The 69,716-nt window shown below is 46.7% G+C and overlaps 3 protein-coding genes, 1 long non-coding RNA gene and 1 pseudogene across 4 annotated transcripts; 1 reads left to right on the plus strand and 4 right to left on the minus strand.

Moving 5' to 3' along the window:
- Window positions 1–3,891: 3,891 nt before the first annotated feature.
- On the minus strand, window positions 3,892–6,811 carry Zcchc3 (zinc finger CCHC-type containing 3). The gene has a single exon (XM_070006985.1). The coding sequence runs from the start codon at window positions 6,617–6,619 to the stop codon at window positions 5,441–5,443; it is 1,179 nt and encodes a 392-aa protein (XP_069863086.1). The 5' UTR covers window positions 6,620–6,811; the 3' UTR covers window positions 3,892–5,440.
- A 5,133-nt stretch (window positions 6,812–11,944) lies between these two features.
- On the plus strand, window positions 11,945–23,118 carry CUNH20orf96 (chromosome unknown C20orf96 homolog). The gene is made up of 11 exons (XM_070007766.1): window positions 11,945–12,117; window positions 12,356–12,398; window positions 13,009–13,105; window positions 14,394–14,506; window positions 17,018–17,176; window positions 17,813–17,912; window positions 20,167–20,324; window positions 20,419–20,520; window positions 20,677–20,763; window positions 21,726–21,844; window positions 22,799–23,118. The coding sequence occupies exons 1-11, from the start codon at window positions 12,098–12,100 to the stop codon at window positions 22,854–22,856; spliced, it is 1,056 nt and encodes a 351-aa protein (XP_069863867.1). The 5' UTR covers window positions 11,945–12,097; the 3' UTR covers window positions 22,857–23,118.
- A 4,241-nt stretch (window positions 23,119–27,359) lies between these two features.
- On the minus strand, window positions 27,360–37,069 carry LOC138816846 (uncharacterized). The gene is made up of 2 exons (XR_011368729.1): window positions 36,992–37,069; window positions 27,360–27,571 (listed from the first exon to the last, which is right to left on the minus strand). It is a non-coding gene; the product is annotated as an uncharacterized lncRNA (long non-coding RNA).
- A 6,244-nt stretch (window positions 37,070–43,313) lies between these two features.
- On the minus strand, window positions 43,314–47,187 carry Defb129 (defensin beta 129). The gene is made up of 2 exons (XM_070006990.1): window positions 47,082–47,187; window positions 43,314–43,907 (listed from the first exon to the last, which is right to left on the minus strand). Exons 1-2 carry the CDS (start codon window positions 47,137–47,139, stop codon window positions 43,462–43,464), a joined length of 504 nt encoding a protein of 167 aa, XP_069863091.1. The 5' UTR covers window positions 47,140–47,187; the 3' UTR covers window positions 43,314–43,461.
- A 7,944-nt stretch (window positions 47,188–55,131) lies between these two features.
- LOC138817125 (small ribosomal subunit protein uS8-like) lies at window positions 55,132–55,539 on the minus strand (annotated as a pseudogene).
- Window positions 55,540–69,716: the final 14,177 nt, after the last annotated feature.

Genomic DNA, 69,716 nt, shown 5'->3' on the forward strand with positions numbered 1-69,716 from the left:
AGGGCCCGGGTGATGTCCCTGAGATTTTTTTGCTTGAGCCACAGCACCACTTTTGTGGGTTTTTTTTTGAGGGGGGGTTAATTTGAGATATGCGTCTCAGACTCCTGCCTGAGCTGGCTTCGAACTGAGATTCTAGGATTTCAACTTCCTGAGAAGTTAGGTTTATTGGTATGAGCCCTAGATGCTAGGCAGTTTTGCCCTTCTTATATTAAAAATCAGCCAAGATTACGTAGGCTGAAAGTAATAGAGGCATTGCTGCTAGTTCATTCTAATTTAGAGAAAGGAAGGAAGGAAGGAAGGAAGGAAGGAAGGAAGGAAGGAAAAGAAAAAGGAAGAAGGAAGGAAAGAAAAAGGAAAGAGAAAAAGACAAAAAGAAAGCAAGAAAGCAAGCAAGCAAGAAAGAGAAAGAAGGAAAGAAAGGAAGAAAGAAAGAAGGAAAGAAAGAAAGAAGGAAAGAAAGAAAGAAAGAAAGAAAGAAAGAAAGAAAGAAAGAAAGAAAGAAAGAAAGAAAGAAAGAAGGAAAAAGAAAAATCGACTCTTGTTGCTACATTGAAGAAAGATGGAGGGTAGTGTCGAAGCTCATTGGTGGAGTCCCTTGGCTGAGGGCGGGGCTCTAAGCTTAAAGACTTGCCCATTGGTTAACTACCAGGGAGCACCGAGTTGGAGCTTGGAAGCCTATTGGTTGTGTCGCTGGAGGATGGTGTGATGGAGAGCCAGGCCAGCGAAGTCGGTTTCCATGGCAACCGAAGCTTGAAAGAGCCGCTCAGATTTCCGTGCTCACCCCAACTCCTCCTTCCAGAGGGGGCAGGGCGGCCTGGATTTGCGAGCTGGTGGAAGAAGGCTGGGGGCTGGGAATTAAGGGAACATGGCCTTCCCTGGACCAAATCAATGCAACATTGCTACATTTGAACTGGGTTTGACAAACTGGGTCGCAGGTTCACTTTAAAAAATAAGTCAGCCAAAATGAAAGGCCTGTGAAAGGAGAGAAAAATAGAATTCCATCTTCCCCTAACCTCTCCACTGGTAACACTGGAACACAAAGCCTAGCATAGCGTAGGAGTCAGGACTTTATGTGAGAAATAAATGAAGAAAGGAGAACCGGATGAAAGAAGGGAGGGAGGAAGGATGGGTGATAAGAACTTGAGACTTAGGGCCTGCCCTTTGGGGGTTAGAAATCCAATTAACCCCAGGATCAATGACTGCCTCGGATGTAGGGGCTTGGAGGAGGAGGGGTTGCCGGAGCACTGCAATAAGGCAGGACCTACAGTGGTTCCTTTCGTCTCTCCAGGTATTATTTAGGAGACTCAATAAAACTCCTTTTTAGATGCAGGTGGCCCAAGGCCTGTAATTCTAGATAGTCAGGCTGAGATAGAAGGAATGAGGTTCAAAGCCAGCCCAGGCAGAAAAGCCTGTTGAGACTATCTCCCATTAACCACAAAACATTGGGAAGTGGAGCTGTGGCTCAAGTGGGTGGAGTGCTAGTCTTGAGCCCTCCCTCCCCCCCCCAAAAAAAAAAACCCTCATGGACAGCACTGGGTTCAAGCACCAGGAAGTGCACAAAAACAAAACAAATACTTCCTCCCTGGCTTCAAATCAGGAGCTCAGTCACTTATCAGCTGTCATTGCTTTAACTCCTGAGTCTTTTTTGTTGTCGTTATTGGTTGTGGGGCTTCAACTCTGTAGGCAATGTCCCTGAACTTTTTTGCTCAAGGCTAGTGCTCTACCACTTTGAGCCATAGTGCTGCTTCTGGTTTTCTGGTGGCTAATTGGAGGTAAGAGTCTCACAGCCTTCATGCCTGGCTGGCTTTCAGAGGTGATTCTCAGATCTCAGCCTCCTGAGTAGCTAGGATTGCAGTCATGAGCCACTTTCACCCACCTCTATTTACACTTGTTGACTGGCACATACCACTAGGCCCAGATTTTTCTTTTGAGATGGAATCTAGTAAACATTTTGCCCTAAAACCAGCTAACCTAGAACCTTCCTTGATCATCCTAATCTCAACTCTGAGAGTAAACTGGATTATAGGTATGAACCACCATACCCAGTCTTCATAGTTGTATTCTGTTACTTTGAAAGAACCTACATGAGAATGGATACTTACCAAACGTGTTAAAAATGGGAGTGGATCAGGGTGCTGCTGATGTCTCCAAACTCTAATCTTAGCTACTCAGGAGGCTGAGATCATGGTTCAAAGCCAGCCTGGCAGAAAAATCAGTGAGACTATCTCCAATTAACCATTAGAAAACTGGAAATGGAGCTGTGGCTCAAAGTCGTAAAACACTGGACTTGCACTCAATAGCTCAGGGACAGTGTTCAGGCCTTGGGTTCAAGTCCACAACCAACAACAATAAAAGGAGTAGAAAGGCCTGCCTAGAAAGCAGCCATTCTTTTTTTTTTTTCTGCTGGTCCTGGAGCTTGAACTCTGGGCCTGAGCACGGTCCCTGAGCTTGGGTGTGCTCAAGGATAGGGCTCTAACATTTGAGTTACAGCTCCATTTGCTGCTTTTTGTGGTTAACTGGAGATTAAGAGTATCTGGCCCCAGCTGGCTTTGAATCTCCATCCTCAGATCTCAGCCTCCTGAGTAGCTAGGATTACAGGCATAAATTACAAACCTAGGCTTAAGTTACAAACCCAGGCATCATTCTTATATATGGCTGATGAGCCCTGTATCATCCCTTTTTGGCCTTCTCTTCCCTATCTGTGACCTTGGAGACAGAACAGGGTGTACTCTCTCCATAGCTCTTCCCCTGGCTCTTCCTCATGTTGGTTTCTGCCCACATCTCTAGAGAAAGCTTTGTTTCAGGCATTCTATACTGGTTTTCTCTCAAAACAAATAATTCTATTTTGGTACTGCCTTTCTTACCTACCTCCCACTACAGGTGCACTCTTGTTCATGGCAGATAAAGTACCTTGCATGGGTCTGGCTCCCCTGGCCTCCAGATTTGTAGTTTAAGAATTTATCAGCCAGCCTGTCCAGACCTCTGCACATTCTCCTGGAGTCCATCCACAGTGAGGAATTGTAACTTGGGGGCTGCCGATTCAAAGAGGAAACTGGGGGAGGTGTTTTGCTCCAGCCTGGCTCAGTCCTCCCACAGCCAAGCAGGGGGCCTCTGTGGGGGGATGGGCAGGGAAACATTTTTTCCTTGGCTGCTCCCAGGGTGGGGGAGGAGCAGGAGAGGGAAGGTTTCTTCCACCAAGTGTGTTGGCAAGTTGCCCACTAGGAGGAAGGGGGTAGGGAACACAGTGAAAGCAGGCTTTCTCCCGGCAGGCTGCTGGCCTCCAGCCCTACCAGAGGGAGGGAATCTGCTGGAGGATGGGAGGAACCCAGGAGACTTGGGTCTGGTACTCTGGGACACTAGAAGGACTTAAACTGACTCTGACTTAGATGTGGAATTAAGTCTTAACCCGGATTTATTTACTTTTTGTGGATACTAGGGCTGGAACTCAGTTTAGGCTTGCTACGCAGGTAGGCCACCACCATAGCCAATGCCTGTCCTTTTATTGGAATCTCTTAGGATCAGGAGGTCCTTCAGAGGGTTGTCAGGCTCTGCAGAACACTGGTCCAAACTTAGCCTGGTTTGGCCTATGTTGAGTGGTGGTACACGCCTATAATCCCAGCATCCAGGGTGTTGAGGCACAATCACCCTGAGTTCCAGGCCAGCTAGTGGGAGAGAACCAAATACTTTTAAGGGTGAGCTAAGTTACTAATGCAGAGCTTAGGTAACAACTCCAGAGAGCCTAGCACACAACACAGTAGGTGCTAAGTGCTGCCTGCAGGGTGGAAAGGTTATTTGCAGGGCAAACAAATAGACTGTACGGATTTGATTTGCAAGGAACTAAGCACTGGCTAACAGTTCATTTAACACTTTGAAAGAAAATAAGGCATTGCATTTGCAATACAAAAGATAAATATTTATTCAGAACAAAACTTTCTTTAAAAAACAAGTGATTTTACATTCTAAGCCACAGGGAAATAGCAAAAACATAGAGAAAAACTAGAAAAGCAGTGTACTGTCTTTTCTACTTTAACTTGGTAACAGAGCTGACCCAGGCCTCTCGCTTGGCCTATTTTCCAAGTATAGTTCGCTCCTGATTTTGGGGTGAAGCACCCTTCTCCCGGGAGTGGAGGTTGTGCAGGAAGTAGTGGTGCTCCCCCCCGGGTTCTGAGCTGTACAGGTTAAGGTGGGATGTTAACTTTGTTAGTTTCGCTATTCAGCAGCACGTCCACGTCTTTCTGGTGGCAGTGAATGGGAAAGAGGATGGATGGCCTCTTAAAGGACAAGGCACGCCGTATTTCACGGAGCAGTGAATGCACCTGGAGTTGGTTCCTTGGTCCTTAGCTCTCCGAATATTTAGAAGTCCACGCCAAACTTTTCTGTTCCCTTAGGTGCTTTCTAAGTTCTGCCGTGCGTGCACCACGGTGGAGCGCTCAGACCTGGGCTTGCAAGTGTTGAGGAACTTGTTGTGAAGTGTGAGAGGTAGTGTGATGAGCACCGGTTTCAGGTCCGGGGACTCTACTTTGGGCTAGCTCTGGCACCAGACAGCTGTGAGACTTTGACCCAGTGATTTAACCTCTCTGGGTCAGTTTCATCTGCTGGAAAAACCTGGGGGGGGGGGGAGAAGAGACAAGGAACTGGGGTAAACTGTCTTCAAAGGGTTTTTCCAGCAGGAACAATTCTAGATTCCATAATTCTTTGAAAAACGGCTTCTGAGTCACCAGAGCTGTCCGGGTCCATGCACTTTTAGACCATAAGAGAGGCCCTTGGCCACCACTCAGAGCTTATTGATTCAGATAATATACACTTCGAGCAACGTCGGTTTCACAAATTTTCAGACCATGTAGACTGGAAGCAGCAAATTAAAAGGGGATAGGGAAGAGCTGCTAAAAGTAGACACTCTTGACAGAAGCCACACCAACAATGCTTTCAACTCAACTAACACTGACGGAGTGCCTACCATGTGCGAAGTAAGCCCATGCGCCTGGCACTGGGGCAGAAAGGTGAACCAGGAGGCTCACAGGGTGAGATCTGGGAAGAAAACGAGTTAGGGAAAAGGTGAGGTAGGATGAGGATGAGGGTGAAAAGTACAAATACAAACAAACAAAAAAATTAAAAAAAGACAAACCCCGAACAGTACAAAAACCCCAAATATAAAAACGAAAATAAAAAAAAAGTTCTTTAAAAAGGGGAGGGGCAACATCATCTGCTCACTACAGTGCTGGGCAGTCCTTTACTGGTGAGGGTCACCAATTCAGAACTGGTTGAAGTGGAGTAAACTTGGTCGAAGAAGGCAATAGACAAAATGTCTCTGGTTAAGTTTTCAAAAGCTTTCTCTTCCAAAACCGGTTAAAAAAAAAAAGTTCTCAAAAAACTTTTGGCACTTAAAGAGGGGTACGCTGGCTGTGTGTTCACCCTGGCTGAGAAGCAGGCGGCGGGGTGTTCAGTGACCGGCCACGCCCGTGAGCTGACCTGCCACGGAGTTGTGAACAGCTTTGGGACACTGGGCAAAGGCGTGTCCTCGCTTGCCACAGAGGTTGCACACTATGCCCTTCCGGCAGTACGGGCTCAGGTGCCCCTCTTCCCCGCACCTGAAACACTTGTCCTGGGTGCAGGTGCCGCTCATGTGGGTCCGGGAACCACACTTAAAGCACGTCTTGGGCTGCCCCTTGTACCAACTGTAGCCCCTCTCGGCCCCCAGGAAAAAGGCCCCGGGCAGGTGGCACACGCCTCCCTCCCCTTGGCGTAATTCGATCTCGCACTTGTATTCCCCGGTCCAGATCCCAAACCTGTCCGTCACTTTCACGGGTACGGCCAACACGTCGCAGTGGCGCTTGAGCCAGGTCACGATGTCCTCCACGTCCACGGTCTCGTTTCGGAAAAGGATGAAGAGCGTCTTCAAGCTGGACTTGCTCCGCCCCAGCACCACAAAGTTGTCCCAACAGTCCTCCAGCTCGCGCTTCTCCTCGTACACGCGGAGGAACAGGGCCAGCTTCTCCGCAGATCGGAAGCTCACGTCGAACTCGCGGCTGCCGGGGATCTGGATGACGGCGTAGATGTCGTCGGGCTCCATGCCGATGGAGCGCAGGATGAGCGCGCCCACCACGAAGTCCCGCGTCGGGCAGGCGCTCTCGTCACCCTGGAAACAGATGCGCACGAGGAAGCGGCCCTTGCCTGAGCCCGCCGCGCCTTCATCCAGGAGCGGCCGCTCCGCCGCGTCTTCCGACGTGCCGGCCCCGGCCGCGGCCGCCCCGGCCTCCGCCTTCTTCCTGCGGCCCGCCTCGGCCGCGGCCTTCTTCTGACGCGCGTCCGCCGCCTCGCCGGCCGGGTCTCTCCGGCGGCCTTTCAGTTCCCCGCGGCCAGCCGGGGGAAAGTCGTTGAGGCCCGCCGCCGCTAGGCCGGCCGGGCCGCCGAGGCCGCTGCCCACGCCGCCGTCCTCCTCCCGCCGCCTTGGCTCGCGGAAGTCGCCCTTCTTCTCCGCTAGGTTCTTTACCACCTGGGCCCAGCCCATCTTTTCGCGGGTGCCCTCGGCGTCTTCGCTCCGGGCTGCAGGACGCGTGAGAGGCAGGAGCTGGGGACGGCTGCGCTTCCTGTCCTCCTCCATGCCGCTGCCGGTGGCCATTTTATCTCTTTCCCATCATCCTTCACTCGCGCCCGCTGCCAAAGTGCGCCCATCGCGCGCGCGCGCGCCCCCGTCGGGGTCGTGGGGGGTCTGGGGGGGAACGTGCGTACGTGCGTGCGTGCGGGTGGGAGTCGCAGAAACCCGACGCCGCGCTCCCTCCGTGCCCCCCGCGGCACAGCTCTCGTGCGGCGTACATTGGCCAGCGCCTGCCCAGGGCGCTGCGGACGGCTCCACCCCTTCTCGGCTGAGACGCTTCGCCCCGCCCCTCCACCGTGCAGCCCCGCCCCCTCCCCTCCAATTTCCGCCCCTCCCCCCACCGTCCCCCAAGCAGTCCCCCCCCCGCCAATTTCTCGCCCCTCCCCCAAACTTCCAATCTCCCGCCTCCCCCTTTCCTCCCCCCCCCTCCCCGTTTTCCCTAGCCGGCCGCCCCGTCCTGCCCGCCAGCGCAGCTTCCTTCCTCCGCACTCTCCCCAAGATGTGCTCCGCGGACGCAGCCCACCGCCCCCAGCCGGGGCTGGAAGGAGTCGGGGTCGGTGGGCGTCCGTCTCCGCCGCGCCTTTTCTACCTAAACCCACACACAAAGGCCTCCGCCCGCGCCCCGCGCCCCGCGCCCCGTGCCCGTCCGGCCCCGCCCCTGCGCCAGGTGCATCGGGAACAAAGACAGAAAAGTGGACCGGACAGTTTACCATTATTGTGCTTTTTTTTTTTTTTTTTTTTTTTTTTGCCTTTTAAACATTTCATCATTAAAGTGTTACTGTCTCAGTACACCTGTCCATTACACGTGTGTGTGTGTGTGTGTGTGTGTGTGCTTGAACTGGAGCTTGAACTCAGGGCCTGGGCGCTATCCCTGAACTTTTCTTCACCCCCCCCCCCCAGGCTAACACTCTACCATTTGAGTCACAGCTCCACTTCCAGCTTTTTGGATGGCTAATTAGAGATAGAGTCTCAAGTATTTTACTGCCCGGGCTGGCTTCGAACCGCGATCCTCAAATCTCAGCCTCCTGAGTAGCTAGGATTACAGGCGTGAGCCCGGATTGTCCACTGCTTTTTGATAAGTTTCCAAATAAGTTACATTTGCAATGTGTTAATGTTTTGAAAACTCTATAGCTGGCCCCGGTGAGTCATGCCAGTAATCCTAACCACCGTCACAGGCTGGGATCTGAGGAAGATCCTGGGTGGACAAACCTGTGAGACTCTTAATCTCTAATTGACCTGCAAAAAGCTGGAAATGCGAGCACCGGTGGCTCACACCTGTAATCCTAGCTACTCCAGCCTGAGATCTGAGAATCTCGGTTCAAAGCCAGCCCTGGCAGGAAAGTCTGAGATTCTTATCTCCAATAAACTACCAGAAAACCGGAAGTGGCACTGTGGCTCAAGTGGTAGAGCACTTGCCTTGAGCTGAAGAGCTGAGGACAGCGCCAAGGCCCAGAGTTCAAGCCCCACGGCCGACCAAAACAAAAGCTGGAAGTGGTAAGAGGTGTTTCTCAAGCAGTAGAGCTCCAACCTAGGGTGGAGGGGAAGAGTGACAGCAGCATGAGAGGTCCTAAATCCCAGTATCAGCCCAAATGGGAAAACAAAAACAAAAAACCCAGCTGTATGGTACTCCTCATGAAAATGAATATAAACCAGGGAATCTTCTCTTCCAATAAAATAAACTCCCCCAACTCCTGCCCCCCTCCCACACGCACAAGAAAAAACGCAGGAGTTTGGAGACTGGTTAAATCCTGTGGAGTTAATGGACAGGTGCCCACCTTAGGAAGCTTTTCTGCTTCATGCACTTTGCTTATGACACTGGAAGGCGAGTTATTTGCACAGATGCCACAGGAACCCTTGTTAACCATGCAGAACCACACAGTGCTGGGCATAGCCAGCATGAGTTAACAATGGGTACACCCTCGTGGTTAGATTCCCGTGGTTGAGTGAATGGGTTTAACACCACATTCTTGTAGACTTCCCCTACCCCCATGCCTCTTCATTTCAAGGGGTCCTTGGTAACTTTGAATGTATTGTTTGAGACAGGGTCTTACTAAGTTGATCTCAAACTTTGTCTTCTTGACTCAGTTTACCCAGTACACTAGCCTGGCTTAATCTTCCCAGCTCTCCTTCCTTTTTTTTTTTTTTGTCGGTCCTGGGTCTTGAACTCTGGGCCTGGGTGCTGTCCTTCAGCTCTTCAGCTCAAGGCTATCTCTCTACCACTTGAGCAGCAGCACCACTTCCGGTTTTCTGGTGGTTAATTGGAGATAAGGGTCTGGGGGACTTTCCTGCCCAGGCTGGCAGGAATTATGATTCTTGAATCTCAGCCTCCTGAGTAGCTAGGATTGCAGGCATGAGCCACCGGCTTGCTTTTCTTTTTTCCTTCCTTCCTTTCTTCCCTCCCTCCCTCCCTCTCTTTCTTTTTTCTCTCCTCTCTCTCTCCCTCCCTCCCTCTCCCTCTCTCCCTCCCTTCCTCTCTCTCTCTCTCTCTCTTTCTCTCTCTCTCTCCCACCTCCCTGCCTGCCTGCTTGCTGGTCTTGGGGCATGAACTTGAGATCTGGGTGTTGTCCCTTTTGTATTGTTTTGTTTCTCTCAAGGCCAGTACTCTACCACTTGACCCATAGTTACATTTCCATTTTGGTAGTTAATTGGAGATAAGTGTCTCATGAACTTGCCTGGGTTGGCTTTGAACTGCACTCCTCAGATTTCAGCTTTTCTGAATAATTACAATTACAGGCATGAGCCACAGGCACCCAGTTCCCACTGTGTGTGTGGTGTATGGTGTGGTGTGTGTGTGTGTGTGCATGCTGGTGTTACATCTTAAACTCAGGGCCTTGTGCTCTTGCTAGACTTTTTCCTTCAAGGTTGGTGCTCTACCACTTGATCCATGCCTCCACATCTGCCTTATTGCTGGTTAATTGGAGATAAAGTCTCAGATATTTGCCTGCTGAGTCTAGCTCCAAACCAAGATCCTCAGATCCTTTAGATTGCAGACTTCTGAGGCGCTAGGATTATAGGCACGATTCATGGTGCCCAGCTCCTAACTTGCTTTTGTATAAGAGTCTTGGCCTTGAACCATGATCCTTCTGTTTCTGCCGCCTGAGTTGTTGGGATAATGGGTGTTCCCCATCATACGTTTTTTGTTTTGTTTTGGCTTTTTTTGGTTGGTCATGGGGCCTGAACTCTGGGCCTGGGCCTGTTCTTTAGCTCTTCAGCTCAAGTCTAGTGTCCTACCACTTAAGCCACAGCACCACTTCTGGCTTTGTTCCGCTTATGTGGTGCTGAGGAATTGAACCCAGGGCCTCATGCATGCGAGGCAAGCACTCTACCACTGAGCCAACTTCCCAGCCCCTGTTTTTTGTTTTGTTTTGTTTTGCTTTTTGATGTTGGTCCTGGGGCTTGAACTTAGGGCCTAGGTGTTGTCCCTGAGCTTTCTTTGATCAAGGCTAGTGCTCTGCCACTTGAGCCACAGCTCCACTTCCAGCTTTTTGGTAGTTAGTTAAAGGTAAAGGTCTCCTAGATTTTCCTGACAAGGGTGGCTTTGAACCTAAATCCTTAGATCTCAGCCTTCTGAGTAGCTAGGATTATAAGTGTGAACCACCGGCACCCGGCTTCCTATACTTTTTGTTATTTTATTAATTTATTTTTGTCAGTTGTGGGGCTTGAACTTGGTGCTGAGCTTTTTTTTTTTTTTTTGGTTGTAGGGCTTCAACTCAGAGCCTGGGTGCTGTCCCTGAGCCTCTTTCTGCTCAAAGCTAGAACTCTACCACTTTGAGTCACAGTACCACTTCTGGGTTTTGGTTAATTGTAGATAAGAGTCTCATGGGGAGGCTTTGACCCACAATCCTCAAATCTCAACTTCCTGAGTAACTAGATTACAGGTGTGAGCCACCTGCCTGGCTATCTCTGAGTTCTTTTGATCAAGGCTAGTCCTCTCTACCTTTCAGCCACAGCACCACTTCAGATTTTCTGGTGGTTAACTGGAAATCAGAGTCTCACAGACTTTCCTGCCTAGGCCGGCTTTGAACCGTGATCCTCAGATCTTAACCTTCTAAGTAGCTAAGATTACAGATGTGAGCCACTGGCACCTGGTCCTATGCTTTTAAAAAGGTATATAAAGTTAGGAGTTTTGTCCTAGTATTTTATAGTAACATCCCCCTATTTTTTTTTGCTCCCTTCCAATTGTTTTTGAAATGAGAATGCACTTTAAAAATCTCTCCATCTGGGGCTGGGAAGGTGGCTCAGTGGTAGAGTGCTTGCCTTGCATGCATGAGGCCGTGGGTTCGATTCCTCAGCACCACATAAGCAAAAAGAAAAAAGCCGGAAGTGGCGCTGTGACTCAAGTGGTAGAGCGCTAGCCTTGAGCTGAAGAGCTGAGGGACAGCGCCCAGGCCCAGAGTTCAGGCCCCACTACCAGACCCAAAAAAGAAAAAAACAAAACAAAACAAAAAGCTCTCCATCTAACAAACCCATTATGTCTGGAGAGCAGTGGAGTAGTGTGTGTGTGTGGGGGGGAGTAGAACGGTGGTGATAATGTACACTGTGGAGGTGTGCAGTCAGGAGCTGTGGCTAGATTTGTGTGGGAGTACCAATGGGTTTAAGGAGACTCCAAGAAGAGAACTTCCATTTTGAATGGGAGAAGATTGTTTTTGAGGACAAAGCATGATACAGAGTTGCCTATTGGGCACCTAAGTGGAAATGTTTCAGTAGCCAGCTGGGGTGTATGTGGCTGGAACTGAAGGGAGTGGTCCGACCTACAGGTATGAGTCTGGGTGGCACAGATGGCATCTCAAGCCATGAGGCTGGAAGAGAGCATGAGTGGAGAGAGATCAGACCAAGAAAAAGAGGAGGGTGCCCCGACTGAGCCCTGGAACAAATATAAAGGGAGAAGAAAGGCTGGGCAGCAGTGGCTCAGGCCTGAACTAGCTATTCAGGAGGCTGAGATCTGAGGATGGAGGTTCAAAGCCAGTTCAGGCAGGAATGACCCTGAGACACTTTATCTCCAATTAACTACCAAAGAGCTGGAAATGGAGCAGTAGCTCAAGTGGTAGAGCACTAGCCTGGGGCACAAATGCTCAGGGATAACGACTGGGCCCTGAGTTCAAGCCCTAGGCCAGACACACACACACACACACACACACACACACACACACACACACACACACACACACACACACACACACACACACACACACACACACACACACACACACACACACACACACACACACACACACACACACACACACACACACACACACCCTTTTGAAAGCAAGGCTGAGAATGGGGGCGCGCTAGGCTACATTCTGCCTGGGGGAAATTGGGCCCCCATTCCGCCCCCTCCGCGCTCCGTAGTTCGGCGTCTCGTTTCCGTGGAGACTGAGACTCTAGCTGGGAAGTTTGACCGTCTCGGGTAACTGTTGGATCCACTCAGAGACAAGGAAGTTGGAGAAGACGAATGGGAATAGTAGAAGGACAGCGCCTATTTTCCTTCTATTTTTCCTAATGGCGAACATCTCCCAGATGTAAGTGGGGGGAGGGGAGGGAGGGGAGAGAGGACACAAAAGGGCCTGGCCGGGGAGGTGAAGTGCGCATGCGTGCTTTTTTGCTACTCAAGCGGCAGCCCCGCCTTCCCGTCACTCACATCCCCGCCCCGCCTCCTTGCCCGCACCTGGAGACTCCAACTCCACTTCAAGTTTGCCTCTTGGAGCTCTTGGTGCCCAGGATGATGGAAGTTTTTCCCCCCATGCCCACTCTTTACAGATCTAGCCACTCCGGAACGCCCTCTACCATCCACCTGCTCCAGGTGAGTCCAGGAGGGCTTGGGCAGGATGGGTGTGTGTTTGGGGTGGGGGTGGGGGAGTACATGGCCCTACCCTCTGCTTGCCCTCAACTCCCATGGTTGTGATTGCACTGGCATGACAGGGTCTGAAGACTTGAAGTCCAGGTCCAGCCGTGACCCACATTTGCTGTGCGACCTGGGGCAAGTTGTGGGACCGCAGTGACCTCATTACCTTGTCAGAATATAAAGGTGCTCTCCTGAGCATGATACAGAGTCGCCTATTGGTCTTTGCTTGCTACTCAGCTTTCCTGAGGGTGATGGTTGGGTTCTTCTCAGGTCTGCTGTTCTTAGCACCTTACCCAGCGGATTTCCTTAAGAAATTCTGGTTGGCTAGTTAAAAAAGAAAGAAAGAAAGAAAGAGAAAAGTGACAGCCAGCATTTATGGACTTCCTTACCACATGCTTTAACTCACACAGATTGGGTTACAAGATCCACCTTACAGATGAGAAAATAGAGGCGCAGAGAGCTAAAGACATTTGCTTCAGGGCTTAGGTATCTGAAAAGGGTAGGGCTGGGAGTTGACCCTATCTTGTGGAGTGACTGTGTTCCCTGGTTGGATTATGCTCCCTGGCAGAAGTCCAATCAGAAATGGAAGAAATGGGTTCCCTCACTCGGTGGAGCTGAAAGCCACAGTAAAAGCAAAATGAAGACTTCGATTAGAGACCAGCAAGGTAAGTAAGTAAGGGCTGGTGTGAGTGTTGGGGACCAGCTAAAGTATCTAGCATGAGGATGTAGCTGGTACCATTCCAAACACCCTGAGGTATAGCGCCTTTTTAAAAAAAATTTTTATATTTGTAGTATGAGGGTTTGAATTCAGGGCCTTGCACTTGCCAGACAAAAGATCTACCACTACACTGGTCGCCGGTGGCTCACGCCTGTAATCCTAGCTACTCAGGAGGCTGAGATCTGAGGATTATGGTTCAAAGCCACCCCAGCAAGAAAGTCCATGAGATTCTTATCTCCAATAAACCACCAGAAAACTGGAAGTGGTGCTGCGGCTCAAGTGGTAGAGCGTTAGCCTTGAGCTGAAGAACTGAGGGACAGCACCCAGGCCCAGAGTTCAAGCCCCACGACCAACCAAAAAAAAAAAGATCTATCAATTAAGCCATGCTCTAAGTGTCTGAAAACTTCCTCTTCCTCCCCAGCTCCTATCTACCTGGAGGCCAGGCTGGGCCCTCCATCCTCCTACTTCTGCCTCCCTTCTAGCTGGAATTATAGAAGGTACCATCATACTGGGCCTCATGGTGGCTTCTTGCCCTCTTCTCCCCACTTTTTTTTTTCTTTTTTTCTTTTTTTGGTCCGGTCGTGGGGCCTGAACTCTGGGCCTGGGAACTGTCCCTCAGCTCTTCAGCTCAAGGCTAGCGCTCTGCCACTTGAGCCACAGTGCCACTTCCGGCCTTTTTCTTTTTTTGCTTATATGGTGCTGAGGAATCGAACCCAGAGCCTCAGGCATGCAAGGCAAGCGCTCTACCTCTGAGCCATCTTCCCAGCCCCTTCTCCCCACTTTTTTACCCGACCTTCCTATCTGTCAGGTTGAGAGAGCAGGGATTTGGACTTGGGCTGCCAGTGTCTGGTTCTCTTGTGGTCCCCTGCTGTATCAGTGGTTTACAGGACATGAACAGTGGGAGTTCTGTATTCTTCTAGCCAGGCATTTGGGGGTGTGTGTATCTGCTTAGTTTATCTTAGCATTTCCATTAAGGCTTTGAAGTTTACTCTTCCAGGGGGAGGGTCTGCCCTTGTTAGTCTATCCTGCTCTCTGACTATCTCTATGGTGACTCCTTTCTCCTGGGCCTGTCCTGGCCCATGGCAAGGCCTGGAGTGGGGTTGGGAGCTTCTTGATGGGTGGAAGTTTCATCATATGATAATATCACATCTTAAGGCTGGGAGTAGCTGGAATTGGGCCTGGGGCCCCTCACCCTCATTTTCACCCTCTCTCTTTCCTCTCCAATCTGTTCACAGTGGTGCCTGCCAGGGCCACCTTGTCAACAAGCCAGCTGAAGAACTTAACAGAAACACAGGGAAGGGATCAGACACAGGCCTGGAAGATTCAGGCCAGACTCCGGTTAATGCGGGTAGGAGGAGCATCTTCCCCAGTTCTGGGGACAGGGCCATTGTGCTCTTTACTGAGACTTCCTGGGGGCCAGGCCCCACTCATTTCCTCCTCACAGCAACCCCATGGGTGTGCTTACCATGTCTATTTTACAGATTGGGAAACTACAGTGCAGGGACATGTAACAGGTCACACAGCCAAAATGTAGCAGTACCAGGTGTGCAGACCAAGTTCAAAGTTTGCTGCTGTATTTAGACTCAGGCTGGCCTTGAGTGCTTCGATCCTTCTGTCTCAGCCTCTGGAGTGGGCCTTGGGCAGTATAGGATGACTGGAGAATTTGGAGTAGAGCAGGCATATGGTGGGATTTAGGTTTCCACAGCAGTCCTTGGGCTGCCTTTGCCTTGTAGAAGCAGGAAGGAATTAGGGAAGGGAGCAGAAACTACCCAGTTGATTGGTTGTTGGAGATGGAGGATTTCAATAGTCTCAGGATGATGATTTAGTCCACCTGTAATTCTGCAGAGAGAGCCTAGTCTATGCCAGGGAATTGGGGAATAGCCTCGACTAAGGCACTTGGAGTTCATGCAGTTTGCAGCTTATACTTTTTTTTGTCCGTTGTGGGGCTTGAACTCAGGGCCTGGGTTTGAGTCTCTTTGTGCTCAAGGTTAGCATTCTACCATTTGAGCCACAGTGCCACTTCCAGTTTTTGAGTGGTTGATTGGAGAGAAGAGTATCACAGGGACTTTTCTGCCTGGACTGGCTTTGAACCTCCATCCTAAGGAAAAACCTACCAAGCAGAGAAGACCCAGTCAGGCAGAAAAGAATTGGATCTCTCCTGGACTCGAACAGGAAACAAGCAAACTGATCATAAGAAAAATACTCAGGTTAGGCAAGAAGTCCTAGGAGGAAAGTAAGTTGGGAAAGGGATTGTAATTGCCCGATTGTGGATGGAGGGAAGCATCTGGAAGGAAGCGAGGCAGAGTGTGGTGACTAAATAGTCTATCCCAGTCATGTGGGAGCGGGCTGTGATAATAGTCGCTACTCCTGGTACTGCCCAGTGAGGCAAGCTCTGTGAGCCTGGGGCTTGGTCATTTATTTCTTCACAAGCTGTTTCTGCTTATTTTTATCTAGGAACAGGGAGGTAAGATAGAGTGTGGTGGCTGGGAGCCCAGACCTGGATGCTAACAGCCCCACCATGCGTGGCCTTGGCTAATAATAGTGCCCACCTCCTCAGGCATGGCGCCGGACACAAATCAGCACTCACTCAATTTGCATTGTTCTGCAAGGGTCCTAGGAGCTGGGGGCTGGGAAAGGAAAGAGGAGAACAGAAGGAAGAAAAGAGAGCACAGATAGGCCAGCAGCGGAGGGTGAGAGCCAGAGGCGGTATCGGTTATTGTCTGTCAAGCCATATGGAATGAACACTAAATGACTTGCTTGTGACTTTTTCTCTAACAGCAGCTTTCTGAAGCAGGCAGTAGTTAGTTATCAGCAGCATTAGATTGAGTATAAACGGGCTCTAGGAGGTTAATTAACATCTGTGGCTTAGATGATACTGAGATTTGAACTAAGGTGTGTTTAGGCCTCACATCCCAGGCACTCCATTAAGGCCATTCATTCTGTTCTTGTGTTAGTGTAGTGGAGAGACCCAAACTGGGGCTTAGGAGCCCAGCTTTCCAGTCCAGCACTACCAGTTCTTGGCTGTGTGGCATTGATCAAGTCACTGAACCGCTCTGAGCTTTGCTGAACCTCCATTTACCAGCTGGAGGATAAGCTGATCCTATGGGCACGATGCCAGGCTGCCTGGCATGGCTCAGGCCCTCAGTTGTGTGTACCTGCTGAGTGTAACCATAGGCAGGTCACTGAACTCTTCAGAACTCCTGTTTCCAAGCCGGGGCTGTTGTCTGATGAGACAGGATATGGGGGCCAATTCATCTTCTCCAGACCTGGCCCATCACCTCTGCCACCTTCTTAACCTACCTGGGGCCTTGTCATTATTATCATCATTATTTCTACATTACACTGGTTCCCAAAAGCCTCTGAAAACAAGGCACTTTTTTTTTCTTTTTGGCCGGTTTTGGACTTGAACTCAGGGCCTGGGCATTATCCCTGAGCTGCTTTTGCTTACACTTTACCACTTGAGCCACAGCGCCACTTGCGGCTTTTTCTGTGATTATTTGAAAGTAAGAGTATCATGGGCTTTCCTTCCCCGGGCAGGCTTTAAATCGTGATCCTCAGATCTCAGCCTCCTGAGTAGCCAGGATTACAGGCGTGAGCCCCTGCGCCCAACCAAGGCACAGCTTTTATGTGCCCACAGAGCTGGGCCTGTGCCCTGCTCAGAGATGTGAATCACTGCAGAGTAACCGAGCGCCCCATTTCCTCCCACTTACCTAGACAATGGGGAAGGGCAGTCCTGCATTTGCATGGGAGAACCAGAGGGGGTGGGCTGGCAGGCAGAGGAGGGCCCCCAGGTTCTGCAGGACCCCCCTCCTTCCTGCCCCCCCTCTGACTCCTCCCATCCTTGCCCTGCAACCCGCAGTCGATGGTCCGCAATGAGCGGACCGCCTTCCAGGAGCTCTGCAACCATGAAGCCTTCCTCACCAAGCTCAACCAGGATCTGGTGAAGACCGTCCAGGACATGGAGGACGCCACGGCCCTCAGTGTGCAGGCGTTGCTGCAGCAGCACCAAGTCCTCGGGGTGAGGACGCCGCCTCCGCCCTCCCGCAGCGGGCCGCGCTGCTTTCCCAGCCCCCGAGCGCCCTCGCCTGGCTGCTCCCACACCTGCACGTGCTTCAGGCTTCCTCCAGCCTGAAGGCCTGGCTCTCCTTCCTCAGACATTCTATGACACTCAGGGTCAGCGGGTGAAGACAGTCCAAATCTCCCCTTAGTGACACGGGGGTAGGGGTGCTATGCCAGAGGGTGGGGATTTGGGGAGCCCGGAGGGGATTTCTGACCCAGACATGGGGAGCATCAGGAAGACTTCCTGGTAGAAAAAAGGTATTTTGGTTGAAATCTGCACAGAAGGCGTTCACTGGTAGAGACTGGGAAGGGTGCTGGAGTCCTGGGGAGCAAGGCTCCCTTCCCCCCTCCCCCTCCAAAAAAAGATCCATATGCTGCTGAATATGGCTGAATGATATGGTGTGAGGAAAGGATCAGAGAAAGATAAGTTTAGCCCTGGCCAGAGCCAGTAAGGCCTTGTCAGCCAAGGTAAGGAGTTGGTTGGGTTTCAGAGTTAGATGTTTCTTCTCCGGTGGGGGTGGGGTTGGGGGTCCGGGCTGGGGACTCCCTGAGGAAGCCCGGGAGCTACCCTGAGCTGACCCTGCCACACTCACAGAATGTCATCAACATCTTGGAATACTTCAACAAGAAAAGGGTACAAGAGATGAATGCCGAGCTCCAGGCATGGGAAGAAAAGGAAAAGCAGAAGATAAACTGTAAGAAGCTTCGCACCCTGGGCCTTTAGCTTTAGATCCTTCACCCTGTACCTGCTCTTGACATCTTGTCCCTTCTCAGCAGATAGAATTGCTAGAATGCTGAGCTAATGGCTTACTGACAGAGCCCAGAGTGCTTCCCAGGCCAGCCTGGATTAAAAAAAAATCAGTTGCAGGGTTTGAACTCAGGGCCTGGGCACTATCCCTGAGCCTCTTTGTGCTCAATGCTAATGCTTTACCAGTTGAGCCACAGCTCCCCTTGTGGTCTTTGAGTGGTTAATTGGAGAAACAAGTCCATGAAGATTTTTCTGCCTGGGCCAGCTTTGAACTGCAATCATCAGATATCAGCCTCCCGAGAAGCTAGGATTACAGGCATGAGCCCACTGGCACCTTGCATTTTGATGGCAACACTTACTTGGCTATTATAACCATTTTATGGATGAGGCCAAAGCTATGGGGAGTTATATAGCTGTAAGCCTGAATCCATTCCCAGCCTGCTCTGCTTCCTGTCAGTACCCCTCTCAGAGTTACATAGCTGAGCCAGGAGCTTTGGGCTTTTATTGTGCTGTGGTTCCTTTTCCTGAACACATTAGATGTCTTCTGAAGGAGGGGTGGTGTATCAGACAGCACAGACATTGCTGATCCTTTCCGATGGAGGAAGGCAGGACAGACTTTTTTTTTGGTGCCTGTACTAGGACTTAAACTTAGGGCCAGGAATTCTTTTTTTTTTTTTTTTTGTCGGTCGTGGGACTTGAACTCTGGGCCTGGGCACTGTCCCTCAGCTCTTCAGCTCAAGGCGAGCGCTCTACCACTTGAGCTACAGCGCCACTTCCGGTTTTCTGGTGGTTTATTGGAGATAGGAGTCTCACGGTCTCTCCTGCCCGGGCTGGCTTTGAACCACGATCCTCAGATCTCAGCCTCCTGAGTAGCTAGGATTACAGGCGTGAGCCACCAGCGCCCGGCTAGGGCCAGGAATTCTTGTGCTGAGTGTTTTCCATTTATCATTGGTACTCTACCACTTGAGTCACATTCTGGCTTTTTGCTGATAAATTGGAGATAAGCGTCTCTCAGGTTTGTCTGCCTGGCCTGGCTTTGGACCCCTCCCATTCATCAGATCTCTCTCTCTCTTTCTCTCTCTCTCTTGTTGGTCGTGGGGCCTGAACTCTGGGCCTGGGCGCTGTCCCTCAGCTCTTCAGCTCAAGGCTGGTGCTCTACCACTTGAGCCACAGCGTCACTTCCAGCTTTTTCTGCTTAATTGGTGCTGGGGAATCGAACCCAGGGCCTCATGCATGCAAGGCAAGCACTCTACCACTGAGCCACCTTCCCAGCTCAGATCTGTCTCTTGAGTAACTAGGATAACAGGTATGAGCCACTGATGCTCAGCCAGACTTGGTCAAGGATTGATTATGTGCAGGGAGCCAGTGTCACCCCAACTCTGGGGTGAGTGCTTGAGACTGGAGTCTAGAGAAGGCTGGTCTTGTGGGGATCAGAGCACTGGATGGCGGAATTGGGCAGGGGTCCAGGAATCTTCCACTGGTGCCATTTCTGTTTGTTTCCCAGAATTGCCTCTCCTGCAGGCCTGCGAGACTCTCTTGGGGCTTAACTTTTCACCTCTTTGAGCCTAACACAAACCAGACCCCAGAACCTTGGTCAAGGAGAGCTGGGTATCCTGAGTCTCCTGGGAAATCCCCACCCCCCTTTTTTTTGTAGTGCAACTGGGGTTTGAACTCAGGACCTGGGTGCTGTCCCCTTCACTTTTTCCCACTCAACACTGGTATCCAACTACTTGAACCACAGGTCTACTTCCAGCTTTGGGTGGTTAATTAGAGATAAGAGTTTCATGGATGCCGGGCGCTGGTGGCTCACGCCTGTAATCCTAGCTACTCAGGAGGCTGAGATCTGAGGATCGCGGTTCAAAGCCAGCCCGGGCAGGAGAGACCGTGAGACTCCTATCTCCAATAAACCACCAGAAAACCGGAAGTGGCGCTGTAGCTCAAGTGGTAGAGCGCTCGCCTTGAGCTGAAGAGCTGAGGGACAGTGCCCAGGCCCAGAATTCAAGCCCCACGGCTGACAAAAAAAAAAAAAAAAGAGTTTCATGGATTTTTCCACCCGTGTTGGCTTCCCTACTATGACCCTAAGATCTCAGCCTTCTGAGTAGCTAGGATTGCAGGTGTGAACCACCAACAGCCAGCTATGGGAAGTCTCTTTGAAGTAAGACCCCGCCTCCTGCCCCTCCTTTTGTGCCTTCCTTCCCCAGGCCTGGAGCAGGAGGTACAGAAGCTGAATGAGGAGATCAGCACAACCCAGAAGGAGGTGAAATTCCTGAGCACGTACATGGACCACGAATATTCTGTCAAGTCAGTGCAGATTGCCAATCACATGCGCCAGCTGCAGCAGGTGAAGGACAAACAGCAGGTATGGGCGTTCCTGGCCTTGTTGTACCAGGCCACGTGTGAGGGGGGCCTGGTGGACACTGCCCCCCCTCCCCCACATTCTCCTGGCCTCCCAGGCCGAGCTGGATAACCTCAGTGAGATGCGCAAAATGGCCCTGGACTCTTTGTGCAACATGATTAGAGAGAAGGAGAAAGAAATTCTGCAGTCTCTGATGACCGTGAGTAGCCACCTGCTGTGCTGAGCCTCCAGCTCCTGCCACAGCCCTGCGCTCCTCCCTGCCCATCCACCTCCAGCTCCTTCACACCCGTCAGTCTCTCCCAGGCACTGTTGCCCAGGGAGAGGCCCCTGAGGGACGGACCTCCTCCATCCACAGAAAATCCAGCAGCCCTGTGAGACACGTCTTTGGCAGAAGGCCCAGAATAGCCAGAACATGCAGAAAAGCATGGTCTTTCTCAAAGATGTAAGTGGAAAAGGGCGGCCAGGGTCTGTATGTGAGGGAGAAGCCGAGCGGGGTAACAGATTGTCCTGATTTAGAGCTCAGAAGCTCCCCTGCTCTGGCCTGCCTCCTTACCAGTACCTTTTTCGTCTTCGTCACCACAAAATCTCCCTCCTCCTCCTCCTCCTCCTCCTCTTCCTCCTCCCCTCCTTCTCCTCCACCTCCTCCTCCCTCTCCCCCCTCCTTTTCCTCCTCCTCCTCCTTCTTCTTGTGCCAGTTATGGGGTTTAAACTCAGGGCCTGGGCACCGTCTCTGAGCTTTTCTGTTCAGGGCTAGCTCTCTACCACTCTTGAGCCACAACTCTACTTCCACCTTGTTTCTGGTGGGTAGTTGGAGACAAGAGTCTCATGTAATTTTCTGTCTGGGCTAGCTTCAAACCATGATCCTCAGATCTCAGCCTCTCGAGTAGCAAGGATTACAGGTGTGAGCTACCATTTCTGTCTCCATTCATCTGGGAAGAGGATTGGTGCCGGCCTGGACCATGCCTCAGTGAGCTGTCACTGGCTCACTCAGTGAGCCACTGTCACTGGCTGTGACCCATTAGCAATACCATAGATCACCTGCTCAGTCAGTAACCCCCTCCTTCATCGCCTTCCTGCCACTCATTATCAGGGTTAATGAACATTAGCCACTCTGGAACTGATTTTCATTGTACTGCAGCGTCATCAGTTCCTAGTCTCCCATAATTCTCATAATCTGGCCCTCCAACCCTGTTGTAACATGGCTTCATTGTCCACCCCTTCACCCTTGCTACTGTGAACTCTGTCACTCACTTGACAAGCCCCGCCCTCAACAGGGAAGCTTCCTGTCTGGAGTTCAGCATGTCCTAGGGACAAAGCCCATATACCACCCGTACCCCCATACCCTTTTGTCCTTCACTGGGGGCCAGTAGGCTCATGTCTCCTCTGCTGTGTCTTCCCCCTCAGTTTATTGAGCAGATGAAGGAGGAAATGCCCATACTAGCGGATGAGGTGAAGGAGTCTCAATCCCAGATCTTGGACCCCCGAGAGGTTGTTTTTGAGGATGTTCTTCTTCGGAGACCCAGGTACATGATCATCTCTTTACAGCCATCCATGTTTGGGCTCTGGGAAGCTCTGTTCTCAGGGAGAGCAGCCTCACATAGACAGCAGAGCCCCATCCAGGGATGAGGAGGCTGGGTATCTATACCTCAGCTTTGCCACTGGCACATGTGACCTGTCCCATCTCTGGACCTCATTCTCCTGTTGTTGTTTTCTTGGGTTAGTCATGCCTGAACTCAGGGCCTGGGCATTCTCCCTTGAGCTTTTTTGCTCAAGGTTAGTGCTCTACCACTTTGAGCCATAGCTTTACTTCCAGTTTTCTGGTGGTTAATTGGAGATGAAGAGTCATGGCCTTCCTACCCTCAGATCTCAGACTTCTGAGTAGGATTATAGGTGTGAGCCACCAGCGCCTGGCTCTTGTTCTGTTATGTCCAAGAGGCTGGGTTATATAGTCTCTACGGACCCTGCTAGACTCCTAATTCCATGTGCTAACTAGGTGGGCTGTTGGGGAAGGCTGGGCTCTTGACTCCAGTGATAGAGTACGGCCCAAAGGGGAGCCCTGAGCTCATACTCTGGTATCAGAGAGAGAAAGAGAGAAAGGAAAGGAGGGTGGAGGGGAAGGAGGGAGGGGGAGAAGGAGAGGACAAAAAAAAACCCAGAGCAAGTGGTCCTGGCTCACAGAATGACTGTCCTGAGTCTGGGGCCTCTGTGACCCTGAATATTCCCTGTTGTTGACCTCCGGCTCCTCTTCCTGCCACATTCATTTCCTTTTTTTGACATTTCATGTACACATGTGTGTACATGTGTGCTCGTGCGCATGTGTGTGTGTGTGTGTGTGTGTGTGTGTGTGTGTGTGTGTGTGTGGTTAGGTCCCTCCAGTAAACATCACTGTTGTGAGGAACTGGGGGCTCTTGGGTGAATGTTCTCCCCCATCCCACTTGGCACTCCTGTGCTTTACCCTCCTTGCTGCTTCCCACCAGGTGCACCCCAGACATGGCTGTCACCCTCAACATCCCCATGGAAGACCTGCTCTTCTAGGGACGGTGCCCCAGGCTCCTCTCTTCCTGGCTCTTCTCAGGACCGGAGGCTTTGATTGGTTTATTTCGAAGACCCTGTCTCCAGTCAGACCTGGATCTGTAGTTGGCCCCTCCCCTTTCTCCCCCCTCCCTTTTCTGTTTAGTTATTTTTTTTTTTTGCCTCCTCTGGGGAGGCAAAGTTGGTGTAGCTCCTTGGCCCAGGTGCGACTTGCCAGTCGAATCCTCCATTCCTTCCTGCCAAATAAAGCTGGACTTGCATTTGCTTTGGTCTGATGTGTGCAGGGGGAGAAGAAGAGAGTGGGGAGGGGGCTTCACAGGATCCCTGATAGGAATGGAGTTGACCTGATGGTAAGGAGCAGCAACTGTGCCTCCTGCATCCAGGAGGGCCGGAGGGCCCTCCTTCATGTCCATAGACCTTCCTTGAACCCAGCTTCCCTTCCAGTTGCACCCAGGTCTGCTGAGATGGCGCTTATGCAGGAGACTCCTTGAGATGAGTTCCCTGGGAACGAGCATCCCTCTTCTAGGCCCGCCGTCTCACGGTCCACCACTGTTCCCCAGCTTGCAGAGGGACACGGGCCAAACTTACACTCCAGTATAGAGCTGTGTGCACAGCTCTGCATTGCATACCCTTCAGAGATGTACTGTCTGGTCCCTCTTCCTGCTTTTTGGTGGTTAATGGGAGATGAGAGTCTCACAGACTTTTCTGTCTGGGCTGGCTTCACATTGTAATCCTCACCTCTCAGTCTTCTGAGTAGTAGGATTCCTGGCTTGAGCCAGAGCTGCCAGACCTTTCCCCAGTTATTGGTTGTAAGGGTACTTGGTAATCAACAGCCTGCACCTACACTGTGCCTTGGAATTGGCCTCCCTGGCCACACGAACTGCCTTGCTCACTTCTAGATTCATTTTGCCTGTTTAGGACACTTGACTCTAGATGACAGATCAACTCAAAGTGGCTCAAGTAATAAAGGGCTCAGGTAAATGGTTGAAGCTGTGTCTAGAAATCTAGGGATGGCATTAAACACTGAATTTCTGTTTCTTTCCTAAGGTATCCTCCTCTGAAGGTTGGCTCTCCATGTCCCAATATGCCAGCATCTCAGCCATTCCATATACTTGTCCCACTGGGAAGTGAGAGAGACTGGCCATGTCTCAATCTTCAGCCTCTCTTACTGTTCCTCATGGTCAGACTGGCTTATCTCACGTGCCCACCTAGACATTGACTTGGAGTGAAAAGAGCCTACTAGTTTAATCTAGGTCTCACGCTGTACCTTAGAATAGAGTATGTGTGTTTGTGTGTGTGTGGGGAGGGTCCTTGGAGAAAGCATGAACTAGAGTAAGCTAGGAGATGTTTCCCAAAAACCACTTGGCTCTCTAAATGAATGGACGGTGTTGGACATAACAGCAAATACTTTAAATAGAGATGACTCTGTACTTTACATATATTAATTCAGTTTTCACAAGGACAACTTGAGTAAGCATGGTTAGCATGTCCATTTTCTTTTCTTTTTCTTAATATATATTTTTTTTATTGTAAGGATACTATACAGAGAGAGGGGTTACAGTTACAGAGTAAGGTAATGAGTCCATTTCCTATTGAGCATTGTTACACCCTCCTTTATTTTTCCCTTACCATCCCTTTCCTTCCCACTTCCCCACCTCCTCCCTCCCCCCCAAAGTTGTAAAGTTTGTTTTCAACATAGTGTCTTGTACATCTCATCATTACAGTGGGTCAACCTGCATCCTTATTTCAGCATTTGTTATTTCCCTTCCCCTCCCCAATTAGAGAAATGTATATACAAGATGCAGGACAGCTGAATCAAATACAGTGACAGCAGGGGTTGTACCATGGGGGAAGAACAAAGAAACAAAAAATCACATAGTAGCGTATCCATTTTCCAAATGATACTTTTTCCAATTATCTGGCTAGTGGGTGGTTAAGGTAGTTTGCTTTGGCAAATGTGTGGCCAGGGGCTCAGCTGGGCTAGAGCAACCCTTCAGATTAGAGCCCTTTACTACAGAATATGGCTGTGGTTGGAACATGTGTCTCCGAAATTCATGTCAAAACCTAATCTCCAATGTGATATAATAGGAGGTAGGGTGTGTTGGGATTAGTGCAGTTATGAATGGGCTCCAGGGAGAGAGTTATGCCCTTTGCCTTTTTGCCATGTCTACACCTCATTCATTCATTCCTCCATGACAGGACCCAGCAAGAATGTGCCATCTTGGACGCAGAGGCAAGCCTTGCAAGATACGGAGCTTTAATTTTTTTATTTTTATTTCTTGACAGTCCTGGGACTTGAACTCAGGGCCTGAGCACTGTCCTTGAGCTTCTTTTGCTCAAGGCTAGCCCTCTACCACTTGAGTCAGAGCTCCACTTCTGGCTTTTTCTGTGTATGTGGTACTGGGGAATGGAACCCAGGGCTTTATGCATGCTAGGCAAGCACTCTAGCTTTAGGCCATGTCCTCAGCCTGGATCTTTTTTTTTTTTTTAATATATTTTTAAATTGAGATTAAGTGATTACATAAATTTCACAGTATTGTAGGATAGTTGTACTTAAAGTCACAAATACATTCCAACCTTCACAAGGCAAGTTGTCATTATCATGGTCTATAAAGTTTGTGAATTCTATGAGCTTTGACAATACAACTATTTCGTGCACATCGGGTGATATATACATTTCCTTCCTCCTGCTTAGTGTCAGCTGTTCCCTCTTTCCCTCTCATTCCCTCCCTCCCATCACTGCCATTGCGTTGCTTAGTTCATTTTCATCAATGTCCAATGCAGCTGATGGGCCCCTTTATTGTATACTTTTCCCAGCCTGGATCTTTAAAAAAATTGTTATTCATTGTTATTATAAAATTATTATTTCCTTGTTATTATCCCAGCCTGGATCTTTTTTTTTTTTTTTGGGTCCAGTTGTAGGGCCTGAACTCTGGGCCTGGGCGCTGTCCCTCAGCTCTTCAGCTCAAGGCTAACGCTCTACCACTTGAGCCACAGCGCCACTTCCGGCTTTTTTCTTTTTTGCTTATGTGGTGCTGAGGAATCGAACCCAGGGCCTCATGCATGCAAGGCAAGTGCTCTACCACTGAGCCACCTTCCCAGCCCTCAAGCCTGGATCTTTTTTTTTTTTTTGGTCGGTCGTGGGGCTTGAACTCTGGGCCTGGGCGCTGTCCATCAGCTCTTCAGCTCAAAGCAAACGCTCTACCACTTGAGCTACAGCGCCACTTCCGGTTTTCTGGTGGTTTATTGGAGATAGGAGTCTCACGGTCTCTCCTGCCCGGGCTGGCTTTGAACCAGGATCCTCAGATCTCAGCCTCCTGAGTAGCTAGGATTACAGGCGTGAGCCACCAGCGCCCGGCTCAGTCTGGATCTTTTTTTTTTTTTTTGGCCAGTCCTGGAGCTTGAATTCAGAACCTGGGGATACTGTCCCTGAACTTCTTTTGTTCAAGGCTAGCACTCTATCCCTTGAGCCACAGCACCACTTCCAACTTTTTCTGTTTATGTGGAACTGAGGAATCGAACTCAGGGCTTCATGCATGCTAGGCAAGCACTTTACCACTAAGCCACATTTCCAGCCCTCAGCCTGGATCTTTTTAAAGAATTGTTTTTCATTGTTATTATAAAGGTGATGTATAGAGGGGTTAAGGTTATATAAGTCAGGTAATGAGTTCATTTGTTTTTGGACAATGTAACCCCCCCTCTCTCTCCCTCCTTCTGTTTTTCTCTCCCATCCTCACCCCCCAAGTTGTATAGTTCCTTTTCAGCACAGTGTCCAGTGAGTACCACTGTTGCATTTGTTCCCCTTTGTCCATTTCTGTGTCCCCCCTTTTCCTCCCAAAGACAAATAACTGAGTAAACAAGACAAAAAGAAAATGAAAACAGCAACAAAGATAAACCTCTTGTTTCCATTTCCTAGAGTTCATTTCTGTAAAAATTATTTTATATGATCTGATGCACATAGGCATTGAGGCTTTGTGTTCCTCTCCTAAGACTGTCTTCCTTGGATCTCACTGTGTGTGAATGTCCAGATATGGATTGCTCTTTCTTTCTTTCTTTCTTTCTTTCTTTCTTTCTTTCTTTCTTTCTTTCTTTCTTTCTTTCTTTCTTTCTTTCTTTCTTTCTTTCTTTCTCCTTCCTTCCTTCCTTCCTTCCTTCCTTCCTTCCTTCCTTCCTTCCTTCCTTCTTCCTGTCTTTCTGTCTTTCTTTGTTGTAGGGCTTGAACTCTGGGCCTGGGCGCTGTTCCTGAACTCTTCAGCTGAAGGCTAACACTCTACCACTTGAGCCACAGCACCACTTCTGGCATTTTCTGTATATGTGGTACTGAGGAATCGAACCTGGGGCTTCATGCATGCTAGGCAAGGCTCTATTACTAAGCCACATTCCCAGCCCTGGATTTTTTTTTTTTTTTTTTTTGCTAGTCCTGGGGCTTGAACTCAGGGCCTGGGCATTGTTCTTGAATTTCTTTTGAGGCTAGTGCTCTACTATTTGACAGCACCACAACACCACTTCCAGCTTAAAAAAAATTTTATTGGAGATAAAAGAGTCTCACAGATTTTCCTGCCTGGGCTGGCTTTGATCGAGGAATACATTTCTGTTGCTTACACATCACTTAGTCTAAGGTACTTTGTTATAGCGACCTGAGCAGTTCTCAAATCATTAAGTTCTGATTCTTTTTGGGCTGATTGTTCTTATGGCTGTCTCTCTTCTTTTGTACTTTACTGTAAACAGAAAGAGGAAACTGAATTCACCTTCAATACGTTTCTTCGAAATCTGTTCAGCTGATCATTCAAGTACACTGCTTATACTTTCTACCCAGCAGGATATGATTCACCTTAGGTTGCTGGCACCATGTAACAAGAATTCTCTTCAAGTTCCATTATATATTCCTCATTAACTTCCAAGTCCTTACTAGAAGCATCGTGTGTGTGTGTGTGTGTGTGTGTGTGTGTGTGTGTGTGTGTGTGTGTGTGTGTGTGTATGCCATCATGGGGCTTGAACTTGGCCTGGGCGCTGTCCCTGAGCTTGTTCACTCAAGCCTGTGCTTTACCACCTGAGCCATTTGCTCTACATCTGGCTTTAATTTTTAAGAGGCTCATGGACTTTCCTGCCCAGGCTAGCTTTGAATGGCAATCCTCAGATCTCAGCCTCCTGAATAGCTAGGATTACAGGCATGAGCCACTGGCGCCCAGCTTAGGTTAGACATTCTATAAGGTAACTCAGGGCTGCTTTATTTCCTCATTCTTCCCCGTTTAAAACTCCATGTAGCAGGACTCAGCCTGGGTTGATCTGCTGTCTGTGCTTCCTGCTCTTTGTACCCATAGTGGGATTTAGTGTGGGAATTCTGATTCTTGGCTGCACAGGGAAGGTGTGGAGCAGAAAGAAGGAGCGTTGGGTGGGTGGATGGTTGAGCGCATACTCACAGGCAGAGTGCTGAAGCCAGAGCTTAAATGTGTAGTGATCCAGGCTCACCAGGGTTATGATTTCTTCAAGGCTGCAGGGTTGCAGACAGCTGGGCCTAGATACTGCTGGTTTCACTGAATCTATTTGTGTTGGCCATTGCAAATAGTGCGAGACAAGTCTGGATGTATTGGGAAAAGCACTCCAACAATCTCAATGCTTTGCTGGTCCCTGAGTGTCACCTGGAAGGAAAATCCACTTCCTGTGTGTGTGTGTGTGGGGGGGGAGGGCAGTGGACTCGTAAGGCAGCATCTCTTTGGGCAAAAAGTCCAAATTAGAATTCCAGTTCAGTCCTAAGAAATGCTGTCTGACATGGACTCTTCTGGTGTAATTCTCTGGCTTAGGCAGGTGACGTCATCTCTGGTGCTAGGGTGGGTCCTGGGTGTAAGTAGGTCTGGCAGGAGCCAGGGACAGAGGTAAAAGAGGGGTTGTCTTCTCAACTGAGAGCGGGGCAGACACATTTACTCCACAAGTGCGTGGCTGTCTCATTTGTTGGAAGGAAGCTAAAAGCAGTTTTCTGGCTTTTTTCTTTTCTGCTTATGTGGTACTAAGGAATCAAACCCAGGGCCTCATGCATGCAAGGCAAGCGCTCTACCACTGAGCCACCTTCCCAGCCCATAAAAGCAGTTCTCATGTGGAGGATCTTCAGCACTGCGTTCTAGCCTGCTAGGTGACACATGCAGTTTCCAGGGTAAGTAGGAGAGAGCCTACTTAGTGGAATTGGCTTTAGAGGTTGCTGGCCTAAAAAACAGGCCAGAGGCTTATGCCTATAATATCAGTTACTCAGGAGGCAGAGATTGGGAGGATTGTGGTTCAAGGTCAGCCTGGGCAAAAAGTTAGTGAGATTCATCTCAACCCATCTCAACCAACGACTGGGCCTGAGGGTGTGCTTCTGTTATCCCAGCTCCAGGCCATGCGCAGTGGCTGAGTGAGTGGCTGCTGCACGTGCTGTCACCCCAGCACCGCAGGGAAGTGCAAGTTGGAGAATCACATTTCAGACTGCTCTGGGCATAAACAGAGGACCTCCCCTGCCCCCACCACCTTGAAAGTAATTATTTCAAGCCAGGTACTGGTGGCTCATGCCTGTAATCCTAGCTACTCAGGAGGCTGAGATCTGAGGATCGCGGTTGGAAGCCAGCTTGGAAAGGGAAGTCCATAAGCCTCTTATCTCCAATGAGCTACCAAAAAGCCAGATGTGAGCTGTGGCTCAAGTGGTAGAGTGTTAGCCATGAGCAACAACAGCTCAGGAACAGCACCCAGGCCCTGAGTTCAAGTTCCCTAACCCCACAAATGCAAAAAGAGGCTGGAGGTGTGGCTTAAGTGGTATAGTGCCTTCCTAGGAGTACAAGTTCAAGCTCCAGTACCACCAAACAGTAACAAAAATACCTGAGGTTGCCAGGTGTGGGTAGCTCATGCCTGTAATCCTAGCTACTCAGGAAGCTGAAATCTGAGAATTGTGGTTTGAAGCCAGCCCAGGAAAGGGAAGGCCATGAGACTCTTATCTCCAATTAACCACCTAAAAACTACAAGTGGAGCTGTTATTCAAAGTGATAGAGTGCTTGCCTTGAGCAAAAAAGCTCAGAGACAGTGCCCAGGCCCCAAGTTCAAACCCCATGCCAAGAAAACCCTGCAACAAATGAAAACTCACCCCTGCCGTTGGTGGAGAAGAAAAATGACCAGTGCCAAAAGCGGAATGAGCACTAATAAATCCAAGCCCGCCATAAAGGCCATGTAATGGCATTTGTAGGATTTGGGCCACTGTGGTGGAATTCCACCTTTCTTCCTGTCATTACATGGGGAAGGAGGTGAGTGCTTTGGGATGTGACCCTTGGGTCAGCAGGAGTGCAGACTGAAGAGGGCCAAGGTGTTTGGGGATGTTTCTCATGTGTGTCAGTGTAGATGTCCCACCTCTTGCTCATTGTTGGATCCTGTCTGCTCTGCGGGGGGCAGTTACCTCCACCCTCTATGGGAATTCATCATTGTTACCAGCTGGGAGCTGGCACCATGTAGACTTCATGCAAACCTCCGGTATAGGCAGATTTGGAACACTAGGGATCTGAATGTAGCATTAGGATCAGAGGACCTTGGACTGCAGGGGTGGATGCTCAGGAATGATGGGATCCTGCCCCTTCTGCTGTCCTGTGTGTCCCTCTGCCTTTATTGCAGTGTGGAAGGCAGCAGGAGTGAGAATGGACAGGGGTATGAAAACCAGCACTAAGTGCGGCCTTCAGTGGCAAGGACACCATGTACCCCAAATGGCAATTAGTGTAATCAGTATTGTGAGCAGGCATGCCCTGAGCACTACTTTATGACCTGGCATTTTTTTCAGTTAATACCTTCTAATTCATGCATATGAACTATACAGGGTAGTGGGTTTCATTGGGAGGGTTTCATACTGCATATAAGATATATTGATCATGTCTACTGCCACCTCTGCCTTCCTTCTCCCCTCCACTCCCTTTCTCAGCCTCTTTCCCTCCCTCTCTCTGGTTCTCTTCCTCTTGTGTCAGGATTTCTGTGTTGATTTCTCTCTTCTTTTAGATATTACATATGAGAGAAAAAAAACGTGATAATTGTCTTTCTGATTCTGGCCTATTTCATGTGACACCATGATCTCTAGTCACATCCATTTTTCTGAAAATAACAAGATTCTATTATTTTTAATGGCTCAGTAGCATTCCATTAGGTATTTGTATGACATTTTTTTGTTCTGTAGTATATATTAATTGTATATAATGAGGATTTCACAATGACACCCCTTCGCTATTCTCCTCGCCTGATCGCTTCCTATTTCCCTAATAGTCCCCCTTCTACTCTTATTATTTCCCTTATTCCACACAGCAGGCATTACATTTTAATTTTAGTAGGAGTGTTTCAAGTCTGTTCTGGGGCTGGCTAGTTGGGTAAGTGGAACCTCCTGTTCTTAGCCCATCTCTGTGCGTTAGGTAAAGTGTGCACTTTATTTTGTGTGGTTCTCCAGTAGGAATTGGGAATGTTTGGTAAGTTACTGAAGAGTGACTTTTAGAGTCCACATTTAGGCAAGTTTGCGTTATCTTGCTGTGGATATATCAAATATGGCCAGCAGATGGCGGTAAAGGCCGATAAAATTGACCTACTGATTGGCAGGGATCCAGGGGCGGGTTCCAGGGGGAGCACATCCTGTTTGTACATCGCTCAGGGGGCGCTTTGCTACTGATGATGGATGGGCTTTTAGTGTGGTCAGAGGGGAGAAAGGCTCTGTGTGCGTGCGTGTGCGTGCATGCGTGTGTGTCTCAGGGTTCTCATGCTCACAACTGACACCTCTGCCACTTAAACCACAGCTCCACTTCGGGTTTTTTGCTGGTTAATTGGAGTCTCATGGACTTTTCTACTTGAGCTGGCTTCGAACCTCAGCTCTCAGCCTCCTGAGTAGCAGGATTGTAGGCCTGAGCCATCGGTGCTGGGCAGAGAGGCTGAGGCAGGCCCTTCTTATCACCTGTTGCTGTTGCCTGGTCCCTGCCTGGGGAGCAAGCCCCAGTCTCCCCCTCCATCCTGCAGCTCCTGGAGCCTTTTTCCTCTCCCAGACAAGCCCATTTCCTGCCCAGGCCTTGCAGCAGTGGCAACCCTACTTTGAGTTCTGTTCTCAAAGTATTGTGAGCCTGGGCTCAGCCTTGCCCATCTTCACGTCTTCCCCAGAGCCCTCCCCCTTCCCCATTACTACTGGCTACTGAGGATCTGTTGCCTTTCTCATTTGGTAGCTTTAGAATTCAACTCCAATTTTAAAAGTCTTTAGGTACTTATGGATACTTACTGTATTAAAGGTCTCAAAAGTTATTTGAAAACATCAGAAAATATCACAATGCAGGTATATTGAAAAAAAAACAGAAATTTCATTCTCTTAAACATTCAATGCAATTTGAGTTCATGTAATTTTATATTACCTGTTTTTCTTTCAAAGTTTCATTTCATTTACTTATTTATGAAATTTCTTGTGGTACTGGTACAAGATCTCTCTTTTTTTTTTTTTGGCCAGTCCTGGGGCTTGAACTCAGGGTCTGGGCACTGTCCCTGAGCTTCTTTTGCTCAAGGTTAATGCTCTACTACTTCAGGCACAGTGCCACTTCCAGCTTTTTCTATGTATGTGGTACTGAGGAAAAGAACCCAGGGCGTCATTCATTTTAGGCAAGCTCTCTGCCACTAAGCCACCTTTCCAGTCCTAGCTGGAACTTAAAAAAAACATTTTTTTTTTTGTCAGTCATGGGGCCTGAACTCTGGGCCTGGGCACTGTCCCTCAGCTCTTCAGCTCAAGGCTAGCGCCTGAACATTTGAGCCACAGCACCACTTCTGGCTTTTTTTCTGCTTATGTGGTGCTGAGGAATCAAATCCAGGGCCTCATGCATGCAAAGCAAGCACTCTACCACTGAGCCACCTTCCCAGCCCTAGCTGGAACTTTTGTGGCTACTGGTGGGCATGTCCAATGACATAACAATTTTGAAAATAACTTGGTATTTTCTTTACTTCCTTCTTCCCTTTTTTTCTCCCTTCCTAACGTTCTTGCTCTCTTTCTTTTTCTTCCTGCTTGATTTGGGGCCTTTGACTTATCTAGCCTTTTTGGTAGGAGTCTCATGAACTGCCTAGGCTGGCTTTGCTCCACCATGCTCAGATCTCAGCCTCCTGAGCAGCTCAGATTACAGGTGTCGGGACCCACCGGTGCCTGGCATAACTTGGTATTTTCCTTAAATACTTATATGATTTGGTCATTCCACTTCTAAGAATTTATCTGAGAGATATGAGTGCATAAATTCCACAAAAGAAGTGTGAATGTAGATTTATTCGTAGCAGCAAAAACTGGTAACAACCAAAATGTCAGTCAGCATATCAATGGACAAATCTATTTTGGTACATACACAAAACTGAATTGTATTGGTAAAGTAAAAGGGATAACTATTGATGGATTTGATAAGATGAATGATTTTCAAAATGAAACCTGTGTGCTCTGGGCCTGAATTCTGGGCCTGGGTGCTGTCCCTGAGCTGCTTTTGGCTCACAGCTAACACTCTACCACTTGAACTACAGCATCACTTCCAGTGTTTTCTGAGTAGTTATTGGAGATAAGAATCTAAAGGACTTTCCTGCCCTGGCTGGCTCTGAACTTCAATCCTCAGATCTCGGCCTCCTAAGTAGCTAGGATTATAGGTGTGAGCCCCCAGCCTCTGGCTTTAATTTTATATTGTCTAATAAGTCTATTCTTAAGGAATTCTATAGAACTTTCTTCTTTCCAAGTTAAGTAGTCAGCTATATGATACTTTTAATACTTTTCATAACATTATTTCTAAACCATCTAGTTTTAATTTTTTTTTTTGTTTGTGGTATGAATGAAGTAGGGAATTGATGTTAGTTTTTTTTTTTTTTTCTCATGGTTAGCTAGTTTCTTGGACAGCCTCAGCTTATTTTGGTTTGACTCTTCTGGCTTCTCAGGATGGAGTTGCTTGCTATATGTCACACATCGGTTCTGCAGACTCAACAGGAGATTATAAGCAGAAATTTATGCATGATTCTCTAATTTTTTTTGTTGGTCATGGGACTTGAACTCTGGGCCTGGGTGCTGTCCCTCAGCTCTTCAGCTCAAGGATAGCGCTCTACCACTTGAGCTACAGCACCACTTCTGATTTTCTGAGTGGTTTATTGGAGATAAACCTGCCTGCGCTGGCTTTGAACTCTGATCCTCAGATCTCAGCCTCCTGAGTGGCTAGGATTATAGTTGTGAGCGAGCAGTGCCGGCAGGATCCTCTTTTTATCCATATGTAAAGGCATAATTTTCATGAGTTTTGTCTCATACAAAAATACAATCTTGCTATAATGGCAACCACTGCATACATGCAATTTTGAAGAGTGTTCTTCAAAGTTCTGTTAGCAGTTTACATTCGTGTACAATGATGTCCGTTACTGAGGGTTTTCCATTTTGTTATCATTGAAGATAATATTGCTTTGGGCAGCTTCCTACCATAACTGTTTGCTTCTTTTGAGTCACTTAGGATGGATAGACCCCCAGAAGTAATGTCTACATGAAACATGCAGGACTTGTTGCTTTGCATACTTATTTCCACACAGCTTCCCAAGAGGATGTGCCCCCTTCCCCTCAGCCCCCTCTCCCATCTTCCTCCTTCCCATCCTCTTCCCTCCCATCCCCTTTCCCCTCCCCTCTGCTCCCCCCTCCCATCCCCTCCCTCCCAGGCCCTCCTTCCTCCCTTCCCTCTCCTCCCAGCCCCTCCCTCCTCTCGCCCCCCTCGGGCCTGCCCGCCCCTAAGGCGTGTTCACAGTCGGCCTCGGGCTTCGCTCTCGGGAGGACCAGCGCGCAGGGGAGTCCCGGGTTCTAGGACCGACTGTATGTCTGTGGTCGGATGAAGGACGGGCGGTGCGGGAGACGGGAGCTTCGGGGCCGGACCGGGTAGACGTTCTGGAAGGAGGCGGGCGAGGGGCGGGCGAGCCGGGGTGGCGTGGGCCTCAGCTTTCCGTGGTGTGCGGGCCTCAGGGGCCCAGCGGGTAGAAGTGCGGCGACCAGACGGGCACCTGCAGGACGTCCCTCGCACCAGCACCGCTCGTGCCGGTCGCACCGCCGCCTCCCTCGCGCCCCGGGAGCTCGTGCCCGCAGCGCGTCCCGATCCCCGCGGCCGGCGCGGAGGGGCGCGGAGGTCAGAGCCGCCCGTGCGCACGGCCCCGCGCAGCCTCACACTCGGGCAAAGAGAACACTACGGGGTCGTTAAGAATGATGAGAAAAAGCCGGGCGCTGGTGGCTCCCGCCTGTCATCCTAGGTACTCAGGAGGCTGAGATCTGAGGATCATGGTTCGAAGCCAGCCCAGGCAGGAAAGTTGTGAGATTCAGATCTCCAATGAACCACTAGAGAAAGCCGGGTAGAGTGCTAGCCTTGAGTACATAAGTTCAGGGACAGTAACCAGGCTCTGAATTTAAGCCCCACGTCAGACAAAAAAAAAAAAAAAAAGGATGATAAAATGTGAAAGTGTGGTTTGTTTTGCCCAGTCTTGGGCGAGACCGTGGAGAGGAGGCCGAATCTCCCTTCAGTGATCGTCTCTGGGCCCCAACTCTGGGAGGCCCCTGTGCCTGCGCGGCCCTGCGGCGCTCTGCTTACCCCACTTTGGATCTGTTTGGTACCATGGAATAGGATGCTTGGGTGCAAACGAGTGGGTGCTAAAACTACATACTTGGGAAGATCCTGACCACTCAAAAGGGGGCATTGGGGCTGCTTGCCAGCCAGAAGCATTTTGTTAAGTTAATATTATTCTTAATATTTATTTGTGCCATTACTGGGGCTTGAACTTAGGACCTCATGCTCTCACTTGGCTTTTAGCCCAAAGGCTGATGATCTGTCACTTGAACCACACCTCCATTTCTGGCCTTTCGTTGGTTAATTGGCATAAGAGACTTTCAGATTTATCTGCCTGCACTGGCTTTGACTTTCAGTCCTCAGATCTCAGCCTCCTGAGTGACTAGAATTACAGGCATGAGCTACTTATGCCTGGCTTCAGAAGCATTTTCTAACCTCACTCATGATCTGGGGAATTAAAAGGCAAATGGCAACCATTCAACTGGGCAGCAGTGGCTCAATCTGTAATCCTAGCTATTTAGCAGGCTGATATCTGAGGATCACAGTTCAAAGCCATCCTGGGTAAAAAATATCTATGAGACTTTTTTTTTTTTTTTGGTCGGTCATGGGCCTTGAACTCTGGGCCTGGGCGCATCCCTCAGCTCTTCAGCTCAAGGCTAGCATTCTACCACTTGAGTCACAGCACCACTTCCAGTTTTCTGAATGGTTTATTGGAGATAAGAGTCTCACAGACTTTCCTGGCCAGGCTGGCTTTGAACTGTGATCCTCAGATCTCAGCCTCCTGAGTAGCTAGGATTACAGGTGTGAGCCACCCACACCTAGCTCTATGAGACTCTCTTCTCCAATTAACCACCATAAAGTCAGAAATGGAACTGTAGCTCAAAGTAATCGAGCTCTAGCCTTGAGCACAAAATCTCAGGGACAGTGCTCAGGCCCTGAGTTCAAGTCCCAAGAAAGGCACCCATAGACATATACAATTCAAGTTTCAAAAGTGTTACAGGGACCACCATGATTGACGGGGTCAGTTTGTTTTCACTTGGGGAGCGCCTGGGCCACCTGAGGCCAACTCTGGGAACTCAGCGAGCTGGGAGCACTGGCTCTGCCTCAGCACCCTCCTCCTTCCTTTGTCTGTCTGTCTGTCTGCCTGCCTGCCTGCCTGCCTGCCTGCCTATCCCCCCCTTCCCCCTTCTGATCTGCATTCTCTCCTTGTCCCAGGGTTCAGGCTGAGAGCATCATGGAAAAGGCTCTCTAGGTCTCTTCTTTCTGTTTTTCTGAGCGCTGGCTCAGGGCTGATCTCGAAGGCTCCACACAGTGAAGAGAGAAGCATGAAAACGCGGCTCAGGAGATTGAATATTAGGAGCTCACTTGATGTGCAAGAAAGATCTTTTGGACCAGTTGAGTGGAACTCTCATTTCTTAGCACAGGAAGCCCTGGTGCAGGTTGTGTAAGGGTGGTGGCTGGGTATGGAGTCAGTGGGGAATGTGAATGGGCCCCTTTGGTTTAGACTGGAACTCAGTCTAAACCCATCAGGCAGTGTCCCTGTGCCCCTCCTCCTTTCCCCCTCTCCAGCCAGTTTACCTGGGGTCACCTGCAGGAGGATTCCAAGGACTGCAAAGACCAGGAGTGGGAACTTCATGGCGAGTGGGTGGCCTTGGGAGCCAAGGCCCTCTGTGTGACGAGCTTGGCGCTCCTGCTTTATAAGACTGTCAGGGTGCAGTGGACCAGAGTGTTCTCTGTCCTGGGGCAGTCAAATTAGATCCCAGTGCCTACTGAACCGAGTCTGGGCTGGCTTGCTGTGTGCTCAGTGTTTGGAGGGGCAAGTAGTACCCCTCCTCTGCTCCCAGCACCCTTCTTTGGTGCCGTGCTTTCCAGACAGTGTTGGTGAGAGTGTAGGAAACAAGTGCCCTCTTGGGTTAGGATTGCTAAATGGATTCTTTCTCTTTGGTTGAGAAATTGGGTAAGTATGTGTCCAGTATCTTCAAATAGGTCTTCCTTGGGAATCAGAAACTTGTTCCTTGGACTTTTGTTTAACGGAAATAAGTGAGGAAGTAATTAGGTGTATTTCAACAAAAGAGTAGAAAAATGAAAGTAACTTAAATGACATGAAACATGGATCTAATTTCACATAGGAAATGTGGAATAGAATAAACTATTATACATTCATTATACATGATTTAGCGGGGTGTGGTGGTGCATGACTGTAATTCTAGCAGCTGAGAAGCAGAGGCAGGTGGGTTTCTAATGGGCCAGCCTGGGTTATGTAGTTCTAGGACAGACTGTCTCAAAAAAAAAAAAAAAGGACAGGCTGGGAAGGTGGCTCAGTGGTAGAGTGCTTGCCTTGCATGCCTGAGGCCCTGGGTTCGATTCCTCAGCACCACATAAGCAGAAAAAGCCAGAAGTGGTGCTATGGCTCAAGTGGTAGAGCGCTTGCGTTGAACTGAAGAGCTAAGGGACAGCGCTCAGGCCCAGAGTTCAAGCCCCCACAACCAGCAAAAAAAAAAAAAAAAAAAAAAAGGACAGGCTGGGAATGTGGCTCAGTGACAGAGTGCTTGCCTACCATGCATGAGGCCCTGAGTTTAATTCCTCAGTACCACATAAACAAAAAATGTAAAAGTTAATTAAAAAATTGAAAAGTAATCTGCAAGATATACAGATAATATGACTTAATTTTTGAAAAAAACATGTTTGTGCACTAATATATGTATGTATAGGTCCATTTGTCTGTCTGATTATATAAATGTTTTAGCTGTTGAGGATCATGTGTACTTTCAAGATTAGAAAAAGAGAAAATAGGCAGGGCCTGGTGGTGCACACCTGTAATCCCAGCACTGAGGCAAAAAAATTCCAAGTTTGAGGCTAGTTTAGGCTACATAGTAAGATACCATCTCAGAAGGATAAACAGCAAAAGAGATTATTAAGGGAAAGAGAAGATAGGACTGGACAAGGTGGCACACGCCTGAAATCCCGGCTATCTGAAGGCTGAGGTAGAAGGATCAAAAGTGTGAAGCTAGTCTGGAAAACTTCCTGAAACGCTGCCTCAAATGAGAAAAGACTGGAGATATGGCTCAACGACAGAACACTGGCCTGCCTTCCCCTCCCGTCTCTTTCCCTCCTCTTTTCTCCCCTCCCAGAGACTGGGCCTTTTCATACTGAATACTTGATCAAATTGACTCCTCTCTATTTCCCTAAAAGTTATCTTGTACTCATTGAGAAAAAGAGACACACAGACACCATTTAAAAACTTCCTTCTAGGCTGGGAAGGTGGCTCAGCGGTAGAGTGCATGCCTTGCAAGCATGAGGCCCTGGGTTCGATTCCTCAGCACCACATAAACAGAAAAACCCGGAAGTGGCGCTGTGGCTCCAGTGGTAGAGCGCTAGCCTTGAGCTGAAGAGCTGAGGGACAGCGCCCAGACCCAGAGTTCAGGCCCCATGACCTGCAAAAAACAAAAAACAAAAAACAAAAAAAAGCTTCCTTCTAAAATAGATTTCTCTCCTGCTGAGTTTCCTTGTTTCTTCCTCTCAATCTGGAAGGTTCTGGGTCACTCAAAGTCATCTGAGACCTGAACAGGAGAGAATTAAAAGCCAGAGGCAAGAACTCCATGCTCGAAGGATGAGAACATGCCTGGGGCATGCGCAGTGGGGCAGATGGGGGCTGAGCTACCTGTGTCTTTTGCCTGGAGCCCCAATCTTTATTGGCCTTCAAATGAGATCAAAAGTTGGGCATTGAACCAGGGATGGTGTAGCAATCTCAACCATCGTGGTGAATAGATTTGGATAGACTATTTAGCTGCATACCCTGAGCATTCAGAATAGCTAGAAGACTGGTCCCTGTCTTTGCAGAGATATTTCTAGGGCTTGGATGTAGTTCAATACTAGAGCTTTTATGAGCCAGGGCCTGGGTTCCACTCTGAGCACTGCAAAACAAGAAAAAAAAGTATTTTTCCAGTCGTGGCGCTTGAGCTTAGGGCCTGGGTGCTGTCCTCAAGCTCAAGGTAGTGCTCTACCACAGGGAGCGACAGCCCCACTTCCAGTTTTCTGGTGGTTAATTAGAGCTAAGAGTCTTACTGACTTTCTCACCCAGGCTGACTTTGAACTGTCATTCTCAGATCTCAGTCTCCCTCAGTCTCTCGAGCAGCTAGGATTACAGGCATGAGCCACTAGCACCTGACAAAAATAAGCTGTAATCCTAGCTACTTGGGAAGCTGAGATCTGAGGATCATGGTTTAAAGCCAGCCCGGGCAGGAAATGTGAGAGACTCTTACATCCAACAAACCACCAGAAAACCAGAAGTGGCACTGTGGCTCAAGTGGTAGAGTGATCGCCTTGAGCTGAAGAGCTGAGGGGCAGCACCCAGGCCAGAGTTCAGGCCTCACAACTGGACATCCCCTCCCCACCCCCCCAACAAAAAAAAGAAGCTTCTGCACAGCCACGGACAATTGAATGAAGGGACTACTTACACAATAGAAGAAAATACTTGTAATACACACACTTGATAAAGGGTTAATATCCAACTCAAAAACTCAGGAAAATAGGCTGATTTAAAAACAGTTAAAGGGTATGAAGAGACATTTCTCAAAAGAAGACATGCAAATGGCCAAAATGCTCAACATCTTTAATCATTGGAGAAAAGCCAGTCAGAAATCTGATACCACATCACATGCTAACAACTGGATTTGCAAAAAGCCCCAAAGATAGGAATGTTTGCAAGGATACGGAGGAAAGGGAACCCTTGCACCCTGTTAGTGGAAAACAAGTTTTCTGGGTATTATGGAAAATAATAGAGGTCTCTAAAAAATGAAAAAATAGAAAATAGAGAAAATAGAAAACACCTTACTGTGTTTATGGGACACAGCAACCAAGATGTGGAATCAGCCTGTCTTCATCATTGAATGAGTGGCTAAGGGAAATTTATACACATCCCCCTCCACTCCAATGCTATTCATCCATAAAAAGAGGACAAAAATCTGTTCTTTATGACAACATGGATGAACCCAGAAGATACTGTATATTGTGTTAAGTGAGATAGGTCAGGCATAATAACTCAACTATTGTATGATCTCACGCATGAGATGGGAAAGCTTTATTCTACAGAATTAATGAATAAGATGACAGTTCCTAGATGAGTTGAGGGGGGAGTTCTTAGTTGGAAGAGGGCAAGTTGATGGAGATGTTGGTTAAAAGTCACAAGATTTCAGTTAGGTGGCTGGTGGCTATAGTTCATTATGTGCTGTATTTGTTTTAGCTTATATGAATTGTACAGGGTAATGGGTTTTGTTTGGTTTCCGTACATGCATATATTATGCTTTGATCATGTGCACCCCCTCTGTTGCCTCTTCTTGTTTTTTTCCCCTTTTCCTCTTCTAACTTCCTAAGAATCCCCTTGACTTCCAGTCCTTCCCTTCATTCGTTCTGTGCACAAGAGACACATGCAATAATTGTCTGTGTGAGACTGGCATATTTCATGTAACATGGTTATTTCTAGTGCCATCTGTCATTCCTGAAGATGATGTAATTGATTTCTTATTTGCCGCTCAGTAACACTCCATTGTGTACTTAAAAAAATCTGTTCCTCCATTGATGGGCACCTAGGCAGATCTCATAACTTAGCTGTTAGGAATGGGACAGCAATCAACATAAGTATTCAGGTAACTGTACTGAAAGCTAACTTTGATTCTCACTGATATATAGCCAGACATAGTACAACTAGATCATATGGTAGTTCTATTCTAAAATTTTTGAGGAACAGTCATACCAATTTCCATAATAGTTGGACTAATTTAGATGTTTATCAACAGTACATAAGGTTTCCTTTCCCTCCACATTGTCACTGGCATTTATTGCTATTTTCTTTTCCCTCCCTCCCTCCCTCCCTCCCTTCCTTCCTCCTTTCCTTCCTTCCTTCCTTCCTTCCTTCCTTCCTTCCTTCCTTCCTTCCTTCCTTTCCCCTCTCTCTGTCTCTGTCTCTGTCCCTACCCCCCCCCCCACCGCCTTTCTCTCTCTTTCTGCCAGTCCTGAGGCTTGAACTCAGGGCCTGGGCATTATCCCTTAGCTTTTTTGTTCAAGACTATACCACTCTACCACTTGAGCCATAGCTCCACTTCCAGCTTTTGGGTAGTCATTTGGATATAAGTGCCCAGGCTGGCTTTGAACTGAGGCCCTCAGTCTCCAGAGTAGCTAGGATTACACCATCACTTGTTGAAGTTGTCTCCCCTCTGTGAATATTTTTTGGCACCTTTGTCTAGAGTGCCTATAGCTGTGTTTATTTCTGAGTCTTTTATTCTGCTCCATTGGTCTTTGAGCCAGTACCAGGCTTAACCAGCAAACAAACCAGAGTAGAGATGTGACTCTACTAATCTGGAGTGAAAAAGCCAAGTGAGAGTTCAAGGCCCTGAGTTTTAAGACCTAGTACCAGCACCAAAACCCAGCCAAACAAGATGCCTCTTTAACCTTGAGCTGTGTTTTCCTCTAGCCATGTGTAACTTCTGTCCCCTGGAAATGTGGCCAACCAAGTGGTAATGTGCTTTCAATGTAATGCATGTATGATATTCTGAACATTTAGCATAAAATGCATGTAAAATTATGTTAGTGGGGCTGTGGAGGTGGCCCAGTGGTAGAGCGTTTGCCTTGCATGCATGAGGCCCTGGGTTTGATTCCTCAGCACCACATAAGCAAAAAGAAAAAAAGCCAGAAGTGGCGCTGTGGCTCAAGTGGTAGAGCACTAGCCTTGAGCTGAAGAGCTGAGGGACAGCGCCCAGGCCCAGAGTTCAGGTCCCATGACCGGAACAAAAAAAAAATTATGTTAGTGATTTTATGTTGATTTGCATATTGATATGCCATTGTTTTAGATATTAAACTAATCTTCTGAAAATTAATTATACCTGATTCTACCTCGTCCTGGTGTTATCCTGACCTTTTCTTTATGAAAGGCTGGTATTTGCCCCCTTGAGCCACAGCTCCACATCTGGCTTTTTGGTGATTAAGTGGAGATAAGAGTCTCATGAGCTGGGTGCCAGTGGCTCACCCCTGTAGTCCAAGATACTGAGGAGGCTAAGATCTGAGGATCATGGTTCAAAGCTTGGGCAAAAAGTCTATCAGACATTTATCTCAAACTACTTAGAAAAAGCTGGAAATGGGCTGGAAAGGTGGCTCAGTGGTAGAGTGCTTGCCTTGCATGCCTGAGGCCCTGGGTTCAATTCCTCAGCACCACATAAGCAAAAAGCAAAAAGCCGGAAGTGGCACTGTGGCTCAAGTGGTAGAGTGCTAGCCTTGAGCTGAAGAGCTGAGGGACAGCGCCCAGGCCCAGAGTTCAGGCCCCACGACCGCACCCCTCCCCCCCAAAAAAAGAAAAATCTGAAAGTGGTGCTATGTCTCAAGTGGTAGAGTGCTAGCCTTGAGCCCAAAGAGGCTCAGGGACAGCATCCAGGTCCCGAGTTCAAGCCCAAAGGACCAAAAAAAGAAAAAGAAAAGTCTCACAAACTTTCTTGCCTAGGCTGGCTTTGAATCTTGATTCTCCGATCTCAGCCTCCTGAGTAACAAGGATGAGCCACCAGCATCCAGCTATGCTTTCCTCATGTTTTGTTGGTTTATGGGTTTCCCGCCTGCTCTCCCCACAAAAGCAAGCAAGCCAGCATACTGTCTGATACTTTCCTTCCTGTCGCTCTAGAAAAAGCACAGTTTATTAGAGTCCTGTGTTCATTAGTGGAAGCATGATGTGTGCCAGTCATGATCCAGACTCGGTGCTCAGTCAGTCAGTTGTCCTGGCCTTGCTCCGTCCCTGGTTACTTCATGTAAAATTCCATCCCTCCACCCCAGCCTCATCTCTAAGGTCACCATGACAATGATAACGTAACACCAGCTGTAGGTGCTTGGGCTGTATTGATTGAAACCAAATGACCAAAGACACAGTTACATATTTTATTTAATTGTGGAGCTTGTTTCAGTTGAGCTTGGGATTCTTTGAGTTGCGAGACCAGCTTGAGGTGTGAAGGACAGGACCCCTATCACAGGTCCTGAGTTTTCTCCAGAGCCATTGGCGGTGTGGGCAGGATTTATGGTGGTGGTGGTGAGGAGGAGGTGGCAGGCTTTGGGCTTTGTTTGGTGACACTCCTGGAGAAAGTTGCCGTGCATGTCGTATATTTTGGTGTCCTGGTATTGCTGCTGCTGTTGCTTCTGCTGCTGCTGCTGCGTTTCCCCTGTGGGTCATTTGGGATGCTGGCAGAATTGATATTGGGGTTTTTCATTTGGGACAGAACAGGGGACTTAAGTGTTTTTTGCATCAGAACACTAATGTTTTTTTCATTCTTGAGCATTTCCACAAGGTTGTCATCTGGTATATTGGGTATTTCATGTTGTAGGTAGTTTTTAATCAGTTCGATCACTTTGGGGCCAACACAGCATTTTTTCTTCTTGCATTTCTGTATTTCCTTCTCATCCACGCGGCAGGTGTTCTTGCATTTCCCAAAACCCATTAAACACTTCTTAATGGCCAAAAATTCTGCACAGAGAAGAAAGAGAAACCATTGGGTCATGATTAACAACTAGAGATGTGGTTAAAACTGCTGGAAGGTGAACAGAGCAAGAGGGAGGTAATCCTTAAGGCTAGTGGATAAAAGGAATATTGATGGAAGCTCTTGGGCAGGTCAAGGGAGTCGGTCAATACCTGTGGAATCCAAAATAAATCTCTCCTTTAGTCTGCTTTCCTCCAGTAACTTAACAAACCAACCAAGCAACCAACCAACCAACCAATAACTGGGGATCCAACCAATAACTGGGAAGCCAAATAATTGTTTTTAGGACAATGCCTTCCCTCCACCCCCCAGCCCCCTGGGTCAACTATCTTAGCAACTTGCAGAGCCTTTGTCTCTTATCCTACAACACTAGGAATTACCACTGAGTGTGAAATCCATCATAAAACTATTCCAAGAAAGAATTAAAATTAGTTTTTCAAGTAAGCATTATTAATTGGATGTATGACTTGGGGTTGTGATATTTCAATATCATGGCTACAGTGTACACTGATCCAACATAGCCTTTTTTTTTGTTGTTGGTCATGGGGCTTGAACTCTGGGCCTGGGCACTGTCCCCTCAGCTCTTCAGCTCAAGGCAGGTGCTCTCCCACTTGAGCCACAGCACCACTTTCAGTTTTTCTGGTGGTTAGTTGGAGATAAGAGTTTCATGGATTTTCCTGCCCGGGCTGGCTTTGAATCATGGTCCTCAGATCTCAGCCTCCTGAGTAGCTGGAATTACAGCTGTGAGCCACTGGTGCCCAGCAGGAACCTAGTCTTCTTTATCCACCTTCTCTTTCCTTTGCCAAACTCTAGTAATGACTGGTCTATATCCCATTGGGGTAACTTATGATGATGATTTTTTTTTGGTCAGTTGTGAGGCTTAAACTCAGGGCCTGGGCATTGTCCCTGAGTCTCTTTGTGCACAAGGCTAGAGCTCTACCACTTGAGCCACAGCGCCACTTCCAGTTTTGAGTGGTTAATTGGAGTTAAATCTCATTGAGATTTTTCTGCCCAGGCTGGGTTTGAACTGGGATCCTCAGATCTCAGCCTCATGAATAGCTAGGCTACTGACATGAGCCACTGGCACATGGCTGATGATTATTTTTAATAAAAAAACTTCCATATATGAGGGGAGAGAGAGAGAGAGAGATGATAGAGAGAGAGAAAGAGAGAGAGAGAGAGAGAGAGAGAGAGAGAGAGAGAGAGAGAGAGAGAGAGAGAGAGAGAGAGAGAGAATATGTAGAGTAGTACTTGTCTTTCTGTGTAGTGGTAATGAAGAATGAAATTCTACAAGGTGATAGTTGCTCATCCGTGTAATCCTAGCTAATCAGGAGGCTGAGATCTTTTTTATTTTTGGTTGGTCATGGGCCCTGAACTCTGGGCCTGAGCGCTGTCCCTCAGCTCTTCAGCCCAAGGCTAGCGCTCTACCCTTGAGCCTCAGTGCTACTTTGGACATTTTCTGCTTATGTGGTGCTGAGGAATTGAACCCAGGGCCTCATGCATGCAATGTAAACACTCTACCACTGAGCCACCTTCCCAGCCCCAGGAGGCTGACATCTAAGGATCATGGTTCAAAGCCAGAAAACCAGAAGTAGCCCTGTGGATCAAAGTGGTAGAATGCTAGCCTTGAACAAAAAGAGCTTGGGGACAGTGCTCAGGCCCTGAGTTCAAGCCCTATAACCGACACCCTCCCCCCACAAACAACATTCTACCACTTGCAGCAAAATGGCTGGTTTGGAGGACATGACATAACATGATGAAACCAAACAAGAACTAGAAATGAGAGTTAGTAGAATTTTTCAGAGGTGCTATCTGGTCAAACCCAGTGCTCCTCGATCTCTTTGTCCTTCACAATCTCTAGAGCTGGAGATAGGATGGTGTGTCTCTCAGCCTCTCTGGATATTGTCCCTCAAAGATTTTTTTTTTTTGTCCATTGTGGGGTCTGAACTCTGGGCCTGGGCGCTGTCCCTCAGCTCTTCAGCTGTAGACCAGCGCTCTACCACTTGAGCCTCAGCCCCACTTCCGGCTTTCTCTGCTTATGTGGTGCTGAGGAATTGAACCCAGGGCCTCATGCATGCAAGGCAAGCGCTCTACCACTGAGCCACCTTCCCAGCCCCTCCCTCAAAGATATTATTTTTCAGAAACAAAGGCCAATCTTCTTGCTCAAACTTTTGTACCTCTAGATGCCCTTATATGAGAATGGGTGGATGGGTGGGCATGGGGGTTTCAGGAAGACAAAAACATGAAAGGAATAAGACTGTAGAAATAGGAAAGAGGTGAGATAGAGAACAAATACTAAATCCTATGAAGGAAAAAAATTTTCTTTTTTGATCCAGGTGCTGATGGCTCACACCTGTAATCCTTGCTACTCAGGAGGCTGAAATCTGAGAATTCATGGTTTGAAGCCAGCCTGGGTAAGTAAATCCATAAGACACATCTCCAATTAGTTAGCAAAAGCCAGAAGTGGAATCATGGCTCAAATGGGAGAGCACTAGGCTTGAGTGAAAAAGCTAAGGGACAACGCTCAGGCCCCGAGTTCAAGCTCCACTACTGGAACACACACGGAAAAAAAAATTATTTTTGCCAGTCCTGGGGCTTGAACTCAGGGCCTGGACACTGTCCCTGAGTTTCTTTTGCTCAAGGCTAGCACTCTACCACTTGAAGCACAGCTTCATTTCTGGCTTTTTTCTGTTTATGAGGTACTGAGGAATTGAACCCAGGGCTTCATGCATGCTGGGCAAGCACTCTACCACTGAACCATATTCCCAGCCATGAAAAATTTCTTATGAGCATTAAAGGTGGGGGATTATTCCTCCTTTAAACCTTAGCTTTAAGAGGTAGTTTAAACCAGAAAGAGACCTGGAATAAGATAGACCTGGGCTAAATCTTAGGGGGACACCATTATCTATTGGATATACAGAACACACACACACACACACACACACACACACACACACACACACACAGAGCATATACAGAAAATAGCCTATAGCTTTCAGGGTGACGCCATTAGACAAAGTCTAATGGGGTACCATAGGGGTGATGCATGACTGAAGCAGTAGTGTAGCACCTCCGCCATCTCTTTGCCTTCCTATTGTCACAAGCAGTCCAATTCCTGTTTCCTCATAGCAAGCCCTCGTAAACCCAGAAGTCCACATTACCTGAATTCACCTGGTACTGTAGCATGAGGCTAGCAAAGATAGGAAAAAGTAGCTTCATGGCTGGGTGCCAGAGAGGAGGCTTGGAGCTGGATTGATTTCGGGTGTTTCCAGCCTTTATTGGCTTTGTTACGGCCTTAGGCCATGAGCAGTGACGTCAAAAGCACAAGGGCTACTTAGGGCTACTCAGGGCACTGGTGCTTTTTCTCTGATTCTGTTTTTTTTTTTTTTTTTCTCCAAACAGTTTTCACTGAAAATTTAATTGTTCATCACGGGAAGGAGAGGGGGAGACGCAGCTGTCTAAAACATATTTTGGGATTCTTCCTTTCTTCTTCCTTCTCTTCCTCCTCTCTTTGATGCTGGGGATCGGATCCAGGGTCTTGTTCATACTAGTCCAGCAGTTTACTGAACACACATTTTCTTCTTAGTGGTGGAGCAGGGCAAGAGTTAATTCATTTTATGTTGTTGTTGTTTTTGGTTAGTCATGGGGCCTGAACTCAGGGCCAGGGCACTGTCCCTGAGCATTTCTGCTTAAGGCTACTGTTCTACCATGTTGAGCCACAACTCCACTTCTGTTTTTCTGGTGGTCCATTGAAGGTAAGAGTCTCGTGGTCTTTCCTGCCTGGGTTGTCTTTGAATGGTGATCCTCAGACCTCAGCCTCCTGAGAAGCTAGGATTACAGGTATGAGCCACCAGCCCCTGTGTAATTCATCGTTTGCCAGCCCAGTTTAGCTAAGGAATTCAGTACATGAAAATCTGGGAAAAAGAAAAGAAAAAGAAAATAAATAACCAACTCTTAGGTTAGAGGCATGACTAAGTTGGTAGAACCCCAACCAATGAGTGAAAACATTAGATACTAAATTCAAGTTCTGATCTTGGCGAAAGAAAGAAAGAAAGAAAGAAAGAAAGAAAGAAAGAAAGAAAGAAAGAAAGAAAGAAAGAAAGAAAGAAAGAAAGAAAGAAAGAAGGAAAGAAAGAAGGAAAGAAAGAAAGAAAGAAAGAACCAAAAAGAGCAAAAAATCAAAAGAAAATCTGGAGTCAGAGAAGGCTAGCAATTTCACCTCCCTGCCGCCCCCTTTGGTATTTCTAGTGGCCAGTATGGGTACTGACCAACATAGAGGCTCAGTACATGTTCGTTGAGTAACGTTTGTGGAAGATAGCACTTGGCATTACCAACTTTTGAGTGTAGAGTGATTCCCAGAATCTTACCATGCACTGCTGTGATTTCTTGATCATGGTTGATTGATCTAGATGTAACAATAGAACCAAGTCTACCAATCAGATACTCTAATTGTTTTTAACTTTTTCTAAGATTCAGATATTAAAGATGTTTGGTTCTGTAATTAATTGTTCATGTCTTGGGTTCATTGGCTTCCTGAATTTGGAGTGTTCTTAGGATTAGCTCTCTTTTCTTTTGGGGGATACTGGTCTTGAGGCTCTGTTTCTGAGCATTTTTGCTCAAGGCTAGTACTCTACCACTTGAGCCACAGCTCTACTTCTGGCTTTTTTGGACAGTTAATTGGAGATAAGAATCTCATGGACTTTTCTGTCCAGGTTGGCTCTGAACTGTAATCCTTTCAACTGTGATCCAGTATTTGCTGGTTATTTTTAAGATAGGGTCTTGTGAACTTCTTTTACCTGGGCTGGCCTCAAACCCTGTACCTTCCGTTCTCAGCCTCCTGAATAGCCAGAACTTGTACAGGTGTGAACCAATGTTACCTGGGCTGAGTATCTTAAGATAGCATCTCTGCTTAGCATCATCATGCTTAGTTGGCAACCAGTAAGAGTATTAAGCCTGACAGTAAAAAGAGAAGCCTCTTTAGGGCTTCTATCCTGGCTCTCTGGGGTCTCTATGCTGGGTTCTCTGGGCCTCCATCTTGGGCCCTCCATCCTGCCTGTCTTGTCCCTCCATTTTGGCTCTCAGGTCCTCTCAAGCTTTCATCCTGGTTTCTCTGGGGCCTCCATCCTGGCTATCTTGGCCTCATTCTTTTTTTTTTTTTTTTGGGTCCAGTCGTGGTGCCTGAACTCTGGGTGCTGTCCCTCAGCTCTTCAGCTCAAGGCTAGCGCTCTACCACTTGAGCCACAGCGCCACTTCCGGCTTTTTTCTTTTTGCTTATGTGGTGCTGAGGAATCGAACCCAGGGCCTCTTGCATGCAAGGCAAGCGCTCTAACACTGAGCCACCTTCCCAGCCCCCTTGGCCTCATTCTTGGGCTTCCATTCTAGCTCTTTTGCATCTTTATATTGGGCTTTCTGGGGCCTCCATCCTTTTGCCTCATCCTAGCCTCTCTCTGTCTTGTATACTGGTTTGGTGGCTTATACATACATACATATACACACATATATATATGTATATATATTATATATACACTCACACATTTATGTTTCTATATAAATATAAAGCCTATATATAAAATATATTGCATGGGCTGGGAAGGTGGCTCAGTGGTAGAGCACTTGCCTTGCATGCATGAGGCCCTGGGTTCGATTCCTCAGCACCACATAAGCAAAAAAGAAAAAAGCCGGAGTGGCACTGTGGCTCAAGTGGTAGAGCGCTAGCTTTGAGCTGAAGAGCTGAGGGACAGCACCCAGGCCCAGAGTTCAGGCCCCATGACCGGACCCCCCCCCCCAAAAAATATATATTGCACATCCATAACAATATATATTTGTAATATCCAATATATCTTAATTTTCAAATAATATATATATATATATATATATATATATATATATATATATATTTTGTTGTTATTGTTTTTGGTCTTGGGCCTGAACTCTGGGCCTGGACATTGTCCCTCAGCTCTTTAGCTCAAGGCTAGTGCGCTACCACTTGAGCCACAGTGCCATTTCCGGCTTTTTCTGCTTATGTGGTACTGAGGAATTGAACCCAGGGCCTCATGCATTCAAGGCAAGCACTCTACCTCTGAGCCACCTTCTCAGCCTCAAATATTCTTCTTATTTTTTGGTCAATCGTGGGGCTTGAACCCTGGGCTTGGGCGCTGACCCTGTGCTCTTTCAGCTCAAGGTGAGCACTCTACCGCTTGAACCACAGCACCACTTCTGGTTTTCTGGTGGTTTATTGGAGATAAGAGTCTCACGGACTTTCCTGCCCTAGCTGGCTTTGAACAGTGATCCTCAGATCTCAGCTTCCTGAGTAGCTAGGATTACAGGTGTGAGCCACTGGCGCCCAGCTTCAAGTATTATTTAACAATACATATTTATAATATAACATAATACATTATGTATAGTACTTTTTAATTTTTATTTTTTTGTCAGTTGTGGAGCTTGAAATCGGCTTGAGCAATATCCCTCAGCTCTTCAGCTCAAGGCAAGCGCTGTACCACTAGAGCCACAGTGCTACTTCCGGTTTTCTGGTGGTTTATTGGAGATAAGAGTCTCAAAGACTTTCTTGCCCAGGTTGGCTTTGAACTGCGATCCTCAGATCTCAGCCTCCTGAGTAGCTAGGATTACAGGTGTGAGCCACTGGCACCTGGCTTTTGTACTTTTTTTTTTTTTTTGGCCAGTCTTGGGGCTTGAATTCAGGGCCTAAGTACTGTCCCTGGGCTTCTTTTGCTCAAGGCTAGCAGTCTACCACTTGAGCCACAATGCCACTTCCTGTTTTTTCTGTTTATGTGGTACTGAGGAATTGAACCCAGGGCTTCATGCATGCAAGGCAAGCACTCTACCACTAAGAAAGTTCCCCAGTCCTGTATGTACTTCAATTATATTCATTCTTTATCAATTTCAGTTTTCTCCATTTTCCTTCCTTCTGCTTCTCCAGTGCCAGGATTTGAGCTTTTATTTTTTTGCTGGTCCTGGGGCTTGAACTCAGGATCTTGGGACCTGGGCACTGTCTCTGAGCTTTTCTAACTGGAGAGAGAGTCTCACAGACTTTCCTGCTGGGGTGGACTTTGAACTGAAATCCTTAGATCTCAGCCTCCTGAGTAGCTAGGATTATGAGCGTGAGCTACCAACACCCAGCTTCTTATTGCTTTTGTTTCCATTTTATTAATTCCTGCCCTGATCTTTATTATTTCTTTCTACCTAATAATTTTGGGTTTGTCTTTTTATTGTTTTTCTAAATGCTTGAGGTGAATCTTTCTCAATTTATTTAACTGAGGTCTCTGATTTCTTAACATAGGCATTCACAGCTAGCACCACCTTTTCTGTGTCCCAAAATTGTATTTTCATTTTTTGTTTGAGTCTAGGAATTTTAAAATTTGATTCCTTATTTCTTCGACTAGTTATTGATTAGTCAGCAGTCTATTGTTCAGCCTCCATGTGTTTGAATATTTTCTATGGTTTCTTCTGCTGTTGCTTTCAAGTTTTATTCCATTTGGGTCTAGAAAGATACAGCAACTCATTTCTATCTCAATGTATTTGTTAAGATTAGATTGCTGTCCTAAAATCTGATCTGATTTGGAAGAAGTTCAATGGCTTCTGAGAAGATTGTGCATGCTGTGGCGATTGGGTTGAATATTCTACAGGCATTTATTAAGTCCATTTGATCTGTTTTGTAATTTAATTCTGAAGTTTCTTTGTTGGTCTTTTTTGGTATGGATAACTTATCTACTGGTGAAGTTTGGTTTTGGACTTGCCATTATTATTGTGTGGGGATCAATCTGTGCTTTATGTCTGGTAGTGTTGATTTTATGAAATTAAGTATAACAACAGTCTGTGCATATATGTTTATAATTTTTTCACATTCTTCTTTTTTGTTTTTTTTTTGGCTGGTCCTAGGACTTGATCTTCTGGGTCTAGGTGCTGTCCCTTAGGCTCTGTGTGCTCAAGGCTAGTGCTCTACCATTTGAGCCACAGTGCCAGTTCTGAATTTTTCTAATTAGTTTATTAGAGATAAGAGTCTCATGGAATTTTCTGCCTAGAAACTGTGATTCTCGGATCTCAGCCTCCTGTGTAGCTAAGACTACAGGTGTGAGCCTCTTGGGCCCAGCTTGTTTCACATTTTTAATAGTCTGTTCCTTTTCATCAGTATGAAGTGACTTTCTTTGTCTTCTGAGCAATTTTGATTTGAAATCTGCTTTGTCATATATGAGTGAACATACTTCAGCCTGCCTTTGGCTTGCATTTGCATATAGAATCTTTTTCTATCCTTTTTTACTTTTTAACATCTGCTGATCTTGGGGCTTGAATTCAGGGCTTAGATGCTTTTCTGAGCTTTTTCTATTCAAAGCTTGTGTTCTGCCACTTGAACCAATGCTCCACTTCTGGCTTTTTTTTTTTTTTTTGCCAGTCCTGAGGCTTGAACTGTGGGGCCTGGGCACTGAACTTGAGCTTCTTTTGCTCAAAGCTAGCACTTTACAACTTGAGACACAGCGCCATTTCCAGCTTTTTCTGCTTATGTGGTACTGAGGAATTGAACCCAGGGCTTCATGCATGCTAGGCAAGCACTCTACCACTAAGCCACATTCCCAGTCCCACTTCTGGCTTTTTGTTGGTTAATTGGAGATAAGCATCTCATAGACTTTCCTGCCCGGGCTGGCTTTGAACCACAATCCTCAGATCTCAGCTTCCTGAGTAGCTAGGATTACAAGCATAAGCCACTGGTACCCTGCTTCAATTTTTAAAATTTGACTTATTAACTTTTCATTTCTAGAATTTCAATTTTTTTCTTTTCTTCTGTCTCTTTATTAGTTGCTATTTCATATCCTGTATTGTCTTCCTTAGTTCTTTTGGCAACTTGTTACTTATATTCTTTGAAATTCATTCATCTGTTCTCTTGGAATTCATTGAGAAGTTTATATATGCCCTCTATGTTTTTGTTTAATTGTTAGACTCATTAGCATAAGTTTTTTGGCTGTTTGGGTTTTAAAACTCTTTATTATCCAAAAGATTGTTGACTTTTTGGAGGTTCATTCTAAATTATTTTAAAATTTCTTCTTTTTCTGCATTAGGATTTATATAATGAAGCCAAGCCGTTGGTTGGGAGAGTGTGTGTGTGTGTGTGTGTGTGTGTGTGTGTGTGTGTGTGTGTGCGCGCGCGCGTGTATGTGTTTATATGTACCAGTCCTTTTGACTTTAACTCAGGGCCTGGGCATTGTCCTTGAGGTTTTTTTGTTTGAGGTCAGCCACAGCTCCACATCTGGTTTTTAGGTGGTAAATTGGACATAAGAGTTGAGTTTCATAGATTTTCTTGCCTGGGCTGGATTAGAACCATGGTCTTTAGATCTCAGCTTCCTGAGTAGCTAGTGTTTCTTAGTTTTAGTCACCAATAGTCTTTCCATTAACATGTTCTTGATGTTCAGGTAGGACTCTGTAGTCACAGAGTTGTGTAATTTTTCACCACTGGACTGGGTGACAGTTCAGTAGTCCAACTTTTCTGTAATGCAAGTTTGGACGCCAGGCCAGATCCCTGGCATCAACTGCTATGGAGGAAGGCTACCTGGAGTCTCTGGTAGTTGTTTATGGTTGGTGTTATATGTTAAATGTCCTGCTTTGGGGTCATTTGTTCACATCTGTGCTATTTTCACCTTACAAGCTACCTTTGTCTGTGTGCTGGGAGCTTTGACTTGGCTGCTTTGAAGTCTGCGGGTCATGCAGGTTTCCACTTGCTGCTTGGGCCCTCTGTTTATGCCCCTTGGGCACATGCAATACTAGGGATATCTCCCAAATGCTTCTGATGGCAGGGGGATATGGAATCCTGCACTGGTAGCGGAGAACTGAGGGGCTGAGTTTCTCTGCCTGCAGGTCTCAGTGCTTTTAGTCTCTGCCCAGCACTGTATCCCCCACGGGAATGATGGAGGATGTTATCCGATCTCTAGGCCCTGTGGTTCAGAACTCAGCTACTCAAGCACCACGGGCCACTCATCACCATTCCTTTTGCTGCCCAGGCTCCCAGCAGATGAAATGTCTGTGAATAGTTCAGACCCTCTTCCTCTCCATAACCACTTTTTTGTGGCTGTCTACAACCTAGCCACGATGACAAGGCATCTCAACAATCTCCTAGTCATGATTAAGCCATGGTTTTCCTGTTCCCAGAGTTGCTCAGTCTTGAACTCTGGAAGCCATTACCTACAGCCAGCCGACAACTCCTGGAGCCGGAGTATTTCATCAGCCACAGACTTTGTGCTCTAGTTTACTTTTATACACAAGCAATGGAGTTTTCTCTAGCTAGCGAGAACTGGGCCACCAAGCGCTATGCCCTTTGTTTCTCAAGTTCCCAGCAACTACTGCAGGCAGTAGCAGGTCTGTTAGACGCCCCCTTTCTCCCTACCACCACCTTTCATGGCTGTCTTCCTTCCAGATGCTATGTTCCCAGATTTCCTGGGCTGTGATTCCTTACTGCTTTCAGGTCCCTAGAGTAGCTCAGTCTCAAACCCTGCCTGGCAGCTGAGCCCCACGAACTCCTGGAACCTAAGCATCCTACAAGCCTTAGAATCTATGTTCTGTTGCAGAAAGAGTTCTTAGATGATACAGTTCTCTCATTGGGCGGGCAGGGCCATCCAACACTTTACTTCCTTAGTTCCTGGCTGATCGAACTTCTCACATCAGACTCTCTCCCTCTTCATAACCACCTCTGTGGCCATCTTTCTTCCAGTTTCTGCAGTGTTCTAAGGTGTTTTGAGCTGTGATTGTTCTTTGGTTTCAAGTCAAGACCAGACTGGCCTTAAACATGGGCCCTCTTTCAAGATGGTATCTTGTCATAGCTTTCCAAAATACTTAGTATGAAAAAATGTCTTTCTTGCCTGATTCTAAGTCTATCATGTTGGGAGAGTCACTGTTCTACCAAAACTCTGCACTGAGCTTATGGCTTTCATCTAGGGGTGAATAATTTGTCACCAAGGCCAACTAGCTTACCTTGTAGTGGAGATGTTGACTTCTCTCTCCACCAAGAAACCCAAAGTTATAGTGGAAAGTTCATGCCTCATTTACTCTGTCCCCTTTCTGCTTCTCTGTGATTTCAGCTGTCCAGTGACTCTTCTGTGAATTACGGTGCTCTTCCTCTCTTTTTCCTCCACTCCTCCTCCTCCTTCTCTTCGTTGTCCTCCTCCTCCTCCTCCTCCTCTTCTTCTTTCAAAGTCCACCGAGGCATTTTATTTATATGCATGTGTTAATCCCTAGAAAAATAATCCCAGGATTTTTCCCTCCTGTGTGTTTCTGTCTTGCTTCTTCGTGGTGCGTGCTGCCAGCTGAGGTGGTCAGAATGATGAAGCCAACTGATGGGATGAGAGCAGATTATTCTGCCATTTTTCAAGGTCTTCGAGCTGCACATCAAATCGGGGGCTGATTACACTTGTTTAACCTGCCTGTGAGATTCACAACTATTTTCCCAGCTCTGTGGCCATCAATGATTTCAAACTCACCACGATAGCCATGCTTCATCATCGCAGTGAGAAACTGGATGATAACTTCAGAGCACGGCCTGATGAGCACCTGGTGCTTGCCTCTCTTCTCAGCATCGCTGATGCTCTTGAGGGCATCAGCCAGGACGTTCATGCGCACCATGATGGCAGCACAGAAAGATGGTGAAAAGAGTCTTTCTCCCTTCTGAGTGTATAGTCTCCCCTGTTATTCTGAACCTTCTCACTTAGAGTCAGACAGAGAAAGGTTCTACTCCACCATAATCACTCACTTAAAATGCTTAAGTGTTTTACAATTTGTGTCATCCTGAGGAACTGTAAATTAATTTGGACCTTATTATTCTATAGTGCACTGGAGAGAGCAGCAGGAGCCACACTAGCCACACTTCCCTGGAGCTTGTCAGAAATGCAGGTTGCATGCCAACCCATCCCACAATAAATGAATGAAGTCCACATGTGAGGAAGAGGGCTCAGTGATAGAACGCATGCCTTGTATGCACAAGGCCTTGGATTTATTCCTCAGCACTGGAAAAAATCTGTTTTTTTAGGACTATCCAAGGTGGTTTGTTTCTCCTTTTATACTTGATGTATTAGCAGTGTGTTTATTGTCTAAACACATGGGCAGTTTTCATCCAAGTCTTTGTTGCTGATTTTTAGGTAATTACTACTTAGTGAAATGAGAATAATGTTTATATGGTGATTTTTGATATTCAGCAAAACTGCTTTATTGATCTTTTTTCTAGTTTACTTTTTTTTATTTTGTCAGTCATGGGGCTTGAACTCTGGGCCTGGGCGCTGTCCCTGCACTCTTCAGCTCAAGGCGAATGTTCTACTGCTTGAGCCACAGCGCCACTTCTGCTTTCTAGTGATTTATTGGAGATAAGAATTTCACGGACTTTCCTGCCCAGGCTGGCTTTGAACCGTGATCCTCAGATCTCAGCCTCCTGAGTAGCTAGGATTACAGGCGTGAGCCACTGGCACCTGGCTTAGTTTACTTTTTAAATACTAACAAAATCCTATTTACTTCTCATGCACATATGTATACATGATGGAATAGTTATACTGAGCTAATTAACATATTGTATTCCCTTGTGTATTTATCATTTGTGGTGCTTACACTTTAAAAATCAACTCCTAGTGATTTTTCAAGAATATAATGGGTTATAATTAACTGTGACCATTAGGATGTACAATAGATTTCTTTTTTTTTTTTTTTTTTTTTTTGTCGGTCGTGGGACTTGAACTCTGGGCCTGGGCACTGTCCCTCAGCTCTTCAGCTCAAGGCGAACGCTCTACCATTTGAGCTACAGCGCCACTTCCGGTTTTCTGGTGGTTTATTGGAGATAGGAGTCTCACGGTCTCTCCTGCCCGGGCTGGCTTTGAACCGCGATCCTCAGATCTCAGCCTCCTGAGTAGCTAGGATTACAGGTGTGAGTCACCAGCACCCGGCTTTACAATAGATTTCTTGAACTCATTCATCGTACTAAAATTTTGTTTCCTTGACTCAAACTTCACCCAGACCTACCACTGTGGCACATGCAAACTATCCTTTCACTCTTTGTTTTAAGATTTTCTTTTTGCCAGTGCTGGGGCCTGAACTCAGGGCCTGAGCACTGTCCCTGAGCTTCTTTTGCTCAAGGCTAGCACTCTACCACTTCAGCCACAGCATTATCTCTGACTTTTTCTCTTTATGTGGTACTGAGGAATGGAACCCAGGGCTTCGTGCATGCTAGGCAAGCACTCTACTACTATGCCACATTTTCAGCCCAGTTTCAAGATTTTCTGAAAACTTTCCCTACTGTATTCATGTTTCTGGTGGGGAAATCACAAATTTGAAATCTCTCCTCCTGTGAACTCAGGGCTACATCCTTGGTAGGGAAGTTCCTGCCTCTTGAGCCATACCTCTGGTTCTAGAACAGTTATATTCTTAACCAAGTGCTCACAGTCCTCAATAGATGAAGAGCTGCTATCAGAACATACTAATGAAAGTGTAGATAAGGAAAAGGTATTGTTAAGGACAGCTGACTTGAGTCTTGAATAGCTGGAGATTTTCTACTAGAGATTAAGACTTTCCAAATTGCATTGGGAATGGAGGAAGAGGTCACTCCTGTCTTTGAGCCTTGCAAGAGCGGAGGGTGAGCAGCTGCCCATGAGAACAGAGTTGAAGTGGTACCATCGTAAAGGAGAACTGATTGCTGGGAGAAATGGGGAGACTGGATGAAGAGGTTTTGGTTTTTGGAATTTGTTTGCCTTCCTTTGGGATTTCAAGTAGGGACATTGAGAGGGAGGGAGCAACGCTGTGGGAGGCCAGTCTTGGTTTGTCTGAGGAGTTACACACAGATTACTTCTAGTACTTCCACAAAGAACCAGCATTAATTGTGTGAACTCCTTGCTGAAGTTCATTCAAGCAGCTTTCCATCCAGATCTGAGGGCACAAGAGGACCCAGGTTTGTCAAGGCTATGGGAGGCCACCACCTCCTCTCGACCTGCAATTCCTAAGCCTCCTCACTTCCACTGGCTGAAAGACACAGTAAATTGATTGTCTGCTTCCTCATAAGAGATTTCCTCTAGCCTTTCTCTACTGAGTTTCTGCAAGATAACGAAATCCTCTATCATTGTATTGTTACAATGGATTAGGATCTCCTCTGAGCATCTTGAGTGGTGTTAGTTCTGTTCCCGTGTAGGAGAATGGAGAAAATGGCCATACAGGTTATTTTCTATGTTCTGCAGCTCAGATGAGACACCATTTGAGAAAGAACTCCTGCAACACGATCTCATATCATATCTAAAGAAGGCCCAATCTACAGATGGCTTCCTACAAGGCATGTCTGAGGATGAGATTTAAGAGTCACAAATTGCCTCACCCTATCTCTACCCCAACCACAGTGCAGTTCTTTCAGGATAGAAAGATACAAGTTTGCCGGGCACCGGTGGCTCATGCCTGTAATCTTAGCTACTCAGAAGGCTGAGATCTGAGGATCTCAGTTCAAAGCCAGCCCGGGCAGGAAAGTCTGTGAGACTCTTATCTCCAATAAACCACTAGAAAACTGGAATGGGTGCTGTGGCTCAAGAGGTAGAGCACTCGCTTTGAGCTGAAGAGCTGAGGGACAGTGCCCAAGCCCAGAGTTCAAGCCCCACGACCGACCAAAAAAAAAAAAAAAGATACAAGTTTATCTTTAGAGGTTTCATATGGCGGTGGAAGCATTTGTGAGAGAAAAAGGAAAGGAATCAGATTTTCATTAGGAAGAATGGAGCCAATCCTGCTTATACTGCAGATGAGTAACAAGAGTATCCGAAAGTCATTACACGTCTTCTGAGCCTTAGTTCTGTAATTTATTTTGTTTTATTTTTATTTTATTTATTTATTTATTTATTTATTTATTTATTGTCTGTCGTGGGGCTTGAACTCTGGGCCTGGGCGCTGTCCCTCAGCTCTTCAGCTCAAGGCCAGCGCTCTACCACTTGAGCTACAGCGCCACTTCCGGTTTTCTGGTGGTTTATTGGAGATAAGAGTCTCACGGTCTCTCCTGCCCGGGCTGGCTTTGAACTGCGATCCTCAGATCTCAGCCTCCTGAGTAGCTAGGATTACAGGCGTGAGCCACCAGCCCCTGGCTTAGTTCTGTAATTTAAAATAATGTTTGAGCCGGGCGCTGGTGGCTCATGCCTGTAATCCTAGCTACTCAGGAGGCTGAGATCTGAGAATCAAGGTTCAAAGCCAGCCTGGGCAGGAAAGTCCATGAGACTCTTATTTTTTGTGTGTGTCCGGTCATGGGGCCTGAACTCTGGGCCTGGGCACTGTCCCTCAGCTCTTCAGCTCAAGGCTAGCGCTCTACCACTTGAGCCACAGCACCACTTCTGGCTTTTTTCTTTTTGCTTATGTGGCGCTAAGGAATCAAACCCAGGGCCTCATGCATGCAAGGCAAGCGCTCTACCACTGAGCCACCTTCCCAGCCCCTCCGTGATACTCTTATCTCAATAAACCACTAGAAAAAAACCGGAAGTGGCGCTGTGGCTCAAGCGGTGGAGCGCTCCCCTTGAGCTGAAGAGCGCAGGGACAGCACCCAAGCCCAGAGTTCAAGCCCCACAACTGACCAAAAAAAAAAAAAAAAAAAGAAAAGAAAAAAATAATGTTTGGAGGGTAAAAGGAAAGGAAGGAGAGGGAAAAAGAATGATGGAGGATGAGTAATATTCAAATACTTTGCATTTATTTATTTATTTATTTTTATTTATTTATTTTTATTTTTTGCCAGTTGTGGGGCCTGAACTCTGGGCCTAGGTGCTGTCCCTCAGCTCTTCAGCTCAAGGCTAGCACTCTATCACTTGAGCCACAGCGCCACTTCCAGCTTTTTTTCTTTCTGTTTATGTGGTGCTGAGGAATTGAACCCAGGGCCTCATGCATGCAAGGCAAGCGCTCTACCACTGAGCCCCTTCCCAGCCCTACTTTACATTTATATATGAAGATGGCATAAGGAAGCTTACTGAAAGCTGTTGAACAATAAGAGGTAGGGTTCAGGGAGAGAGAGAACAATAGGAGGTTTGATTCTGACTACATTTATCATATATGCAATATGTCAGACTTTTTGGTTTAATACATGTCATAAGTGTCATGAAGTATACATTATGTGAAACTCCTTGGTTTAATATATGCTAAATAAATGAATGATTGGAAAGTAAAACAGGTTTTGGTGAAGAGTGGGTATCAGCAGGGAGTGGGGAGGATGAATAGAGAGGTGAATGAAGCTAAACAGAGTACTTCATTTGTTTGTATGAAAACAAGGGGGGGTCAGGGAGTATGGGAGGGCAGGGATGGGAAGGGGAAACAAAGGAGGAGGCAACAATGCTTGATAAGAAATGTACTCATTGGGGCTGGGAATGTGGCTCAGTGGTAGAGCGCTTGCCTTGCATGCATGAGGCCCTGGGTTTGATTCCTCAGCACCACATAAGCAAAAAGAAAAAAGCCAGAAGTGGCGCTGTGGCTCAAGTGGTAGAGCGCTAGCCTTGAGCTGAAGAGCTGAGGGACAGCACCTAGGCCCAGAGTTCAGGCCCCATGACTGGACCAAAAAAAAAAAAAAAAAAAAGAAAGAAAGAAATGTACTCATTATCTTGCCCATGTAATTGTAACCCCTCTGTACAGTATTTTCACAATAAAAAAACTTACTACTACTAATAAAAAAAAGTAAACAGAACAATGGAACCTGCTAAAATGGTTTTAAGAAGGGGAAGGATAAGGGTGAGTAATAGAGAGGGTGAGATTGATGGTCCATTGTACGCATGCATGTCTGGAAATGTTACAATGAGATCTCCTATATACAACTATGCATACTAATTAAAAACAAACAAACAAACTGGGTGCCAGTGCCTTACTCCTGTTATCCTAGCTACTCAGAAGGCAGAGATCTGAGGGTCATGGTTCAAAGCCAGCCCAGAGTCCATGAAACTCTTATCTCCAATTAAACACCAAAAAAATCTGAAAGTAGATTGTGGCTCAAGTAATAGAGCACTAGCCTTAAACTAAAAGGCCCAGGAACAGTGCCCAGGCCCTGAGTTCAAGCCTCAGACTGACATACATACACACATACAAGATTTAATAAAAATGTTGGCAGTGACATCATGTCCCCAGTGTTGTAATAGGTTGACACCCTGTCCTTAGATGTGATAACTTGGCACACTGGTTGCTGTCCACGGGCCTGAGCTCACCTCTGATACTATCACCTTCCTCCTCCGTTCCCTCCCCTTCCTTTGTCCCTATAGTTACAGCCATGAAACAAAGAGTGACTGTCCTAGCAGAGGGAGACTAAATGACAAAAGGCCTCAGGAGATGGAGTTAGGGCCGCTTCTTCATCTGACTCTAGAGTAAGTTCAGTAGTCATCGTGGTCAGAGTAGACAGTATAAGGAACCCATTAGAGAGCTCCTAATAACCCTTGTGGCTGGAGAGACAGATCTCAAACTCGTTGTTTCTGTGCCTTATCTCTTTTGGTAGGGTTCACATCTGGCACAGCACGATCTGTGTGCACTCATGTCCCAACACTTCTGCCACTGCCCAGATTGCAAAGGTTTAGGTGAGACTTCCCCTACCTTCCTGCTGAGCTAGTGTAGTGTACCTTAACTGTGTGATTGTGTGGTGGGAGTAAAGGGTGTTTTCCTGCACACTCCAGAAGAGAAAAAAAATACATGTAAGTGTGAGAAACAAGATAGATGCATTTGTAAAACAAAACAAAAGAAAAATTATCCATGGCAAAGTAAGCAATGTAATATAATAACACTTCTATTATTTTGGGACAGTGGACAATGAACTTTAGTATTGGTACAGCAAACCTGGAAGAAATAGAACATTTTACATTGTGCAATTCCAAACCAGTTAGAGTCTGGCTATCTAGCCGCACAATTATTTATTCATTTGGATTCTTGACATACTTTGCTATAAAATTCATATTGGGCCGGGCACCAGTGGCTCACACCTGTAATCCTAACTACTCAGGAGGCTGAGATCTGAGGATCGTGGTTCAAAGCCAGCCCAGGCAGGAACATCTGTGAGACTCTTGTCTCCAATTGACCACTAGAAAACTGGAAGTGGTGCTGTGTTTCAAGTGGTAGAATGCTCATCTTGAGCTGAAGAGTTGAGGGACAGCACCCAGGCAGAGTTCAAGCCCCATGACTGACAAAACAAACAGACAAAGAAACCAGAAAAACCACAAAACAAATTTGTTGGATTCTTGGATATACCCAATGGAAATCGCTGTTTTCTTTCTTGGTTGCTGTTTGACAAGATTAGTTACTCAACTGGGTGCTAGTGGCTCATACCTGTAATCCTAGTTACACATGAGGCTGAGATCTGAGGATCACAGTTTGAAGCTAGCCTGGGCAGAAAAGTCCCAATGAGACTCTTACCTCCAGTAAAATACCCAGAAAAAGTCGGAAGTGGCACTGTGGTGTAAGTGGTAGAGTGCTAGTCTTGAGCACAAACAGGTTCAGGGACAGCGGCCAAGCTCTGAATTCAAGAATCAGGACTGTAAAAAAAAAAAGTTACTCTTAGGTCTTTTGCTGCCCATCATCTTTGTAATAAATGCTTTGTTTTAGTTGCTTAGCACTTTCAAACAACTTCCAAGTATTGGTAGCATTGTATGTCCAGGGAAGAGATATTATTCCCATGTGCTAAGGATTTGTTCCCGTTCTGTAAGCTGTCTCTCTCTTCAATTTCTTGTCCTTCCTTCCTTCCTTCCTTGCTTGCTTGCTTGCTTGCTTCCTTCCTTCCTTCCTTTCCTTCTCTTCCCTTTCTCTTCTTTCCCTTTCCTTTTTTCCCTTCCTCCCTCCCCTCCCCCCCCTCCCCTCCCTCCCCTTCCTCCCTTCCCTCCCTTCCTCACTTCCTTCCTTCCTTCCTTCCTTCCTTCCTTCCTTCCTTCCTTCCTTCCTTCCTTCCTTCCTTCCTTCCTTCCTTTTCTCTTTTCTTTTTTTTCTGTCCTGGGGTTTGAACTCAGGGCCTGGGTGCTATTTCTGACCCTCTTTGTGCTCAAGGCTAGCACTCTGCCACTTGAGCCACAGCACCACTGTAGCTTTTTCTGAGTAGTTTATTGGAGATAAAAGTCTCACAGATTTTTTTCTGCCCTGGCTGGCTTTAAACTGTGATCCTCAGGTCTCAGCCTCCTGAGTAGTTAGGATGACAGGTATGAACCACAAGTGCCTGGCTTCTCTCTTCAATTTCTTTCTTAAATGTTTCATAGTTTTGGTTGTGGAGGTCTTTTGCCACCTTAGCTATTTCTAGATTATTAGTTTATTTTTTTGAGGCTATTGTGAATGGGATATGTTATCAGCTAGTGCTCTCTCACTGAGCCACAGTTTCACTTCTGGCTTTTGGTATAGTGAATAGGAGAAAATGGTCTTACAGGCTTCCCTGCCTGGAATGGCTTTGAACTAGCATCTTCAGATCTCAGTCTCTCAAGTAGCTAGGATTACAGGCATGGGCCACTGACACTTGGCAGTCCCCTTTATCATTTTATTGAATATATTTCCTATGCCTTTAGCTCACACCCCCCTCATCTTCTCTGCCCATCACTCATAGGTTTGGTCTTTTACTTATGCCCCAGAGGTCTTGCATGTTCCCTTTGTACTTCTTTATTTTCACCTAAACGTTCTGATATATCGACTTGGTATTTGAGCCAGATATTCTGTCTTAATTTGATACGGTACTGGAGAGGCTTTCAAGTGATTTTTTTTTTTTTGTTGATTATGGGGTTTGAACTCAATTCCCAGACCCTGAGTTCAAGCCCCAAGTGCCTTCAAGTGAATTTTGAGCCTTTAAGTGAATTTTAAAATTTGAATTATTGGTATGTTCATTTCCATTATTTCGACATGATTTTCCCCCCAGGATTGCTCTATATTTATTGAATTCCTCTTCTCTATCCTACATTGTCTTTATTTCTTTCAGATGTTTCATGTATGTTTGTATGTATGTATGTATGTATGTATGTATGTTGGTAGGTATGTATTTTTGTGTTGGTTCTAGGGTTTGAGCTCAGGGTCTGAACATTGTTTCTTAGCTCTATCTATCTATCTATCTATCTATCTATCTATCTATCTATCTATCTATCTATCTACCTATCTATCTATCTACCTATCTACCTATCTACCTATCTATCGTGATGGTCCTGGGGCTTGAACTTATGGTCTGGGCAGTATCCCTGAGCTTTTTGGCTCAAGGCTAGGGCTCTACCATTTGAATGATAGCTCTACTTCTGGTTAATTGGAGATAAAAGTCTTATGGCAGAAGTGGCACTATTGCTGAAGTGGTAGAGTGCTCATCTTGAGCAAAAGAAGCTCAGGGACAGCACTCATGCCCAGAGTTCAAGCCACAGGACCGGCAAAAAAAAAAAAAGAAAAGTCAAGTCTTGCATACTTTCCTTGAAGCCAGCCTGGGCTGGCTTCAAACTGTGATAGTCAGATTTCAGCCTCATTAGTAGCTAGGATTATAGAAATGGCTAACAGCACCCAGCTTGGACCTTAGATTCTTTTTCTTTCTCAAGGCTCTCAAGTACTCTACCACTTGAGCCACACTTCTGGCTTTTTGGTGGTTAATTGGAGATGAGTCTCAGGGATTTTCCTGCCTGGGCTGGCTTTGCGTGGCCATCCTCAGATCTCAGCTTCCTAGGTAGTTAGGATTACAGGCATGAGCCACTTGGACCCAGCTCAGCTGTTTTATTCTATTAATTCTGAGTTCACTTGTTTATTTATTTACTGTTTGAATTAATATAGGTGTTTATACATGTTTCTTTAATCAATCATTCTATCACAATTATTGTTTTAAAGTATTTCTGCTCCTTTGGTGCTCAAGGTTAACACTCTAGTTTGAGTGCTCTACTCTTGAGCCACAGCCCCACTTGCAACTTTTTGCTGTTTACTTGGAGATAAGAGTCTCAGGGACTTTCCTGCCCTGGCTGGTTTCAAAACTTAATCCTCAGATCTCAGTCTTCTGAGTAGCCAGGATTACTGGTATGAGCCACTGGTACCTAGTCTAGCTTTTATGATTATGATTATGATGATTATTTTGGTCAGTCATGGGACTTGAACTCATGGTCTGAGAACTATCCCTGAACTCTTGCTCAAATCTAGTGCTTTACCACTTTGAGCCACAGTGCCCCTTTAGGTTTTCTGGTGGTTAATTGAAGATAAGAATTTCAACAGATTTTCTTGCCCGGGCTGGCTTTAAACCATGATCCTTAGATCCTAGTCTCCTGAGTAACTAAGATTACAGGCATGAACCACCAGCACTGGTCTTAGATTTTATTATTAAAGAAGCCTTTTGCCAGTATTAAATGCGGCATATATTGTAGGTAATATTATTAAAGAAATAAAAGAAATTACTATGACAGAGAACTAGATATTCAAACTTAAATCGATTTTATTTTCTAAGCAGATAATACAAACAGTTGTGGAATAGGCATTCTAAGTCTGGTTGAGCAACCAACTTTTATCTATACTAATTAGATGCCCACCATTATTTTAAGTATTGGCAAGAAATATAAAAGTAATAAATTTATGGTGAGAGAGATATGAAAACTAGAATATGATTAGTAATACAAGTACAAAAGGAGATGGAGAAATATAAGGCCATTGGATAATGGGTACTAAAACACAATTAGATGGAAGCAAGGAGATCTAATGTTCTGTAGCACAGATGGGTGACCACACCTCACAATAACATATTGTACATTTTATAATGTGCTCTGAGGAGGTGCTCTGAGCTCCAGTGCACAAAGTTCTTACAAGGACATGGAAACATTAACTAGTCTGATTTTTATCAGTACATGTGATGAGTGATTATGCTGTACCCCATAAATACTTAGAATTAAACAGCAATAATAATACAAATATAAGTGGAAAGAGCTGTGGGGACTCAGGACAGGAACTGGCTGTATCAGAGGACTTAGGGAAACTTCAGAACCTTGAAACACAAGAAAACTGGGGCGGGGGGTATATTGGTATTTGAACACAATCACATAATTTGTTTGGAACCTGTTGCTGCCTGCAACCAGGGACAGTTTGATGGGATACTGGGGCCGAAGAAATGAGAGGGGGGGGGAGGGAGAGAGGGAGAGAGGGAGAAAGGGAGAGAGAGACAGAGACAGAGACAGAGACAGAGACAGAGACAGAGAGACAGAGGATAGAAAAGAACAGGGGGTGCCAAGGAATCCACAGTCACTGGCTTCTGAACCTTGAGTTGACTCAAGCATGCTTATTTATTTGGTTCAGTACAGGGCAGGTAACTACAGGTACATGCAGAAAATAGCATATCAATCTGTCTTGTGGTTACAAGACATGAGGTATAAGTTGTATACATAGTGATAATTGACTTCCTTATCATTGGGAGCAGAAAGGAGCAATAAACATTTAACTATAACACAGACATTCATCTTATTTCCAAGGTATCAAGCTTTTAATGTCCAAAGCGCTTTAAGTTAAAACATACTTACATAGTACCTTCTATATCTCTCTTTCCTTGACTGTTTGACCTTTTAGGGTCTAGTTCTCAACACTTAGAAAAGTGCTGTCAAGATGGCCTTCCAACCTCTTAACCCTTTCCTGGTCTCACAGCTCGGCTCCAGAACTCCCTACAGGAACCCAGGATGCACAGGAGTTTCCAGAACCTTCCATAATAGTACCTCTAGCAGGGAACTGATCTTTTCCAGTACATGACACTTTTTGTGAGGTACTTCATTTCCAAACATTACAAGAAGTCTTGTAGGTGTTAATGTAGGTACGCTGAAAAGATCTGAGTATCCTGGATATGAAGAAAATGACTGTGAAATAATTGGTTTCAAGAAGCTAAAATACAACTTTATCTAGAAACTTGAATCCTAATAGGCAAGTTCTGTACATCAAAAAATACCCAAAGGTTCAAGGAAGAGAGAAAGATGAGATCAGACATCCCTCAATGATGGCATAATCAATATGTAATTTGGTTTGGTCACAAAGTAGGTGACTGGGAGATTCTTTTGCTCTCTCCTGACAAAATCAAGGATAAGCTTTTATGGCTTTCAGTTCTAGATGTCAACAGGCTGGGCTTCTAAGCCCAGAGGCTTTTAGTTTTAACCTCTGAAAACTACCGGCTTAAAGGTTTAAAGCTTTCTGGCTCATTGCCCAAGGCTGTGTCAGCCCCCCCGCAGGCAGAACCATAGCTCCTGAGCTGTACTTTTATCTCACAGTGGCTCCCTCAAACTCTGGTGATCATCATCTGTTGTCCTTTATAGTCTTGGTTCTTCCTTAGCCTCCTGTCTTCCTTAATCCCAACATCTTTGTTGGCTCTCACCTCAAAACTCTGTCTCCCTAGATTCTTTTTTTTTTTGTTGGTCATGGAGCTTGAACTCTGGGTCTGGGTGCTGTCCCTCAGCGCTTCAGCTCAAGGACAGCACTCTACCACTTGAGCCATAGCTCCCACTTCTGGTATTTCTGTTCGTGTGGTGCTGAGGAATTGAACCCAGGGCCTCATGCATGCGGAGGCAAGCACTCTGCCACTGAGCCACCTTCCCAGCCCCCTCCCTAGATTCTTAAAGTCTTTTCCTCAGTGAGTTTCTGGAATTATTGAACTAAGGAAGCACTTTGGGAATTGGGGGCCTTAGCTTCTAGTGACTCCTGGGAACTCTACAGATCCCTTTGCTGCTGCTTCTGTCGCCAGGGCTAGAAAGCATTGGGGTTTCATCTGATTTTTTTCTGCAGGTTGATAAACCTACTGTGCCCATGATAAATACAACAAGTAGGTAAAAAGACTATTTGGGAAAAGCTGTTGTGACACAATGGGGTAGCACATAAGAAGGAAGCCCCTCCCATACTAATTCAAAAAGTAAAAAACAAGCATTACATAACTGGAGAAGGGACATGGCACACCTGTGGTTGGGTTGAATGTCCCTCCAGTAAAAACACAACTTTGAGTTCCACAGTCACAGGCCTTGCGTAAGGAACAACCACAAACCTCATATAGCCTTCTTCCTGACCAATCACAAGCTTTTTGTTAAGTTATGGTTAAGTTATTGGTCCTTTTCCGGACCTAATGGAAGACTGCAATTCCAAGGTCTGGAACAAGGAAGGGAAGGTCTTCATGAGTAGCTTCAGGTGAAGTCACCAGGAGGTTCAGCAGGCTTGTCATGGCTAAGAGATCGTTTTTTTTCCAGAACTGGTGCAGATTGGAGCGCTTATGATGGGAACAAGGCCACCAGAGGCAGAGCTTGTGGCCAGTGGCTGAGGTTACAGTATTCCTTGCAGCTGGAGTGCAGCTTCCTTAAAGTATCTGTGAGGTGTTTATCAGGATAGTCCACCAATTGGAAAAAGACAGGCTGGTCATCAACAGTTCCCAGTTCAATGCAGCAGGGCATAAGGAAGATATGACGACTATCAGTCAAAGAGCCAGATTGGCTTGGCCTCCAATAGCTTATTTGAAGGAAAAGTCAATATTAAAGAGTGCTTACAAAAAAGACCCATCATTGTGTGTGTGTGTGTGTGTGTGTGTGTGTGTGTGTGTGTGTGTGTGTGTGTGTGTGTGTGTGTGTTGTCGGTAGAGGAGCTTGAACTCTGAGCAAAAAGGAGCTCAGAGACAATGCTCAGGCCCTGAGTTCAAGTCCCACGACAACAAAAGAGGATGCAGCTCTAAATTGTATGAATGGTGACACGTGAATGTTCTTGGAAGTTACAGAGCTGAGAAAAGGCTGACTCTTGAATATGGAGTAGAGTCTGACCTTTGCCAGGGTTCTCTGTGTAGGGCATAAGCCATAGTCTATAACCAGGAACCAAGGCCTTTCTTCTCTATTGTCATATGTCTTCTAATGTTCTCAGAGCCAAGCAGGCAATAGCCAGGAGCTGGGGCTTTTATTTTCCATAATTTGGGATGATTTCCTAGGAGGAGTCTCTGATTTCCTGTTACCTATGTAACATTCACTTTGGGACCACAAGAGGTCATAACTTCTGAGGAAGTGCCACCTCTTCCACTTTCCCTCAGAAACTAACCTTGGATCAGTCCTGTTTCCTATGGACAGATGGGGCACAACCCAAAAGGTGTCTCAAAAATACCACAGGTTACTGCAAGAAGAAATGCAAATCGGGAAGTCTCTTACTTTGAATGCAAACAAGAAAAAGCATTTTGTATTAATGAAGAGGAAAGGAAATCACTCAAGTACAACCAAGGCAAATTCAATGTTGTACTCAGTAATGGTACAATGTAACTGACTCTGTGACAGCATTGCCAAACTCTCTTTGATATCATGTGTGTGAACCAAGCCCTTGTTTCCTTGGGCTCCTTATCCTCAACTAGAATTGCTATGGAACCTAATGGCCCACACCTGGGGCTTTTATCTACTTCCACATGTGAACCTGATTCACTACCTAATAAAGGTCTATGCATCTGCCTGTATTTACACCAGGATGTACTCGCTCTTTTTGAAACACTTCCCACATCAGTGGATAGCTGCCACATTCCAGATATCACCCTGGTAAAATAGGAGATGCAGAGGGTAAATGAGGAGGTTGTGAGAGATAGAATTTTTTTTTGGTCAGTCGTGGGTCTTGAACTCTGGGCCTGGGCGCTGTCCTTGCGCTCTTCAGCTCAAGGCGAGCGCTCTCTCTACCGCTTGAGTCACAGCGCTACTTCCGGTTTTCGAGTGGTTTATTGGAAATAAGAGTCTTACAGACTTTCCTGCCCCGGCTAGCTTTGAACCTTGATCCTCAGATCTCAGCCTCCTGAGTAGCTAGGATTAGTGGTGTGAGCCACCAGCGCCTGGCTTGAGAGAGAATTTTTGGTGCTTTTTTTTTTTTTTCATTTGTTTTGAAATGGAATTTTTTAT

The sequence above is a fragment of the Dipodomys merriami genome, unplaced genomic scaffold (genome assembly GCF_024711535.1).
Source record: "Dipodomys merriami isolate MVZ:Mamm:240054 unplaced genomic scaffold, mDipMer1.0.p SCAF_7, whole genome shotgun sequence".
In the NCBI taxonomy this organism is placed as follows: Eukaryota; Metazoa; Chordata; class Mammalia; order Rodentia; family Heteromyidae; genus Dipodomys; species Dipodomys merriami.

Excerpts from the sequence above, each read along its gene's own strand:
- CUNH20orf96 (XM_070007766.1), top strand. The coding sequence starts at position 12,098 with ATGGCGAACATCTCCCAGAT. Across the intron at positions 17,177-17,812 it reads AGCAGCACCAAGTCCTCGGG|AATGTCATCAACATCTTGGA; the intron begins GTGAGGACGCCG and ends CCACACTCACAG. Across the intron at positions 20,764-21,725 it reads GCATGGTCTTTCTCAAAGAT|TTTATTGAGCAGATGAAGGA; the intron begins GTAAGTGGAAAA and ends CTTCCCCCTCAG.
- Defb129 (XM_070006990.1), bottom strand. The coding sequence starts at position 47,139 with ATGAAGCTACTTTTTCCTATCTTTGCTAGCCTCATGCTACAGTACCAG. Across the intron at positions 43,908-47,081 it reads ACAGTACCAGGTGAATTCAG|AATTTTTGGCCATTAAGAAG; the intron begins GTAATGTGGACT and ends TTCTCTGTGCAG.
- Zcchc3 (XM_070006985.1), bottom strand. The coding sequence starts at position 6,619 with ATGGCCACCGGCAGCGGCATGGAGGAGGACAGGAAGCGCAGCCGTCCC.